The following is a 72089-nucleotide window of genomic DNA, read 5'->3' on the forward strand; positions in this document are numbered from 1 at the left end:
TCAGACCCTGTGCCTCTATATCCCACCCTAACGCTGCAGGAGCTTACAAGTGAGAAAACAATGGAGCATTCCCAGGCTGAGGCCCTGGGGTGCAGGCGTGACAAGCTTCCCTTTACACAGCTCCAGGGAAGACCCGCCCCTGAAGAACACCTAGAATTTCTAAAGCGTACCATCTAAAAACTGCCCTGCCTACCCAGCCCTTCTCCTCAATGGGCTGACAAGACTGTGTAAGGGCAACAACCTAGTTTTGAAATGTGCGTCACCTGAAGAGGTTAGAGTCCATTTTAAAGGGTCTGTGGAGAGCGGAGATGGGGCGGTGGGTTTTCCATGGCACTGCTCGTGAAGTCAGCCTTGGATTACTCATTATGAGATGAAATTCAAGCCAGCCTCTGAACTGCTGGCCTAACAGTCTCAATAGAAACTTTTGGCTCGAGTGAGATCTGGGGTCAGACGCAGCTTTGGTTGAGCTGTCCTTTACCTCAGATTGCATGAGGCAATGTAGTAAATCACTTAGAAGAGTTCCTGGAACATGTCAATTTTTATTACTGATTCAGTTTGGGACCATTCTTAAATATCTTTACGTCCACTCCAGCCCTTCACAGTGGGTCTGGCACGTAGCTGCCGCTCAGGAAGTGTGAGGAACCAAGCCCGGAGACTTCGGCAGCGAAGCCTGACACACGCAGTCATGGGCCAGTTACGTGCAAGGTGGGACCGTGTCAGCGGCCGTTCCATCTGCAGGGAGACAGAGCACATGTTGTCTTAAATCTGTCTCCCATCTCTAGAGACCCTACTCTCTGTCTAGCCTTTTGGCGCAGAAAGCTCTGCTACCTCACTCGAGATCGTTCCTACGGAACCAACCAACAGGATGAAGCAAAGCAAACCGTAGATCACATCTGACCGTCTCTCGTCCTCAGGAGCCTGGTGCATGCCCGCTAAGGCATCAGCAACTGACAGGGGCCCAGCAGGGACGCCTACTCAAGGACACAGTAGAGGAAGCAAAGACGATCAACCCACGCAGTACTGAAGACGGCAGGATGGAAAGGACTTTTTATTTTCCCAGCTCTTCGGGAAACCTCACCACGCTGGAGGTCACACGCAGCTGAGTGTGAAACTAAGAAAAATCCGCGGCTTAGAAAGTATCGTGCATTTATATTTCCTCGATCTCTGGCCGGCCAGGATTGGCCAAGGTCAGTCTGGAAGGAAGCTGGGGGGACGGCCTGGTCTGGACCGTCACACAAGCTGCACGGTTTTGAGCATATCCGACAGGATGTACGAGTCATCCCAGCCCTTCCCAGGCTTCCGCAGGGTCTGCTCCAAGGCCTGGGCCGTTTCCAGGAGCTCCGGCGTGGCCAGCTTCCGCTCAGGGTGCAGCTGACAGAACAGGATCTCGTTCACTTCGCCCTCAATCCGCCGCACGTACAGGAGGGGGAACACCGCCTTGAGCCCAGCCAGCACTGAGTCCTTGAGCCCCATGTCACGGCACACAAGGTTGAGGATAAAGATGCCTGAAGTGGGAAGGAAAGAGTCAGAATGACCGTGGATCGGGGGACGAGTCGGAGACAAGGTCCAGCTCTGAGGAATGTACCCGTTCCTGCCCCAGGGAGGCTGCTGGACTGAGGAGCACACCCACCGGGGCAGTGAGTTCACAGAGGATACGCGGCGTACAAAAGCAGGACCAGAAAAGCATGGGATGTGTGAACCGGGAGAAAGCTTCAAGCTCATTTCTTTCTTAAATTTTTTTTCTTTTTCTTTGGTGGGGGAGGTAATTAGGTTTTAATTAATTAATCCATCTTTATTTATTTAATGGAGGTACTGGGGATTGAACCTAGGACTTTGTGCGTGCTAAGCATGCATTTACCACTGAGCTGGGTCCTCCCCCCAAGCTCATTTCTTGCTCTTCTGTGCTAACATATTTTACCATTCTCCATGCCTCAGTCTCACAAAGAATTGCTTTGAGAAAGAATGTACCGCTAGTAAGAATGTACCAGTTCCACAGAGAGATTACGTTCTGGACATAACATCACACCTTCACTTGACAGCTGAGGTTCTAAATCAAGTTCACCACAGTACCCTAACCAAATCAGAACATCCTGGAGGCTGTGAACGTGTGGACTGAGAGCTCCAGCTTTCCAGTCACAAGGACCTGGAGTTATCTGGTGTCACCTTGGCAAGTCTCTACCTCAACTTCTTCCTCTGAAAACAGGCTGCTATGAAGATGAAGTAACATCCTGCCCAGTCCAGGGCAGGCAGCAAAATTCAAGTGGTTGCCAGCGTCACCATGCTGGTGCGGTTGTGAAATGTGACCACTACTTTGTAAAACTGGGTGGCAGCATCGACGAAAACTGAACATAAGCATAACCTGTGATCTGGCAATTCCAGCCCCACATCTGTGCCCAACAGGGCTGCACACACATTCCACCAAAAGGCATCTACTAGAATGTGAACACAGCACTTCCTATAAAAGACCCAAACAGGAAACAACCCAAAGGCCAACAGCAGAACGGAGAAATAAATTGTGGTATAGTCACCCAAGGATACCACCTAGCAGTAAAAAGGAACAAGGTCAACACAATGCTATGTGTGAATCTCACAAACATGATGCTTAGTGAAAGTAAACAGAGCATCTTCCGTATGATTCCTTTCTTATAAAGAACAAAAACGGGCAAAAAGGAGTTTGCTGGTAGTAGTTAGGATAGTGGTTTTCCTTGAGAAGAGGACCAGTTACTGAAAGGAGACAAGAGGTGGACTTCTGGGTGCTGGAAATGTTAGGTAGTTTGGTGCTGGTAAATGGGTACAATCAATTTCAGGAAACTGACCGAGCTACAATCTTATGTGCATTTTACATTAAAGAGAAAATATTCGCTAAAGGACCCATATACATCCTCCCTCCCCAATCTCCTTTTCCTCATACCTTCAGGAGTCAAGATGCTTTTGACCTTCTGCAGGAAAGGCTGGTCCACAAACGCTGGGGGTGGGCAACTCATTCCCAGGGTTGGGTCCTTACTGTCCACGTCAAACATGATGACATCATAGTGAGGCCGTGCTGGGAGCGAGAAGCACACAAGTCTGTCTTTGCTGGATAAAATGACACCACTTATATTCCTACACCACGTCTCCTCTGTGAGCTGTGGTCGGCATGGCGGCTAAGCAGGAAAGATGACACAGAGGAGGTAGTTTGCCTCTAAGGGCACTAACGTCGCCGTCATGAGCACCCCATGTTTACGATGGGGACTTAATCTCATCTTCCTCCTCCACATTTAAAAGCCCCTTCCACAGACACACATTATTGGGATCTACTCTATGATTATATTATTCAGTTAAGAGTTCATCCATAACAGTGATTTTCAATCCTGTCAGAACATTCGAGTCAAATGAGAAATTCTAAATACTCAGAGAACCTGGGCTGTGCTCCCGATCGACTATGTTAAAAACCCTGGGGTGGCGAGGAACAGACGGGAGGGGAGATGGGAAGCCTCTGGTAGTTTTCTTAGGCTCTCCAGGTAATTCTAAATGCAGAGCTGAGAATCATTGATCTAGACAACGCAACTGCCTCTGCCTTTCAGGGCTGACCCAACAAATGGTGGCTTAAACTTAACTCTGGAAACAGTAAATGTCACCTCCTAGCAGAAAATGTTCTCAAATTAAAGTCAGTGTATTTTTCTCTAGTTAACTGAACAATAGCTCGCTCCAGAAAGAAATGATCTCAGTCAATAGGCGAGAAGGAACTGAGGATGAATCTGATCCACTCCTCACTATAATGTGAAAACAGCTTTTATAAGGGGTGGGCCTGCAACACTAATGGCTTGTTTTTAGCAAACTGAGATGGTGCAAATGATTATTCAGTAATTAATAGATACTGACTTTGGACTGCAGCATGCCCATCACTGCTCACAGTACAGATCTGATTTTGGGTTCTTGGAGAACAGAACATGTTGGTTCATCCAAGTCCAAGGACAGCCACGGCCCACACTTACAGCACCGGGCCCTCTAATAATCTGCAAGGCTGGTGTTAGGATGACGGCCAGGGCAGTTCACAACCGGCTCAAGAGGTAATAACTACAGGACATCACGGACTGATTACCTACCATGTGCCTGGCACCATATTAAGTGCTTCATGTGTATCTGCTATCTTGGGCCTGGGCCCCCAAACTGCTCCCAGCCTCAGAGAGGGAACCCATGAAACTCTGATAGAGTTCAGCTCAGGACACAATTAAATTAAGGCAGCATCTGTCCACCCAGCACCAAAATACTCTCCCCAGGCATCCTGGATTGCTACACCCTTCCTGGAAGACATTCTGATCCAGCGAGAACCAGAGCGTCTATGATGGAATGAGCAGACCAGGAAGAGTGGGTGGCCTGGGCTCCCCCAGTTCACATAAGACTGAATCAACCTAACTGACTTCTCCCTGAAGGACTCACGCTCTGGAAAGCATCAGTAACCAGAAGCCTGTATACTAAAACTGCAAGAGGATCAGGGAAACTATCGTAGAATATTAAGATGCCTTTTGACCAAGCCTGGGATACAAATGATTAGAGCAAAATGGAGCCTTAATTCCAGCAGCGGCCGGGCTATCGGAATCCCTACTAAGATCTGCACCGGGGTTTCTTTACCTCAGCACTACTGACATTTTGGGCCAGATAACGCTTTATTGTCAGTTGGCTGTCCTGTGCATTGTAGGACGTTCAGCAGCATCCTTGGGTGCTACCCACTAGGGGCTAGAAGCACCCCTGCCTAGCGGTTACGACAAAAAAGTGCCCGCAGACATTGCCAGAAGTCCCCGGTGCTCAGAACCACTCATCTAGGTATGAGTGCTGTCCTGCTTGACTTCTGGCTTCACCTCCAGCTGAAAGATTTACACAGCACACCTCCCAACACCCCCCGACACGTCTCCCCCTTTTCCTCACTCAGCTACAGACCTTGGGTTTCTGCGGATGATGAGGAAACGGCAAGGGTACGGGGTCAGAAGAGATTCAGAGGAGGAGGCCACTGGTTTGTTAGCGCCGTTAGGGCGGGAGACGGTCTGCTGACATGTTGCTACAGCCCAGCCCCAACACAGTGCTGAGCGTGTGGCTGACGCTCTACTGAATAGACATGTCAACAGTGAATGAGCAAAGGCGCAGGTGAAAGCCGGGGACGATGCCGTGCCGCCCTCCTGGAGATGCATCCTAGAGGCGCATGCAGTCCCGACAACCCTGGACCAATCCTCCCTCGGCACCGCCGCCCACGCCCCAGCAGCAGTACCCTCTTCTCCCGCCAGGCTGGTGACATAGTCCAGGCCATCTGCGATGTGGACCTTCATCCGGTCACTCTGGGAGAAGCCAAACCACCGGGTGGCCACTTCCAACATGCAGGGGTCAATCTCCACAGCATCGACGCAGGACTTTGGGAAATGATCGTGGACAAAGAGGGGGAGGCTGCCCCCGCCCAGGCCGACCACCAACAACGACAGCGGGGTCTCTGTAACAAAGGTGAGAAGCATCATTCTACCATCTGCTCACTGTGAAGTTCTGTACCAGCCTTGGGGAGGGTAAAAGAGGGAGTCAGATGGTTGGCTCTGCCCAGGGGAGACAGGATTTAGAGACCTGGCCTTCCTGTCTCATTCTAGAAACTCAGGAGTCAATTTAACATCTGAAAACTCAACCTCAGCCTCACAATCCTTCCTTTACCATTTCCGGAACAGTGTGTTATTATCATGGCCCCTTAAAGAGCCACAGCACTCAGCTGACATCTGAGCAATAATCCCCCGCTGACCATTATAAGACCCCCCCGCCAAGGAAACGGGATAGACAACAGCCAACATCTTCCCCGTGATCACAGGACAGTGTAGACATGAGGCCCTCTGCCCAGATTGCAAGTCAAAGGCCACAACTGCCTTCTCAGACACATCAGCCAAGTGAGGGCAATCCATCCACGCTCCAGAAATCACAGGAAAACAAAGGCCCAAATCCTAGACCCAAGCACAGAGAAACCACAGCAACCACAGAGGGATGGAAAGGAGACGAGAAACAGGAAAGAATCACCAAAAGGAGACAGACCCTGAGGAGTCAAGGTAAGAACTGAGATTCCAGGGACATACATCCGAGGTAGGCCAAAAGGACAGGGTGTCTCAGTAAGACATAGTCAGGGACTTCGGGTGAAGGCAGTTACAAGAGCGGACAGAAACATGAACATTTTTGCTCCTGCGGTCAGACACAAACCTGTTACTGCTGATAAGGCTATGACTCCTTTACCTATACTATGCGTTTTATTTTTTTAAGTAGAAATTCAAGATAGAACTGCATCTGGTACTCAAATAATGCATTACTGAAAAGCCAGAAATTCCCCCAAAGTGCAAAAGTATTTCCCCAGAGATGCGATTTTTGAATGTTCCATCTGCTTACTTGGGTACAAGCATGTGTAAAACTTCATCAGGCTGAACAACTTAAGATGTGTGTACTTTACAGATCTCACCGAATGTATTTTTTTTAAATAAATGAATAGAAAAGAAAATTTTAGACATCAGCACATGTCAGCCATTTCAAGATTACAATTTGAACCTAAGGGAGAAGTTATTTGGAAGTTCACAAACTCAGAAGATAGCTGGGAATAAGGAAGATATGAATGTATGTGCAGCTGTCGGTCTATAATTACGGTTCCTAAACTGCAAGGCGGCTGACATGGATCACGTGTGGAATCTTACAGGCCCCCTCCCATGGGAGGCAGCGGTGACCCCCTCACCTAGGAGCTGCTCTGGGTTTCTCAGCAGGGCCAGGCCGGCGATCATGGCTTTGTGGTGCTCACAGCACAGGTAACTCTTATCAATGGACTGCCCCGGGGCTGCAGGGAGGTCCTCTGGGTTATCTGCAGGCTGCTGCTTCTTCCTGTCCTTTTTCCGTTTCTTCTGGGCTGGATCAGAGACAGAGATGAAATGAAGTCGTCCGCGTGGCACGCCCGTCCTCGGATGGTTAGGCACACCAGCAGCAGCATGCTGCAGCCGGCTTGATGAGACTCCAGAACCCAACTGTTAAATATGTGGGAATTTTGTGAACAGGTTGACATGCTGGTAGCTTGAAATCTGGCCATGGTGGCCATTTTTATGCCACAGAAATTGGCAAACGGTACATATCATGGTGTTTTTTTCCCTCAAAGAGAAGGTTGTTAAACATCTAACACACACCACTGGATACCAGAGTCAGAAAAGGAAAATGGTAAAGAAATACCCCAAAACTCAAAACACTGGGAAAACTCACATGAGGAGTACTAGTACTTCTCCTCAGAGAAATGTCAGGCCATGAACAGGAGAGAATTTTATTCATAAATTCTTTTAGGGAAAAGGGACTTAAAGTTACTAATTTCCTCCTCTATGCCAATTATTGTACTAGGAATTTTACTCTTACAACAACCTTGTAACAACCCTCTTATTCCAATTCTTGGCAGATGGAAAACCTGAGGACCTGAAGGGTTAATGATTAATTAGACCCAGAATTAGTCGGCAGTGCAGCCAGGATCTGAACCTGGGATTGCCTGTCTCCAATACCCAGCACCTGCCTACTATATCCCACAGAAAGTAATATGAACCATCTGACTAGACGAGGAAATCCCAGATGTTCACAGAAGGGGGAGACTCCTACAAAAGGCCCCTCTACTTTCCCTCTACCTACTTCCTCAACTGCCCCGGGACACAGCAAGTGGAAGGTTCTGGGTTTTCCTAGGGGCCAGGTGCACACCACAGCAGCACTGGGCACTGATGCGTGAGAGACAGTGTACCTTTCAGAGGTGTCAAACCACCTTTTAACACATCCTCCTTCTTGCTCACCAATACCTCCATGAGGAAGAGTATGCCCATGACAACTGAGTGATACTAAGGCTAGGGAATCGACAACAGTGAAAAACAAAAACAAAAACCCTAACTGGAGGGCAAAATGTTCTTTTAAGCAATTTTACTGAGCTTTCAGTGAGATGACACTGAACCAAACTGTAGCCAGAGTGACCAAATGATAGACAGCACACGAGCCCAACAAACATGGGTGCACCTGACCAAGGGACAGCCTCAGAGAAAGCCGTCCTGCCAGAGTAACCTGACTGAGTTCTGGGCAAATCCATGACCTCACGGGTTTCTGAATTCCCTCTCTCACCCTCCTTCCAGGTGGCCTTGCCAACAAGACAGCATGATCAGGCAAAGGAAACGACCAGGAATCAGGAGACCTGATTTCAGATTCCAAGCCTGAGTCTCTGTGCCTCCAAAGGGGAGAAGGGGAGGGGAGGAGCATGCACTCTTCACTCCATACACTTGGTCTGTGACTTGATTACAACGAGCAAGTATTGCTGTTGTAATACAAACATACCCCCCACCTCAGAGAAAGCAACTGCTGCTCTCCCCATCAGCAGGAGTTTCTGAGCAGCATCTGGGAGACCACTTAAAGGGGATCCTGGAGAACGTGGTCGAGATCCACCCTGGCCACTCCTGTAACCACTGGATAAAGTTAAATGTAAGTTAACCAGAATCAAATAAAATTAAACACAGGGAACTATATTCATTATCTTATAGTAACCTATTGAAAAAGAGTATGAAAAGGAGTATATGTATGTATGTGGATGGCTGAAACATTACATTGTACACCAGAAGGAGTACAAGGATACAATGTTGTAAACTGACTATACATCAATAAAAAAAGGTCACTCTAAAATATAAAAGTACTACATTAGAAAAAAAAAACTGAAAAAAGCACTACATTAAAAAGAAATAAAAAATAAGAATCCTGAAAAAAAGGCATTACATTAGAAAAAGAAATAAAAAATAATAACTCTGAAAAAAGGCACTGTATTAAAGAAATAAAATTAAAGATCCAGTTTCTTAGCTACACCAGCCACGTTCAGGAGGTGGTCAGTGGCTACCATACTGGATAGCCACCTGGACAGTAAACGTCTCCTTCACTGCAGAAAGCCCTACTGGACAGCACTGGACTAGATGACCCCTAAGGCACCCACCAACTCTAAAACCCTCTGAAACACGTGCTTGTAGGTGGCACCATGGAGGGCAGGGCTCACCTGCACCCTCTGGGTTTCTGGCTCACCTCGCAGAGGCCTAGTGAATTAATATACAGATGTATACGGAGCACCCTGTACCATTGGTGGCCTCTAAACTGAAGGCACGAAAGTGATTATCGCATGTATTTGGTAAACCATTACCCCTGCCCCTTATCATTGCAGAGCCAGGCTCTGCTCAAGAACACAGCATCCACCTCTCTTCTGCTTATCACCACTCACACCCTCAGGGGCCAGACGGTTAAGAGGACGACCTGCAGGGCCACGTGCCTCCTGTCGCAGGTATCCAGGTCTGTCCTACAGCTCCCCGAGCTCCCGGGGCTTTCTGACCACCCCACCCACCCATGCCCCATCCACGTGGGCCCCCACCATGCCCTGGCGCTCACCTCTGTGAGACGCATCCTGCAGCAGCCTGGCTTCTGACTGCACCACGTTCCGGTTGCTGAGGAAGATTAGCCGCCGAAAGTAACGCTTGTCGTCCCCCTGCACGTCCTCGATCACATAGTCGCCACTCAAAGGGCTGCAGTCTTGGTGCTGAACAGTCCGGACCCCAATGTCCCCACCCACAGACAGAAAGGGCACCTGCAGGAATGGTGGACATGGGGTCAAACACTAGCTCAATTAAGAAATACGAGAAATGATAACCCCTCCCCTTTGTGAGTATGTGAGGCATCCCCCTGCCAAGGTTCTGCGCAGCAGCAACTCCAAGGTTGGCCACTCTGTTGAGGTACTTTTCTGGGGTCTGTGAATACACCTCAGAAGGTTTAACTCACCCTTTTGAAAACCAACTGAACAAAATAAAAATCCCCCAAACCATTAGTGAAACACAGTTGGTTCTCCAAAAGACAACTATGACCTCCTCAACAATAATCCTTAAAAGGAGTTTCACCAGCCCAGGGCAACAAAAGCTGGAGGGAACCCTCAAAAAGGGACTAGAATCATAAGAGAAGGACTCTGAACAGAGAGAAAAAGAAAATCCAGGGGGAAAGCAACTGCTCTAAATCTGGAGAAATTTCTCCCTCCCCCCAGTTATTCTCATCTTTTTTCTGCATTCTTCTAAACAGGAGAAAAAATACATTTCCCCCGCTGAACTTTTCCATTTCCCTTCTCATCTTTACATCTATTTCTTTTTAAAGACCTGCAGAGTATTTAATAACTACCAGGGACTCCCAACTTTGCAGAGACATAGGCCCTGTTCAGAGAAGGCCACAAACGAGCCTCCCCACAGGATCTGGGTTTCTCTGATGGACACCAACCCCAGAGTCTTCCAGGAAGAATCAAACACACATTTATCTATAATTACCAGTCAGTCTAGTGGGCAGAACTGCCAGCTGGGAACCCTCTGGCCTGAGTTCTTCTTTTCAGATGTTATTTCAGCACCAAGCCCCCAGGTACCTGAGCTTGCCCATCTATCAAGAAGGATAAACTCCTTTCTATAAAGTCCTTGCAATAAAGTCACCTGTCAATTACCCTGTCTTGTGACCAGGACAGCACAAGACAGATGGTGTCAACTGATCATACCGTATCACTGTTTGGGCTAAAACTTTGTTTCCTTCCCAGTGAAACATCAGACCAGGAATGTTAATATCCTGAAAATTATGCTGAGTTGTTTTGAGCCTTTTTCATTCTACCTCAGATAACAAGGGTTCTAAGAAGCAAAATGGCCAAGGAAGACCTGTGCAAAGTGAGTTAGGAGAAGCACGGTCTGAGTAATCAGCAGCGTGAAGCTGGAGCTTGCATGGTGGAGAGCGTTTCCTTCATGCCATCTGGGGGCCCCAGAGACACAGATGCTACCGTGGGTCTCAATAAAGGCAGCCGCCCACCTTCCTCTCACTGCCTGGGGCAAGGGAACGTCATTTCTGACCACTCAGCTTTTAGCTGCTGACGTGCCTCCGGGAACAGGCTAGGCTCACGGACCCTAGACATCCTCTGTCTTCCTGGCTGCTCGCATGACTTCTGCAGAGACCGTGAAAGCTGCGGCCAAAACTTCATTACCTGCTGCTGGGCAGGCATCCCGGCCGGGGCCAGCTCCATGACTCTGGCCGACAGCTCGGCCTGGATGCTGTCCATGCTTTCGTACTGCTGACCTCGGTGAAGGGCCACTGTGACCAGCCTCCTGAAGCCAGCGCTGGCTGCCAGCTGCTTCCGGCCCTCCTCCATGCCAAAGAGCCACTCGGTCTCCCGACCCTGGGGGACTGGAAAGAGGCACCTGTTGACTGAGCGTGCCAGGAAAAGTGTTCAAGCCCACAACCAAAATGCCCCACGTGGTAGAGGGCCAGCCCCCGCCCAGGCCCAGCATCCCTTCCAGCTGGGACCTACGGAGGGGCGGTTAATTCCCTAGCACACAATGCCCAGAGCAAAGCTGCCATCAATCAGACCCATGGCAGGACCCCGACTGGAAAGGCAGTGTAAGCATGTATGTAAGGGGAGCGGGGCAGGTACCTAGGGCAAGAAAAATAGCAATAATGGTAACACTTATTACATGCCAGACATTATTCCAACCAGTTTACCAACTGAAACTAATCATGTCCTTACAGTAGCCCAAGATGCAGGGAATATTATTATCCCGATTTTATAAATGACAATGTTAAGATATAGAAGTTATATTATTTGCCCAAGTTCACACAGCTAGTAACTGGTGAAGCCAGGCAGTCCAGCCCTAGACTCCAAGCTCGTATCCACTGTGCTATGTGTTCCCAAAGGCGGACAGTTGGGGAAGGGAATACTGGGGAAAATGGATTTGATGTCAGGAAACAAATTACCAGCACGACATAGCAACACCTCACATTTGTCCAGAATATTCGACTTTTGAAAGCTTTTCCTCATACTATCTCTTTTGATGGTTACCAAGGTAAATCTGGTGTCATTTACTCCTTTCAATAATAACACTAACATTTGTAAGACTTATCACATGCCAGGCACCATACAAAAAGCTTTTATACCTCTCACAACGACATAACTGTGATCTCACTTTAGAGATGAGGAAATCAAGGCACAGAAAGAAAAGTAATGTCACACCACCAGGAAGGGACTGAGCCAGGACTGGAGCCCAAACAGTCTGGGTCTAGAGCTCACTTTTTTAGCTACTCCTCTGGACTGTCTCTCTCAATTCAGCAGAGAAGCACAGAAGCTTCTCCAGGTCCCCAGCTCACAGGCTACAGGGCTGGGACCCCACGGCCTCACACTCCAGGTTACAAAGTAACTGGCCTCTCTACAACAGGTGACCTGCTGAAATGTATCTGTATTACTTCTCCCACCTCCCTACCAACCCCATTCTCCCACTTTATCAAGCCTTTGCAGTGGAAGATGGGAAAAAATTAGCCTCCAATTCAAGCAGGCAGCTGGGTAGCTGCTACTTCCCCTTCCTCGTGCCTTGGCCAGTCTAACCTCTTGAAGTGCCTCCCCCTGTAAGATAAAACCAGCCAAGGTATACCCATCCACCGAAGCCCCAGCCCCAGCCCCTGTAAGCCAGCCCCTCCAGGGAAGAGAGGGAGCAATCCCAACTCACTGATGAAAATGGCAAAATGACTGTCCCGCGATGGTTTCACAGTGGGGCTGTCCACCACGTGGAGGGTGTAGCGTGGCTCCCCCGTGTCCCCATTGCACAAGTCCAGAGACACACTCCCCAGCCCGGCCTTGCGGTACAGCTGGCTGCACAGCCAGGCATACTGCTGCCGCTCCCGCACCGCCTCGGCCAGCCGCTCGGCACTCTCCAGCCGCACAGGCTTGCCCTGCTCCTGAGCACACAGCTCAAAGATCTGAAGGGCAGAGCCAGGGACTGGCCTGAACTTGGTCATGATGAAGGCAAAGACAGGCAGGGAGAACCGAGGCTCTGCTTCCAACACCTGGTCCTGGCTGTTGGCCACCTGGTGCACCCTCACCATCCACCCCTCCCGAGAGAAGTGACCCACTGCTTTCTTCAGGACGTGAGCCTGAGCCAGGGAGATGCAGAGGTAGCGACCGCCCACCTGCAGGACACGGCCAACCTCAGCCAGCATCCTGTCCACCTGCTGCAGGGTCTTCTCGTCCTCATCTGTCAGGACAGCGTCCAGGGTGCCTTTGTCCAACACCACCTGGAAGGAGGCATCGGGAAACTCCATCTGTGTCATGTCCATCTTCAAGAAGCTCATCTGGGGCCGTCGGCCAGCATTGCGTTCTTTCATTTGCTTGATGACAACCTCACTGATGTCAATGTTCACTATATCCTGATAGCCCACATCGTACAGCTGCTCACTTAGCTCTGAGTTACCACACCCAATCACCAGCACCTAGGGGAGAAAAACCAAGATGGAAGTGATTGAGGCAAAGGAACAACCTTCAGGTACTCCAAGGGATCATGTCTTGTCTTGGCTGTTGCATGTCTTCAGAAGGGGGAGATGCTACTGTCAGGGAAGAGCACCATTACAGAGCTGATTCTAGGCTCCATTTTGAAACACCACTTGTTAAAGGAACTCACCATTGACACACCACACTCAGCTATAACAAGGCAAGTTATGTAGAAACAGACTAATCAGGATTGTTCTTTTCTCTGAATCAAGGATTTATTACACAAGAATTGATAGAAGTCACAGAATCCAAAAACACTAGTTACAGCTGAAATCTATTTGTTTTACTGTTGAAAACCTAGGTCTGGCATAACCATATTCCACTCATGCCTTCGGCTCCAACTCATGATATCCTATTTGCTGAAACAAAACATAAAACACAGATTGTTGTCTCCCTCTCTGTACAGCAATCTCCCATTGATCTTTCAAAATTCTTCCCCGATGTCACTGTCTCTGGAAAAGCATGGTACAATGACAAGTGCATAAGCTTTGGAGCTAGATGGGCCTAAGTTAAATTCCCATGTGACCACTTACTAGATGTATGATCTTCAGCAAGAACCTGGCTCTCAGAACCTCAGTTTCCTCATGTGTAGAGTTCGTGTACCACCACTCACCTGGAAGTTTATTATGAGAACTCAGTGATTAAACCAACACACGTACACAGCACCCAACATAAGGCTTGGCTCTTAAAGGTTCCTCCTTGAATGTTCATTTCCTATCCTTTTTCCTTCCCTACTTCCTATTATTGTATTTAACACTTTCCACTTCTGGAACGTGCCCAAGATTTAAATCTTAACGCTCTTGTGGCTTAAGCGCTGAGCACAGCGCCTGAAAGTCAGTAAACCCGCAACAATTATTTGATAACAGATTCATTTATCAGTAAAAGTCACAGGTGCTGCCAGCTCCACAGGGATGCACAGTGGCAGAAAAGCAGTTTCTTCACTAGGAGGAGATATCTAGGTTGCACCACTAAAGGAGTCATTCTTCCAGTAGGGTTATTAATTCAAGGATGAGCTGGGGGCGGAAGCTCTGTTATCTGAAAACCTTTAAAAGGATATTTTGTAATTGCCTTTCAGCCAGAACATTGCATGGAATCCTTAAAATATGGGCCCAATTAGGGCTCTCACGCCTGTCTCGGTCTACCAAGTGCATTATTTCTGTTATCACGTCCCACCTTCCAGAACACACACAGGGCTGCCAGGCCGCGCTCTTACCTTTTCCCTGGGCTTGATGTATTTGTGTAGCACCCCGCATAGTTCTAGGTAGGTTCCATACCACTCGAAAGCTTTCTTTCCCCGCTGCTGGAAGAACTTCTCCCAATAGTCAACGGAGCCAAACTCCTTAGAGCTTTTAGGTAAGAGATTCATATTCCCACTGCCCGAGACGCGTCTTTAAGACTCTCCTACTCCCTGTGCTGTACCATCGGAGGACGGGCTTCCCCACACGCTGGCTCTGGGACACCGCAGCGGGAATTCTTTCCACGAACAAACAGCCACATTGATCTGCACCACCCCTCCCACCTCAAAGCCCAAAGGGATGACCCTTACACTCCCACCACGCGCTCTAGACACTAAACCTAATAAACTCTCACACCCTGCTCCGCGCCCAATGGCCCTGCCCCCACGTGGGAAGCCCCTCACATTTTTTTTAGATCTTGGTTTCAGAACCGGCAATCATATCCGGGTGTGAGGCTTCGCGATTGGTCGGCCGCCCACCATGCCAGCAGCTCATTGGTTAGTGATTTTGGTTCTTGGAACCTCATTGGCTGCGACGCGCTGGCCTCACGCCGACGGCTTCGTCGCAGGCGGCGCGCGTTTACTTACGTAGGCCGGAACGGGGCGGGGCCGCCGGCCGGAGGCGGGGCAGGAGAGGCCCGGCTGGCTTAGTCCCTAGTTCGCGACCGATTGCTGCGCGGGAGCATTCTTCTCAGCTCTGGGCTTTCCAGCCGCGGAAGAGAGCGCGCAGGCTTCCCAGGCACTGTGTTTCTTTCGCCCCGGAGCCAGCTTCGTCTCCAGTTCTGGTCACGAGCCACACAAGGGCTGAAGGGGACCGCGGTGGGCACCCTGGAGGAGGGGGTCTCCGAGAAGAAAAACCTGTAAATTAGAAGGAAACGAGGCAAGGGATGAGTAGAACCAAGTCCATAGCAGAAGAAAACTGCCCATCCCAGCCATGTTAAATTCTGCATCTCCCGCCCCCACCCCCCGCCCCCGCCTTTACTTGTATAATTCAAGTTTAATTTGGAGGGAAATGGCCCTTGGCTCAATTTTTTCGGCACCAGAACATAAGATGCCACTATTAATAATGTAATAACATGAAAATTCAGAGGAAAAGAATAACAACTAGGTGTTCAGAAGTGGGTACTCTCCCTCCTCCTCTCAAAGCACAGTATGCAAAACTTAAGACTCATTTTGGTAATGGGCCTCCTTAGGTCGTCATTCTGATGTCATCTATTAAGTAGTTACTACTGCTTGTTTTATGTGTTTAGTGAACATAATGTGCTTTCGGATGCTCATCCAAATACCTAAGTAAGTTCCTGTGAAGAACACTGTTTTAAAATACATGCATCATTGAGCTTTCACAGCATTACATATTGCAAGGGGGAAATTACAGACTGGGGGCAGGTAGGCTTGGAACTGAGCGTTGTAGTCTGGGCTGTTTTAGACCTCACTAGCATAGATAGCCAAGTAGATTCTGTACATTGGTTAAACTGGGCTTGAACTTTGGTTTAAAGGGGGTAGTTCTCAAACTTTGCATGCATCAAAATCAGCTTGGGGGGCTTAAAAAACAGATTGCTGAGCCCTAGCCCCAGAGTTTCTGATCCACCAGGTCTATAGTGGGGCCCAAGGATTTGCAGTTCTAACAAGTTCTCAGGTGATACAGATGTTGTTGGCCCAGGGACCACACTTTGAGAACTACTGCTTTTAAATATAATTGCGATAAGTCACATCAAAGAAAATCTATTTTCATATACGGCTTGCTGGGTTCACATCATTTCCTCTCTACCTAAGATAAGGTGAGCTGGAAAGAGCCTCTGAGGTGGCGTCTGCTACTGCATCATGCAGGGTTCCTAATGGGTGAGATGTGGGCTCTTGCAGAGAGCATTTATTGAGGGCTGAGGACACTGTCCTTGAACAGCTATACAATACCCAAAAACCCAAAAAAGCACAGCCTCTCCCCTCTCACTTCAAGGATTTATTCAATTCAACAAACATTTAAACTGACTAATATGAACCAAACTCTGTGGTGAAAGCTAAGGATGCAATGGTAAGCAAGGCAATTGTATGGAAGACACACATCAAATAATTACAAAAAATAATCTGTAATGAAGGTTCGTGATATGTGCTGTGAAGGAGAAGCATAAGATTCCACAAGATCAGATATCTTTGAGACGTCTTCTGATTTAGGGGGTGACTGAGAAGGCTTTTCTGAGGAAGGGACAAAAATATTTTTGAAGATTCTATAATCTGACTGTTTTGTTAAATACTGCTCACCTAAACTTGTTGCAGTAGCATCAGGATGACGTAGGTAAGAATCAAGAATTTTCACCCTCTGCAGTTCTCTTCAGGAAACTCCTTCTTTTCCCTCTCTCTCTACTGTCCTTTCTGATAAGGACATGATATTAGAAAAGGTCATAAGGAGTGATTTCAATCAGCGCAGCCCGAGCTCCACCCCTTATTTGATGCCCTAAAAATACAATTATTGTTTGCACTATGTCTCAGACCAAGAGGGTAAGTAACTCACCTATTTCCACCTGTGCCTGCCTAAGAAAGCAGTAACAACCAGAGCACTTTAAGCTAAAACTTGCTGGGGAAGCTTCCTGAAAGTGTATGAATGACTAACGCAAAAATACTTTAGATATATAATATTAGAGTCTGTCTTTTAGAATACTCATAATTGCAACATTTCTCTCAAGTTTTGCCTGTGAAATACAATTAATAGGTATGTTATCATTAGTGTCCTTGGTTAATTTAGGCCAATTAGATATTAAAATACTTTGTATTTTATTACGATCCTCTGAGTGGTTACCAGTATGATTTTTTTTAATTGAAGTATAGTTGATGTATAATAGTATATGTTACAGGTGTACAATATAGTGATTCACAATTTTTAGAGTTATTACGAAATATTGGCTATCATCCCTGTGTTCCACAATATATCCTTGGAGCCTATTTTATATCTAATAGTTTGTACCTCTTAATCCCTTACCCATTGTGCCCCTCTCCCCACTGGTAACCACTAGTTTGTCCTCTATATCTGTGAGTCTGCTGCTTCTTTGTTATATATACTAGTTTATTATATTTTTAATTTTTCTATTTTTTATTTTTGGCAGGGGCAGAAGAGGTAATTAGGTTTATTTATTTATTTATTTTTAATGGTGGTCCTGGGGGTTGAACCCAGGACCTCGTACATGCTAAGCATGCGCTCTACCACCGAGCTATACGCTCCCCACCGATGTATTTTTTAGACTCCATATGTAAGTAATATCATACAACATTTGCCTTTCTCTGTCTGACTTATTTCACTTAGCATAATGCCCTCCAAGTCCATCCACATTGCTGCAAATGGCAAAATATCACGTTTTTATGGCTGAGTAGGATTCCATTGTATATATACACTACATCTTTTTTGTCCATTCATCTGTTGATGGACATTTAGCTTGCTTCCATATCTTGGCAGGTGTAAATAATGCTGCTGTGAACATTGGGGTGCATATATCTTTTCAAACAAGTATGATTTAAAATGCAAACTGAGCTTAGATAAAGCCATTCAACATTGTGGGGTTTTTTCCCTGAAAATGTAAATCCAGACCTCTGAATACATAATTTGCAGTTAGTCTTGCTTAGTTGAAAAATAAGATTTTGAGTAACAATATTCAATTAAGTGACTGTTGCTAAGGTAATTGCAAAATGAGGAATAGATAACTAAAAGCATTTCTGAAAATTTGGGGGGTCGAGGATGGGAGAAAGCATGTGGTAGGCAGAATAATGTACTTACAAAGATGTCCATGTCCTAATTCCCGGAATTTGTGAGTACATTAGGTTACATGGCAAAGAGGAATTAAGGTTGCTGAATCAGCTAACATTAAAATAGGGAGATTAGTCAGTTTATCCATATGGGCCCAGTGTAATCACGAGGGTCCTTAAAAGTGAAAGAGGAGGGCAGAAGAGGGAGAAGCAATGAGGTGGTCACATGAGGAATGGCTCAGCATTGCTGGCTTTGATGATGGAGGGGGTGGGGGGCGCGAGCCAAGGAAAGTACCTCTAGAAGCTGGAAAAGTCAAGGAAAAGGATTCTCCTCCAGAGCTGAGTTTTTGGTAATTTGCTACAGTAGCCACAGGAAAGTAAGACAGTGCGTAGACGTGAGAGGGAGTGTGTGGTTGGGCAGAGGGTTATAGTCGGGGGAGAGCAGCAGAAGATAAAGCTAGAAACTGAGGAGAAGGTCAGGTTTTGAGAAGAATAGAGTTCTTCTATTCCAAGCATGTAGATTAAACTTGCCATTGGAGAACGAGGGTTGTTACCATTGAAAAGGACTGGTAATATGAGAGATGTTCTTAGCAAGAACTGAAGCACTGATGACTGATGATGTATAGGGTATGAAAGATTGAGGGACTCAAAATGGCCTCCACATTGGACTCTGGATGACTGGGGAAATCATCTATAGAAAGAAACAGGGAAGGAGATAGAGCATCATTTGTAGAACTGTTGCTGCAAGGATTTCAGAGGTCATCACACTTGTAAAACCTGGAGCCAGAGCTAAGAGCCAGTCTCCCCACCTGGCATGCCTATCCCAGGGCCCATACCCGTCTCAAATTCTGTCCGTGGTATCCAACTGGAGTTGGTTGTCCAAGACATGAAAAGGCTTGAGTGGGATATAAAACTGCTTAAAGGGAACCTCTCCTTGGTGAACAGGGAGTGGCCTATATAATGCTGGAAACTGTTTCATACTGGAAGTCTCCTTTGCAAATGAGTTTGTTTTCCACATCTGAAAAACTAAGAAATAAATAGTCTCCTGTGTCTTGGAACAATGGAAGGCACACATGACATCCCAGGATAATGTAACATTTTATTAACTGGCATCAATGTTTTTTGAAGGTATTGTTTCCCTAAGAAGTAATTCTTTAGCTGACATTGGATTCTTAAGATTGGAATAATCATAATAGTATTTTTTAGTTCGTGTATAACCTGCCATTTGCCAAGAATTTTCTCATATATTACTTTGAAATAATGAGATGGAGATACACACACACACACACACACACACACACACACACACACACACACACACAACTAAGGCAAAACGCCAGTTAATTACAAATAAATGAAAAAGTGGTACATCACTGAGTGAATTCAGCCATGCCTGCCTCTGGGCATTGTACTTGATTCCCAGGATTTTCTTTGTTCAGTAGTTTCCGACTGTAAGTGCACCAGTTTTCTGAAATGCATGGACTGCAAAGCATTTATGTCCACTTTTGCGGGGGAAAAGCAGAGAGCATAGCATACTGGGCCAGCAGGCAGTAACATTTTGATAACTGGAAAGCCAGGGAAGATGAGGGAATGGTGCCAAAGGGTGTGTGCCTGGTGCATCGGACCCCTACATGAGGGGGCTCACGAAGCCCTCCATTTGGATCCCATCTTTGTGTTTTACAGCCTGGATAATGGGAAAGAGTACAAGGTTAAACTATTACAATGTTTTCTCCATAACTTTATTTTATATTTCAGTTATTTTGCAGAAGAAAAAAACCCTTGGAAAACAAGTTGTTTTTATCAAACTCCAGCACTCAGCACATCTACCCTGAGCAACTCATGTATCCCATTTTATTGGATGCCCTGTCCTCAGCCCATAACATTTTCTACCACCAAAGAAAAGGATTTTAAAACAGTATTTAATAAATAAAAATCCCTTAAGTGCTCCACCTAAGGTATTTTTTTAACATTCAGATCCAGAGAACTTCAAAACATCCAGGAGAACAAAATTCCCTTTAGTCTAATATGCAATCCCTCTCTAAAGCTAAAACACTTTTCTTGCCATAAGGGTGCAGAAAGGTCTTCCCCTAAGAAGAATCTCAAATTACGGTGCCAAATGTTTTACTGTTCTTAATCCCTCTCATCTTTGAACAGTGTACCTTTATGCTCATTTGTTCTGATACGAAGAAGGAAAATGTTTTTCCTAGTATGTGGAAATTTCATCCAAGCAACCATTCTAGTGTTTGAAAACTCAGCAGAGACATGTCCTCAGGAAGTATGGTGTGAACATTTCTAGAGAGAGATGGCAGGAAAGGGGACCCTGGGCTAAATTTAAATCCCTGTTATTAATAGGAAACTATGTAGTCCAGATGTTAAGAATATGGGATTTGGAATCAGAAAGATCTATCCATTTCTCAGTATGTGAATTTGATCAAACGTCTAGCCTTCTGATCCTTTACCTAGTGCCCTCCTTTGCCTCCTTTGCCTCCTTTGCTCTTGCCCAACTTCAGCCCATTTACCACACAGTAGCCACAGTGATTTTTTTTTAATATGAAGCATTTTTTAATTGAGATACACTTCACATAACAAAATTCACAATTTATACTCTGGTTCCTCTTCAGATCAAATAAATCTTTCCTTTATTAAAAAAAAAGACCATTAAAAATTACACTTCAGTGGGTTTTAGTATATTCATAATGCTATGCAACCATTACTACTACCTAATTCCAGAATCTTTTTATCACCCACAGAAGACACCCCCTACCTATTAGCAGGTAGTCCTATTTTTCCCTCCTCGTACCATCTTGCAACCATTCATCTACTGTTTCTATAGATTTCTGACTCTGGAGATTTCATAAAAAAAGGAATCATATAGTATGTGGTCTTTTGTGACTGGCTTCTTCCACTTAGCATAATGTTTTCAAGGTTCATCCATGTTGTAGCATGTAACAGTACTTCATTCCATGTATTACCTGAATAATATTTCATCATATGGATAAACAAAATGTGGTGCATGTATTCATCAACAGGTGAACAGTTGTGTTGTTAACACATTTTGGCAATGATGAATAATGTTGCTATGAACGTTCATGTACAAGTTTTTGTATGAATGTGTGTTTTCGGTTATCTAGAATGTATATGGAGGAGTGGAATTGCTGGGCCATATAATTCTGTTTAACTTTTTTTAAAACATTTTGTATTGAGTTATAGTCACTTTACAATGTTGTGTCAAATATATTTAACTTTTTGAGGAAAACAATGATTATTTAAAAGTATAGATCTGTTCATGTCACTCTCCAGTGGCTTCCCAATGCAATGAGAATGGAATCTAGACTCCGCATGTCCTATAAATTTCTTTCATGACCCAGACCCTGCCTACATCTCCGAAGTTCTCTTCTACCACTCTCCCTGTTTACCAAGCTCCAGACACACTGGCCTGCTCCATTAGCCTCAAAAATACCAATCTCCTTGTCATTGGGAAAACTGAATAGCTACATACAAAAGAACAAAGTTGGGCCCTATCCTCACCATATACAAAAATACCATTTATGTCTTTAATCCATTTTGAGGTAAGACCCAAAACTATAAAGCTCCTGGAAGAAACATAGGATATTGGATTCATGACATTGGATTTGGCAATATCTTCTTGGATACGACACCGAAAGCACAGGCAACAAGATGGGACTACATCAAGCTTCTATGCATCAAAGGAAACAATAAACAGAGTGAAAAGGCAGCCTGTGAGATGGAAGTAAGTATTTGCAAATCATGTGTCTGATGAGGGGTTAATATCCTGGCCTCTCCTGAGGCTCGCCCTGTTCCAGGTCCCTGGCCAACCTGATTTTCCTGAATGACCATGCACCTGTTCAGCCGGCCTTTGCAGCCAGGCATACCTGATCTACAGTAACTGTAAAAAGACATGTCCTAAGGTTTCAGAAGTGTCGGGGATAGAGAGACTTTGTTCAGGTGATTAAAGAGTGAGATTTGCATTACCCCTCTCTAAAGCAATCATACCAAAATGTTTGGCAGAACTAAAGAACTATGGTTAAAAAAACCCAAAAGAATGGTTGATTCACACAAGTTATGCAATGATATGCTGGTACAGTGCACCCATCATATTGCCTTAAGTTGTCCTGTAAAAAGGGCTGAGGCTGTAACTGGTTAAACCTGTAATTGGCTAAGACAGCAAAGCTGGGAAGCACCCATATCAAACAGATACGCAGATATAAAATCACCTGTAGAAGGAAAAAAATACCTTCTGAGACATCTATGGATGGGTAATCCCACTAACATGCCTACACAGAGAAACGTACTATAAGTAGCTTGCCTTCTAGGTAGACCATTTCAGTCCATGTAAGCTTGGGTCCGACAGATAGTGTGTCAGTCTAATACCAGGCTTTCAGAAGCTTCAGTTGACAACCTATGGCTCACTCCTTCTCAACATCTCAGGCCAATTAAATCAGAACGTCAGAGCAAGTGCCTGGGCATCAGTCATTGCTAAAGCGTTCCAGGTGGTTCAACTCTACATAATTAACTTGAGAGTCATTGCCCTCACCAAGGTATCTTTCAATTAATTAGCGTTTGTTTGGCTTATATGCACTAAACTGTATTACACAAAGGGCCCAGAGATATTTAGTAAGAAAGATGAGTAGCAAGCAAATTGATGGGGGGGGGGGGGAACGACCCGATAAAACAATCCACCTGGGGCATGTGTGGGAGGGATGGATAAATAAGACAAAAAGGAGAAAGCAAAAAAAAAAAAAAAAAAAAGTGGAATTGCTTTGGATTACTATGCCCAGCTACTGCAGCCTTAAATATGCTACTAACTTCGGGGGAGGGGAGGTAGGAAGAAAAGAGAACAGTGTAATGGCCACGCGAGAGTGATTTCCCACCTGAAACCTGAAGGCTCCGGTGTCTGCCTGGTGTATGACCCAGTTATTTTACGTTAGAACTCTACAGCATACAGGGGAAAGAACACTGAGACCTCGTCTCAAATCTGTCCAAACTAGCTGTGCAACGTCACGTAAATCTCTTTGGTCCAGAGATTCCTACTGTCCAAAACAAGGAGACTTAATGAGTACCCTGAAGGTCTCTCTCCAGGTCCACCTCTGATGCTATAAACAAGGGATCACACAAATCTCCTTTCTTCAGAAAAGGCTCTAGACTAGCCGAAGCCGGTCCTCGGGCTTCGAGCCATCCCCGTTTTTCTGCTCGGCTTCCGTAGCCCGGGGGATGGACCGCGCACAAAGCACCACCTTATTAACGCCTCATCAACCCCAGTCACGAACTAGCCCTCAGCGCCCAGCCCTCGGTGACTTCTCAGAGCTTCCTCCACCTCCCCCGAACGCCCAGTCTTGGCGAGGACCTCAGGAACCCGAGGTTGCCGTTTCTGCCTTAAAGCACAAGTACATCCTGGGGATCTGGACCCAAACCTGGCGTCCGCCGGGACCTCTAGGTAGAGAGCGAAGGGTGGGATCGACTCCCTCGACGATCTCCGCGGCCTGGACCCGCCCCCGCCGCCTGGCGCCAGGCCGCGGAGCGCCGATCGGCTCGCTGAGCGGGGGCGCAGCTGCAGCGGAGCGGCCGACGCCGTGTCCGCGCCCACTGTGTTGCCCACCCCGCTTTCTTCCTCCGCTTCCCACTCCTTCCCCCGCCCACCCAGCGCTGCCCGCCCCCGAGAGCTGCCCGGAGCTCCCCGGGAGACTCAGGTACGGGCGCCCGCCTGGTCCCGACGGGAGGGGCTGATGTGCGGAGGAAGGAAACCGGGACGACGCCCCTGCCCCGCCGCTCCCAACGTCCGCGTCGAGCTGGGGACCGGCCTCGAGGGGCCGGGGAGGGAGCCCCGAGTGGGAAAAGGCTGGGGTCGGGCCGTAGGTGCCCTAGGAGGGACGACCGGAGCTGGGGTGTGTGGTGGGGGGCGGTTAAGGGAGAGAATGCAAATTGCAGGGTGCTCTGGGGAGATGGGAAGATTGGAGAGGAGTGGGTGGCAGCCGGGAACCTGAGTGGGTATCTTGGGGCAGAAAGGACTGGAGTGAGGAGCAGATGTCGGGGGACGTGGCCTGGTGCGACAGATGGGGTGGGGGGTTGAACGGAGCTGCTTGCTGGAGGGGATGGATTTGTTTCATTATTCAAAGGCTTGGGAGAGAGAGCGCCAACCCCGCTGCGTTTATAATGACCGGAAGGTGAGGTGAATCATTACACTTTGACAGGTTTTGGGAATAACATCTCCAGCCTGTGTCCATCCAAGTCACTTATTTCCGTGAAACTGCACCAGCCAAGACTGCTGAGATGAGAAATGAGGAAGAGGAGTCAGAAAGGGAACGGAGGCTGGGAAAAGGAAAGCCTCTGTTCGGATTCGAGCTTTTTGTGAAATGAAATACCAGGGGTTTTGGTTTGCTTGTTGTTTGCGTAAAACAAAAATGAAATCAACATTTACTAAACAACAGGTTAGAAGTTTATTACGTGTAAAGCCAGTGAATACAGAACGTACTATCTTTTCAAAACATACAAGAAATTGTAAACGTATAATGATGGCATAAGAAGCAAAGATGTGACACTTAAGTGTATTGGAGGTCTCCCTCCAGTGTTGAAATACATCATATAGGCTCTTATATTTACATATATATACCTAGACACAAACACCTGCATTCATATGTATTTTTTGAGGGGGTATCTTAGGTAGAATATTTATAAATCTTAATATCTGAGCATGGTTTATTTCTACTAGTTGTTTGGTACAAATATCAGTTGCCCTGTTGTTCATTAAGCGCAGTTAATTAATCTGCCAGCTGCTTTGCTGATGGCTTTTATGTTTGTCAGACAGCGATTTCTTGCCTTCATAAAGCTGATCCCTGGATTACTGATCCGAGTTTGGGTTTGCTCGTAATGAAACTTGTATTAAATTTGTAGCTTTCCTGTATGTTTCACAAAGATGTTATGTAAGTCTGCCTGTTATCTGCTTTTGGATGTTGAGGCAGCCCGTTTGTGGAGTTTAAAATATAAATAAAATACGGGTATAATTAAAAGAAAAGCCCTTAATTATTCGGTTGCTTCCTTTGTTATCTGTTTTTTGATACATTCTGTAGCATTTCTGCATGAATGAATTATTCTGAAATCAAAGTATGGGGAATAAAATGGGTCAGTTGCCAGATGTATGTGACAGAAATGAAGAACTCTAGAGCTGTTACTTAGGTAGCAAGTATTTCGTTTTTGCTACAAATGATTAAGCTTCTGTTTTGGAAAAGCATTTTGAATCAAAGGAAAGTGTATCAATTTGTTTTGATGGGAAGTCAGCTTAAAATTTTACTTTATTTGGTTTATGAAACTGGACTCTTGGCTTTTTTTTTTTAAGTATATAGTATTAACCAACAAACTAATGTCTCATTATACTTAAAGTTCTTAGAGGTGTTTCTTCTTGTGGAAACAGAAAGAGGGCTACTAGGTTGTTACAGGGAAGTGGTCTTCCTAGAACAGAACTGTGTAACCTGATAGACAGCTAATTGGATAAATATTAAAACTGATCAGGCACAGCCATTGATTAATTTATGCCTATGTTTCTGCTATTTCAATGAGTAGAGTGACTAACACTGTTAGTTACTTATCTTTACTAAACCTTAATTTTCTTAGTTTCCTAGTGCCTACTTCAAAAGAGTGATGTAAAGAGTAAGAGAAAATAGTGTGTAAATCACTGAGCACAGTGCCTAACACACAGTAAACCAGCCACTCAGTACATCTTAGCTAGTCTCATTCTTCATCCATCTTCTAGTCCAACATACTGAAAACTCATGTTTGCATATGTCAGCTTTTTCTCAAAAAAATGTTCAGTATGTTGCATATTCAGGTATTTTCCTGGAAAATCACAATGCATATTGGCATATAAAAAGCTGTGAGATTTTCTGTAGCAAAACCAAACTAAACCAAACTTGGCTTTGTTTAACCCAGTACTTACCAAACTTACCCCTTTTCTTGGAGCACCTAGGGCTGTGCTTTAAAACAGAACATTATAGTTTACAGAATGTTTTTGCATGTTTGTGGTAACCTGATTTGACCATCCAAACTCCATGCCGAAGCCTAGAAATCACCATTTTACAGATGAGGAAACGGAATCATTGTTTAAGCAACTCAGTAAAAGTGAGAGAGTTAGAAATGTTCTGCTGTCTGCTGACTCCACGTTAAAATCTTAAAGCAGCTGATTTCTCAATCTCAAGGGGACAGCCTCCTATTTTTCCTCCTCTCCTGTACAGTCTGCTCTTTCCTTTTATAAAAATGTCACTAATTTCCTCCACATGTTCTCTTCAGAAAGTTATCTCCGTTTTCTCATGTTTTTAACTCTTTCTTACATATTGAGCCCTAGCATGGAGGCCAGGATCACTGGAGTGGAGCAGGTGAGAGGGAGCAGTGGAAGTCAGGGAAGTGGAGGGGGACCCTAATTAGGGCTTTGTACACTGTTTTAAGCGCTTTAGCTTACACCCCACAGGCTCAAGTCTGATGAAATGAAATTTATTTTCTCTTTAAGGTGGTGAAAACTTATTCTACTGGGAAGTAGAAGAGTACTCCCTGATTTAAAAAAAAAATGCCTCCCAAGTTCAAGCGCCACCTAAATGATGACGATGTCACTGGTTCTGTGAAAAGTGAAAGGGTAAGTTCAGAATCCGAATCTTGAAAAAAGAGAGATTCAAAATACCTTTTCTTTCTTTTGTGAATAATTTGTTCTAGAAAAATCTAATGTTTGTAAATCCTATTTGTTTTCTTCATAGTAAACATTAAAAAGTATGTATTACGTAGATTGGGAACTCACCTGAATTCTACTTCCATTATTGACCAGATTTTAATCACAGCTTCTTTCTAGTCTTTCAAAGGGAATTTTGTACAAATACACAATAACTTATTCAGAACTCTGGAGCCAAATGTGGTTGGTGTTCCCCAGAATTTTTCAGATTTTACAAAGATAGTTAAGTGCACATTATACAACAGCCTTTTGAGGTCTAGAGCAGCATCTCCAAACATATTAATATTTCTCAGTGAAATGTCTGATTAGTCTAAGTATATAAAGTATATAAATAAATTCGCTAACATCAGTTCAGGTCCAATGGGTATTGGCTCCAAACTTACAAAATCTCTTGGTTTTCAGAATTTTGTAGACTTTGGAATTGCAGATAAAGGATTCTGGTCCTGCAGTTGCCTCAGAGTCCAGAGTAGCTTTTATATAATGTTCAATTTCTAGTTTATTCCAGAACATTCTATGTAGAAATCTTTCCCTATAAATCTAGAAATTATGCAGCATTTTTGGAAGACAACACTGATATGAATATTGCAGATAGGTTACTTTTAGAATAAGTAATCAATAAGTATTTATTGAGGGAAGGAATTAGAGCTGTTGTTTTTCATCCAGCAACCTCACTCCCTGTCTTCTTGCCATTCCTTCATTTGCTGATTCATGCAGCAAATATTTATTGACTACCTACTATGTGCAAGGCATCTTGCTAAAAACTGGAGGGCGCAGTCTCTGCCCTTAAAGAGAAATAGTCTGTTTGACCTTGTTTTATATTCTCCTTTTTTGCACAACCCCAGAACCACATGTTATACACCCTGTCCAGCATTACATGATTTATAAATAATACGGGAATCATTTGTCATCCCTTTATTCTAACTCTGCGGTTTTTGTTTTTGTTTTGCTTGAAGGGGCATAGAATCCACCAAGAGACTAATCACTGATAAACTTTTAAAAATAAGTTTTATGTATATACTCAACAATATAAGATACATGGTCTCAATCAGTTCTACTGAGACTACACCTGGGACACGCACTTTTTTTTTGGTGGGGAAGGCAAAATTTATTGAACTTGTCCAAATGGATTGGATTTATCATTTGTTTGATATCTTTTTTTTCATTCTAAATTTTTTTCTTTTTTTTTTTTTATTGAAGTGTAGTCATTTACAATGTGTCAACTTCAGGTGTAGAGCATAATTTCCGAGTCATACATACACATACATATATTTATTTTCATACCTTTTTCATTAAGGTTATTACAAGATACTGAATATAGTTCCCTGTGCTAGACAGAAGAAATTTGTTTTTTTAATCTGTTTTTATATATAGTGGTTATCATTTGCAAATCTCAGACTCCCAGATCTATCCCTTCCCACCCCCATTCCCCTGGTAACCGAAAGATTGTTTACTATGTCTGCAAGTCTGTTTCTGTTTTGCAGATAAGTTCATTAGTAGAGCACTTAATTTTTACATTGCTGGTTGGATACTTCCACAATTTGTGGTAAAAATTGGATACTGGATACCAGAATTGAACAAAATTGGCTGTTTACAGACCTCTTTTTTTTGAATGTTTCATAAATCATGAAATTTGATAACAGATTGATTTTAATAATCTATAAATTACTTTTAAAAACTTCCAAAAGTTTTGTTCCTCCTTCCTATTACACTTTTATTAATAATGACTTCATTGAGATATAATTCACATGCCTTACAATTCACTCATTAAAGTGTACAATTCAGTGGATATTAGTATTTAGTATTTCGTACATAATTGTGCAGCTGGGGGACCAGGTGGGTAAAGCTCAGTGGTAGAGCACATGCTTCACCTGCTTAAGGTCCCAGGTTCAATCCCCAGTACCTCCATTAAAAAAAAAAAAAAAAAAAATATATATATATATATATATACACACACACACACACACACACACATAAAAATATGTAAATATATATATATAAAGGAATTGTGCAGCCATCACAATCAATTATAGGACACTTTTTATCATTCCAAAAAGAAACTCTGTACTTTTTAGCAATCATCCCCATTCTCCTTATCCCTTCAGCCCTGGGCAACCATAAATCTATACATTTGTCTACTCTGGACATTTTATATAAATGGGAGCATACAATATGTTGTCTTTTATAAATGGCTTCTTAGCATAATGCTTTCAGAGTTCGTCCATGTTGTAGTATGTTTCAGTACTTCATTTTTATTGCTGAATAATATTCCATTATATGGATATACCATTCATCAATTGATGGACATTTGGGGTTGTTTCCGCTTTTTGGCAATTATGAATACCACTGCTGTGAACATTCACATTCAAGTTTTTGTGTGAACATATATTTTCATTTCTCTGGGGTAAATAACTAGGAGTAGAATTGCTGGGTATTATAGTAACTCTATGTTCAAACTTTTGAAGAATTGCCAAACTGTTTTCCAAAGTGGCTGCAGAACTTTTACATCCCTGCCTGGCAGTGTATGAGGGTTCTGATTTCTCCACATTTCTCCTCACCAACACTTGTTATTATTTGCCTAATGGGTGTGAAGTGGTATCTCATTGTGTCCCATTACCCTTTTTTGATATTGTATCCTGAGGACTCATGTTTGTTCAATGAATGGGTATAAAGACACTGGTTTTCATGTGTGTTTCTCATTGTATAACTATAATAAACACACTTTATCTTTAGTATCCTCATCCTCTAAGGCAAACTGTATCATAAATGTAATGATTGTTACTTATTACTTAGAGTAGCATTCAAGAATTATTTGTTGAAGGAATTAATATGTCTCCCTGAATATTGTTGACTTTGAACATCTTTTCATGTGGTCATTGGCCATTTCTTTTTTTGTTGGGGATTGTGTATTACTGTCTTTTGATGATTTTTCTCTAATGTGTCTCTTTCTTACTGGTTTGTCATAGCTCTTTACATAACAGAGATATCAGACTTTTGGTCTGAGAGTATGTTGCAGATTTTTTTACAGTCTGTTACTTGCCATTTAACCTTGTATATGATGTTTTACATTCTTTATGTTTTAAATTTTTATGTAATCAAATTCATGAATCTTTTTCTTTAGAGCTTCTGGGGTTGTTATGTGACTTAGGAATAACTTACCCATCTTAAGAGTTAAATATTTATTTTGCATATTTTCACTCTTGTGATTTCATAAATAAATGCATTTAAGGTCACATTTTCCTTTAAGTACTGTTGTGACCATACTCTACAGATTTTGTTTTGTAATGTTCCAGTGTCATTGATTCTAAATAGTCTGTTAAATTTTCATTTACATTTTAACATGCTGTTAGAAGAGTGTTTTAAAATTTTCTTTTATTTGTTTTAACTTCCATTGCCTTATGCCCAGAGAATATACCTGTGTAATTTCTAGTTTGGGGAATTTACTAAATTCTTTTATGGTTTTTTAATTTCTTTGATACTTGAAAATGACATTTGCTGAGTACAAAGACCTAGGTTACTTATTTTTTCTCTTCTTGGTTTCTCCATCTCTGAAGGAGATGTTAAGTCTTTCCTATGATTTTGAATGTATTTGTTTTGTATATTTTCGGCAGCTTTGCTTTATATATTTTTAAGCTATATTGTTATATACAAACATTCACTGCTGTTAAGTTTTAGTGGGTTGTACATTTTGTCATTGTAAAATCTTATTTGATATTTAATGCTTTTGTCTTAAAATTTCTCTTTATGTTACTTTTGCTAATTCTAACATTCTTTTTGTTAGAATTTGCTAATATATCTTTTTCACCTCTTTCTCATACTTCTGCCTCTCTTTTTAAAGAACTCTTGTGGGGAGGGTATAGCTCAGTGGTAGAGTGCTTGCTAAGCATGCATGAGATTCTGGGTTCAATCCTCAGTACCTCCGCTAAAATAAATAAATAAACCTAGTTGCCTGCACCCCCAAAAAAAGATGGATGCAAAGAATTCTTATGATTATGTTTGATGCACATGATCAATCCATACCGATCTTTTCAAGATCCCTGATTTAATCATATCTGTGAAGTCTTCTACCATGCAAGGAAACACAGTCAAGGATTTTAGGGATTAGGACCTGGATATCTTTGGGAAGCCATTATTCTGCCTACAAGTTGTATACTATTTTGAGTTGTTGTATGTTGAAAAGGTCTGATTTTTGCTCTTCGTTAGCCTCCTTTTGAAACTTTATATCCCCTTTTTGGGGAGAGGGTGAGACCTTCATTTTAAGGAAAATAGTTGTATTTTATAAGGTAAAAGTATAAGGTTCTTTTTGTTTGGAAGTTCAAATATGTGTAGAGGGCTCCTTGTGGACTGAGGTGCTAGAAGGTGGATGGTGCCAGTTATTAAGCCCTTGTCTCCCAGCTCCAAACCTACCTTCTGTACTCTTCTCTCTGATGCTGGAGGTGGACTCTGCAGCTACAATTTTTCTTCTTCGCCTGCTGGCTCCCTCTTAGGTTCTGCCAATAGAGACTGGAAGCCAGGAGGGAGGAGAAGGGACTTGCTCCTTCCTGAGAGCCTGCATTCCTTACTCCCATGCCAGCCTTGGTGACCTCTCTACCTGTGGTCAATCAGAAGATTCTGGTATTATTATTTTCTTAGAAAGTCTGCAAATGTGGTTCCATATCTCTTAGTTTCCAATGCAGCACATGTAGTTACTCTCCCCTCTGTCTGGAAGTTTGGAGTTAAGACATTTTAGCCAGGATAGAACTTGTTTCATTACTCCCCGCTGGAAGTTTGTAAGCCCCTCTGAATCTGAAAACTCAAGTCTTTTTCTTTTTTTGACAGAGAAATCTTTTAGAAGATGATTCAGATGAAGAAGAGGACTTTTTTCTGTAAGTTATTTTTACAGCTTTATTGAGGTGTTAACTGACATACAATAAAATACATACAAAGTGTGCAATATGAGTTTTGACATATGCACTATATACCTGTGAAGTCATCACCAAGATAAAGTAATGAACATGGCCGGCACCTCAAAAGTTTCCTCATACCCCTTGGTATCTGTCATTCTCCTAGTCCCCAGGCAACCACTGACCTACTTTCTATCACTATAGCCCATATTTTCTGGAACTTTCTTGGAAGTGGCTGCTTTTCTCACTGGCTTCCTTCACTCTGCATAATTATTTTTACATTCATCCATGCTGTCTCATGTATCAATAGTTTGTTCCATTTTATTTCTTTTTTTCAAACTATTGAATGATACATTTTACTTGCTTATTTTTAATTTTTTGTCAAGGAGGGGGAAAGTAATTAGGTTTATTTATTTATTTTTGGAGGAGGTACTAGGGATTGAACCCAGGACCTCGTGCATGCTAAGCATGTGCTCTACCACTTGAGCTATACCTGCCTCCCCTTTTTATTTCTGAGTAGTAGTCCATTGTATGAACATACTGCACTTCATTCATCCATTCACTATTTGATGGATATTTGGGGTGTTTCTAGTTTTTAGCTATTATGAATAAAGTTGCTATAAACATTTGTGTATAGGTTTTATGTGGACATTTGCTTTCATTTGTCTTGAGTAAACACTTAGGAGTAGAATGGCTGGTGTATGTTTACAGCTCTTTTCCAAAGTGGTGTACCATTTATTTGCACCAGCATTGTATGGGAGTTCTAGTTGTTCCAAATCCTCATCAGCATTACGTATCATTTTAGCCATTCTTGTAGGTGTGTAGTGGTATCTCAGTATGGTTTTAATTTGTATTTCCCTAATTATAAATTATGCTGAACATCTTTTTTGTGCATATTTGCCATCCTCATATCTTTGATGAAGTACATATTAAAATTTTTTGCCCATTCTAAATTTGTTCTTACCAAGTTGTGAAAGTTTTTTATATATTCACAAGTTCTGTGTCAGATATGTGTTCTACATTTTGACATTCATCCATTCTGTCTCGTATCAATAGTTTGTTTCTTTTTATTTCTTTTTTTAAAACCATTGACTGATACATTTTATTTGTTTATTTTAAAATTTTTTTTGAGGGGGGCAAGTAATTGGTTTATTTATTTATTTTTGGAGGATAAAAAATTTAATAAATTGATTTCATCAAAATCAAAACTTTGATCTTCAAAAGATACAGTTATAAAAATGAAAAGATTAATTAAATAATGCTGTATGTCTTCCAAAGGGCCTGAGGACAAAACCAGCATACTCGTTCAAGATGCAGCTCCCACACACTGCGGTTCTGTCTGTGTTTGAAAGGGAGACAAAGCAAATAAAATTTCTGAAATAATTTTAAAAAATTAATCAACACCCATGTTTATAGTAGGATTATTCACAGTAGCCAAAAGGTGAAAGCAACCCAAGTGTCCATCAACAGACGAATGGACAAAATATGGTATATACAGACAATGGAATAGTACTCAGTCTTAAAAAGAAGGGAAATTCTGACACATGCTACAACATGGGTGAACCTTGAAGACATTATACTAAGTGAAAGAAGCTAGCCACATAAGAATAAATTTTATGTGATTCTTCCTAGATGAGGTACCTAGAGTAGTCAACTTCATAGAGACACAAAGTCAAATGGAGGTTGCCAGGGACTGGGAGGAGGGTGAAATGGGGAGGTGGTCTTTAATTGGTACAGAACCTATTCTTTTTTGTGTTTTGTGGTTTAAATCTTATTCTCTATCATAAGAAGAATGACAATTACTTAAAATATCCTAAAGTTTTCATTTCCAGAAAATTATAAATGGGTTAGTTTAAATGATACAACTCTCAACTTTAATGGAGAAATAATAATGTGAGAAATGTTAATATTTTGTACAATCTTACATTTCCCTTTAGCTGTCTTGGTGAGCTTAGGATGAGTAGTCAAAAAACATACTTGAAAAAATTCAGTGTTTTGCATAGACATTTCTCTATATCCATCCCTGACAATCATCATTTCATTATAGCCTAAATTCAAGATAAATTGTACTTCTAGTGTTCTATAATTGAGCATAAAACTATTCATAGTCACTGACACTTTAGTTGTTATATTTCAGAGTTTAATGATTAGAACTACCTGTATATAACAGAATTATACAAAAAAAAATGATAGCGTTCAGAAGAATTAAGTTAATTGTGAGGACCAGCAGTAAGTGCCAATGAAGTACAGACATGATTATATACCATTCCGTTCCAGCAATACCAGTAAAATGTGATTCCTTATGATAAATAACTGATCCGTGTTTAGAATTCAACTTGTGTGTGCTTTCTGTTTTGGGATTTGTTTTAATGCTCTCATTATTAATATGCACTTGGTGTTTTGTTTTCAGAAGGGGACCATCTGGACCCAGATTTGGACCTAGAAATGATAAAATTAAGCAGTAAGTTTGTGAGATACTCACTTGTTTAAATGATTATCATATTTCTGTGTGGACCAGGGGTTGACAGACTACCGCCCATGAGCCAAATGGCGCTGCCACCTGTTTTTGTAAATAAAGTTTTATTGGAACACAGCCATTCCTGTTATCTGTGGCTGTTTTTAAACTGCAGTGGCAGACTTGAGTAGTTGTGACAGACTTTCTGGCCCACAAAATGTAAACTCTCTATTATCTATCTGGCCCTTTATAGAAAAAAATTGCTGAGCCTTGATGTACACTGAATATTACTACTACGTTGTAAAAACACAGTCATCTTTTTATTTGCACAAAGCTACCTCTTGTAGCTAAGGAAATGCAATTCCTGGTTGTTTTTCCTAATCTGATTACGTATATCAAATCCATTTATTTAGCATAATCTCAAGGTCTGTTTTGGTTTTAAATCTATAGCTTGATTCACATATTTTCAGTGTAATAAGAGTAATATAATAGATTTAGTTTTGTGACCAGAATTTGTTCACATTTATGACATATTCTAACCCATTTATTGACCTAAGTTTTATGGCTAATTAATTTTCAGTTTAATGCTTTTGCTGTGTCCGTTGTTGGTGGTAGATGGTGGATAGTGCTGTCGTGAATGTATCTAATGTTAGGAGCATATGAGTCCTGGCAAGAAGGGAGGAGGAATGAATGAAGCAGTGAAATAGCACTGGACTCTGACTGAGCTATAAAGACTGGCCATGGAAGATAAACTGAGTGGCTTGGGTTCATGACCGAACTCGGTAGTCAGCACCCAAGTTCTTGGATGTAGACGGCGCATAGTGGGAAGAGTGCTGTGCGGGGTACCCAGTGATTCCTGAGATATTGGGATTTCATCAGGTAGCTGTTGGTGTGAAGAAACAGGTCCGCACCTCGCCTAATCCTGGCCAATGGATTCTGTAATTAATACAGAACTAAGGTACCAGCAAATTGGTTTGAGTCCTAAACAGTATGTTTTCATTTTCTATTGCTGCATAACAAGTGACCCTGAACCTCTCAGCCTAAAACAACACACATTCATCATCTCACATTTTCCTTGGTCGGGGGGTTCGGTCACTGCTTAGGTGAGTCCTCTGTGCAGGGTCTCACAAGCCTGAAATCAAGGTGTTGCCAGGGCTTCAATCTCATTTGAAGCTCCCGGCCATGCTCAGGTCATTGTTGACAGAATTCACCTCCTTGCAGATGTAGAGCCCAGGGTGCTGGCTTCTACAGGGCCAGCAGAAGAGAATGTCTGCTGCTTCAAGCCTCTGGTTCGGCCAGTAGGGATACAATGAGCCACTTGGATTTAGACCACTTTTTACTTATGCAGATTGTAAACGGAAGGGTAGCCCAAAGTGCCAGCTCCCTGGGTGCTTGTCCTGCACACCAGAAATGATACCGAAATAGGAGAGTCCAGGTGGCTGCAGTTTGAGTAGTGGGGTACGCTGTTCCAAAGGAACCAATTCTAGACTGCAGCAAAGTGGTTTTATAGGCTGCAGATAAACCCTGCCAAAAGCCTTGTATGTCATCAGAAGCTGGGGGGGGGGGGAGTGAAAAAAAAAACTGTCTCAGGACAGTCAGCTAGGGGACAGAGAGAGGTGAGTGGGAGATGGCCTCACCAGGCACTCATCCTCTTGTTTTTCGGGGGGACCACAGAGTGTTCAAAGTTGCGAGGATGCCATAGCAGAGCCGTTCCCCTACTCTGACCCAGAGTGACTTCAGTATCCACCCACATATGTACCTATCGGAGAGGAGGACTCCACTGATGACACACCTGTTTTTTTCCTGCCAAGATGCTTTGTTTCCTATCTGATACCCTTCTGCAAAGTGAGCCTGGTACTAAGTATGGCCTAGTGAGTCTTCTGAGTATGATTTTCCAGCTGAACCCCAAAGCCAGTGCCAGTTGTACAGAGTGGGCGTTGCAGAATATACGTTTGTGTAAGTGCCAAGCACACATACACGTGAATAGGTATACGTGCATGTTAAGTTATCACAATAACTTTGGTGATCACAGAATTTTAGAACAGTAAGGGATTGTTGAGTAAGTACAGTGGTTCCCACTCTAGAGCTGAAGGCTTGTCAGACTGACTTAGAAGGTAATCAGTCATCAGGATACACAAATTAAACCTTGTTGGCACAGCCTCATGAATGCTTATCTAACCAGGGCATGACTCGAGCATGTGCCCAAGATGGTGGAGCACAACCTGCCACACCCATAGACAAATCCCTGGCATTAGTTTAGTAACTAAAATTGCTAGCACTGATGAGTTTCTTTAAGGTGTGTTATCACCACTTAATGCATAATATATAACTTGACTGTGGATCAGCAGCATTGTTGCTTGCTTTGAATCTGACTGTCATGTTGATAACAATCCCACAAAAAATACCTAATGTCACTTTTTAAAAAATTGAAGTATAGTTGATTTACAATGTTGTATTAGTTTCAGGTGTACAGCAAAGTGATTCAGATATATATAGATAGATAGATAGATATATGCAAAATATTCTCTGATATAAATCTTAGCAATGTTCTCCTAGGGCAGTCTACCCAGGCAATAGAAATAAGAGCAAAAATAAACAAATGGGACCTAATTAAACTCATAAGCTTTTGCACAGCAAAGGAAACCATAAGCAAAACAAAATGACAACCTATGGAATGGGAAAAAATATTTGCAAATGATGTGACTGACAAAGGCTTGATTTCCAGAATATATAAACAGCTCATACAACTTAATTACAACAACAACAAAAAAAAAAACCAATTCAAAAATGGGCAGAAGACCTAAGCAAGCAATTCTCCAATGAAGAGAATATCTAATTCTAATTATTAACACTAACACTAATTATCAGAGAAAGGCAAATCAAAACTACAATGAAGTATCATCTCACACCAGTCAGAATGGCCATCACTCAAAAGTCCATGAACAATAAATGCTGGAGACAGTGTGGAGAAAAGGGAACCCTCCTACACTGTTAGTGGGAATGTAGTTTGGTGCAGCCATTATGGAAAAGAGTATGGAGATTCCACAAAAAACTGAAAATAGACTTACCATGATCCAGGAATCCCACTTCTGGATATATATCCAGAGGGAACTGTAATTCGAAAAGGTACATGGACCCCAATGTTCATAGCAGTACTGTATACAATAGCCAAGACATGGAAGCAACCTAAATGTCCATCGACATATGACCGGATAAAGAAGTTGTGGTATATGTATACAGTGGAATACTACTCAGCCATAAAAAATAAAATCATGCCATTGGCAGCAACATGGATGAGCCTAGAGATCAGATTGTCATTCTAAGTGGAGTAAGCCAGAAAGAGAAAGAAAAATACCATATGGTATTACTCATATGTGGAATCTAAAAAAAAAAGGGAAAGAGAAAAAAAGGACACTATGAACTCATCTACAAAACAGACTTGCAGACATAGTGAATAATCTTTTGGTTACTGGGGAATGGGGATGGGAAGGGATAAATTTGGGAGTTTGAGATTTACAAATGTTAGCCACTATATATAAAAATAGATTTAAAAAAGTTTCTTCTGTATAGCACAGGAACTATGTTCAATATCTCATAATAACCTTTAATGAAAATGAATATATGTATCTATACACATGACTGGGACATTGTGCTGCACACCAGAAATTGACACATTGTAACTGATTATACTTCAACTTACAAAATATGTATATATTCTTTTTCATATTCTTTTCCATTATAGGTTATTGCAAGATACTGAATATAGTTCCCTGTGCTATACTGTAGGTCCTTTTAATGGGTTCTTTGGTATTCCAATGTTTCACTTTTTAGGGAAGATCTTAGGGGAAAGATTTTAAATACTCACATGCCTATGTAAAGTTTATGATTCTCTTTAGAATATTTCCATTGATTTTAACTTAATAGCATTATTAATGCCACTCTAGTGAATTGTAGACATTCTCTGGCAGGGGTAGGAAATCTCCTAACTATAGTCTTGGTCCAACCAAGGAATGTTGGTCCCCAAGGAATGTTCCATGATGAACAGCAACGTGTGTGTGTGTGTGTGTGTCTGTGTGTGTGTCTGTGTATGTACACGTACACATAGATAGAGTTGCAAAAATACAACCTAACTTTAAAACTTATTTTGTCGACAGTACCTAAATAGGCCACAAGATGGGGGTGTTAAATAAATATTTTCTTTATAAAATAAGGGATGAGTGTGTGTTGCAGAGCATGATTTTTTTTTCCCCTTAATGGAAGAACAGTGACATTCAACATATGCTAAGCGTTAGGAACTGTGCTAAGTGTTTAAAAAACACTGTCATCTAATTCTCACAAGGGGAAGATTATCAGCTTCATTTTAAAGGTGAGAAAGTATGAGGCTCAAAGAGGCTTGCCAAGTGACTTGCAAAGTCACATGCTCAGTAAGCGGTAAGGCTGGACCGCAAGCCCAGATCTGTCAGCGTACGGAGCCTGGCCTCTGTACCCTACACACGGCTTCCCAGTAGTGGTGATAATCAGAATAGAGCCCTCTCAGGAACACAAGTGCTGTCAGACTCTAAGGAGGATGTAAGACAGTGTTAAAATGTCTTCTTTCTGCATGTCTTTATCCTATTTTCCTGGGTATGTTCTCTTTCATGTCCTTTGTTCTACCACATGATTCTTTAACTGGAAATGATGTAAATCTCCACTCCCTTACAAAACTTGCTTTTCCTTTGAGTTCTTAGTTTTCTATTTCAGCTAATAGCCATCATCAACATCCACTCAGCTGCTCAAGTTGTAAATCTGCAAGTCCTCTACCCTTTTCTTGCCAGAACTCCTTTACCCATACGCAGCTAATCACTTGATTCCTGAAATATCCCCTCCTCTTATTCCTTTAGCCTAGAACTTTCCCACCATCTGTCAGCTTCTTTACACAATTCACTCTTAACCCCTCAAACTCAGCACCAGAATCTCGATGCCGTCTCTGGTCCGGGCTGGATTCACCTAGGCTTCACAACTGATCCCTTGGGCTTCCTTCCTTCCATTAGAGCACTTAACACATGGTGGTGTCATCCTGGCTACCAGCCTTCCCCATCAGACTGTAATCTTGATAAGGACCAGGCTCATGATGTTCACATCGGTATCCTCAGTGAATAGCATAATAAGAACTCCTTAATAGGCACATGAAAAAATGCTCAATATCACTAATTATCAGAGAAATGCAAATCAAAACTACAATGAGGTATCACCTCACACCAGTCAGAATGGCCATCATTCAAAAATCCACAAATGAAAAATGCTGGAGAGGCTGTGGAGAAAGGGGAACCCTCCTACACTGCTGGTGGGAATGCAGTTTGGTGCAGCCACTGTGGAAAACAGTATGGAGATTCCTCAAAAGACTAGGAATAGACTTACCGTATGACCCAGGAATCCCACTCCTGGGCTTATATCCAGAAGGAATCCTACTTCAGGATGACACCTTCACCCCAATGTTCATAGCAGCATTATTTACAATAGCCAAGACGTGGAAACAGCCTAAATGTCCATCAACGGATGACTGGATAAAGGAGATGTGGTATATTTATACAATGGAATACTACTCAGCCATAAAAACCGACAACATAACGCCATTTGCAGCAACATGGATGCTCCTGGAGAATGTCATTCTAAGTCAAGTAAGCCAGAAAGAGAAAGAAAAATACCATATGAGATCACTCATACGTGGAATCTAAAAAAAAAACAAAACAAAACAAAACCCAAAGCATAAATACAAAACAGAAATAGACTCACAGACATAGAATATAAACTTATGGTGACCAAGGGGTCAGTGGGAAGGAAGAAATAGACTGGCATTTCAAAATTGTAGAATAGATAAACAAGATTATACTGTATAGCACAGGGAAATATGTACAAGATCTTATGGTAGCTCACAGAGAAAAAAAAGTGACAATGAATATATATATATGTTCATGTATTAAATATGCTCTACACTGGAATTTGACACAACATTGTAAAATGATTATAAATCAATAAAAAATGTTTATAAATAAATAAATAAATATTTTTGAGTGAATGAAGTACTTAATTCAGATCAGAAAATATTTGTTGAATGCCTGTTTTCTACCAGGCATATATCACATGACCTGGGAAACAGATGAGTGGGACAATCTCTGTTTTAAAGACATTTATCTTATAATAATAAGGACAAGGCCAACCTAAAGTATAAACAAATCAAAGTATTATAACTGCTATGAAAATGTATAAAACTGTGGGGAAATATGTCTTCACTTGTTTTTTTAAGAATTATCCTTTATATTAAAATAAATAAGTAGATAATTTTCTCTGTCTTTTTTCTATAGAAGTTGGGTTCTAGGCATGAAAGTATCTTGAAATACAGAAGCACAGTCACGAGATTTTTCTCCATCCTAAAATTGAATGAGGGTTATTCAGTAGCTGGATTAAGAGTGTTATACCAGTGGTTAGCAATATGTGAAGGAGAAAGTAACAATAATTTATTAATCACTTGGTAGAAAAATTAAAATGTTGGGTGATTTCCATTGGCCATAGAGATTTATTACATGTGTGTCATGTTGAGGTTAATACCCCTAGGTTTATGATAATCTAGTGAGAATTAATCTGGAATTTTATGAGTTGTGTTCCAATTAATCTGCCTATATCCATGGAGTCTTTTGTTTGTAGGGATTCTGGAACCATAACTGTTTCTTTAATTATTTTGTTTTTATTTTAAAATCACATGTACTATAGGTATATTATTCATAACAGCTCTACTCTGATCATGTGTAGGAGCTGCAGCACATTCTGTCCATTTCCACCCTGCTGTGCCTACTTTAGACTACTGTCATCTCTTCCCTGTGATGAAAAATAATGACCTGGGAATTTCAGGACTGGCCCTTGAGGAGCCATAGCTCTGCTTCCATTATAGTTAAATGGAGACCTCCACCTTGACTGCTTTGTATCTGTTTCTGAAGTAGCTGGATATGCTTTGCAAGATTTATACCCAAATTCACTTACTCAACAGATACATATTGAGTGCATCCTCTGCCCCAAGCAGTGTTGCAGGTACTGGGGCTACAAAAGTGAACAAAATAGACAAGATCTCTGCATTTGTTGAACTTACCTTCTAGTGGGGAGAGGCAGGAAATAAGAATGTAAATAAATAAGTAGTTTCACTTTGTGTTAAATGATGTAAATAGTATAAAGCCATGGAATAGAGACAGGCTGTTAAACAACTCTAAAGATTAATGCAGCACATTCATTGCACTTTCAAACATAAGTTCCATGAGAGCTGGAATTATTGTCTCTTTGTTTGTTCTCTTGGGTTTGTTCAGATTGTTTTCCTAGTGCCTACAATAGTACATAATAAAGTCTTAGTATTTATTGAATAAATGGATGAATTGCTAAAGTATTTCTGCCGTTGCTCTTGTATAAGACTTTACATCTTTAGCTCTCTGCTTAGGAGTTACAAGACATCTTAGGGTTTCAGGGGCTCTTTCAGGTCTGTTTGGGCAGAAGAGAGTTCTGCATGTCCCAGCTTGGTTGTGCTTCAGTTTTAAATCCTTCAATAGAATATTGTGTGGGAGGCACAGAACTGTAGGAAGCCATGGTGAGCCCTGAAGCCTGTGTGTGGATAATCAATGGGCGTACATAATGCTTTTAATATGGGAGGGAGGTGACTATCATCAAACATAGTAATTGCTGCTTGAATCTGAGAATATGTCTTCTGAACCCATCTATGTCTAAACGGGCCTTCATTTTGTTTTTAAAATGATATGGAAGGGTTAGAACTCTTTTTCAAAATTACACATGTCCATCCCTCACTCCCAACTCACTAGATTAGTTTGGGAAGTAGTATATAGAGTAGAAGGCAATGAGAAGATGTGTATTGTGAAGTTTTAAAAAAACTTCCTCGGTTATAATTGATAAACTGATACACTTCCCCAATTAGAAAGAACAATTGCATATCCCTATTTATTTAAAACATATATGTATATGTATACTTAATATTTATATAGTTGTTAGTAACCCATTTTAGGCAGTTTTTACATTTTAGATAGTTTTTGAGTTATAAGAGCCGTAAGTTCACTTTATTTCTCCTTTTAAATATTTCACTGGCATGATTTATTTCATAAACTAATTTAAGGTAACATTTTATCTAATGATTGAAGCAACAGAGGGAAACTGGACACTTAAAGTAATTAGACATTTCTGGTTTTGTACTCTGGAGGTTACTCCTGAATGTGAGTAGGCAGCTGAGAACCAATTATTGAATGTTTGAATTTAGATTAAATCTTCATTGAACAATCTGAAATTTGGTTAGAACAGACCCTCATCACCTAATATAAAGGAGAAAATCGTACTTTCATTTTGAAGAACAACAGAAAATGCTTCCTCTTTGCTCCCTCCTGTGCGCTTCAAAACCCTTCCCAGGTTTTGCTGTCTTAAGCCCTGTTTAAGAGGAAGCCAAGGAGCCATGAAGAGTTACACCCATTGAGCATTCCTTACCTTTCCATTTTGGAAACTGAGTGTTTTTCGTAGGTTTCTAACGTACCTGGGCAAACTCCTTTGTTAGCCTTAGTGCGTGAACTGTATGTAGAGCAAAGGCAGGTTGTAGCTGTTTCTATGTGATGCCTCAGTGACCTGTTGAAAAAAAACTGACATGGATTATTTAGTCAAGCTATTTGACTAAACCCTGTAGTTACTGAGCATTGTGGCAGTACATTTAATCTGCAGAAACAGGGCTAAAAATAAACTGTCTTTAAGTTAAATACTACTTTTCATTTGTATCATGTTGTCTTTAATTGCCTGAGTACTCAAGCCCACAAATGGAAGGAGCGTTGCTGCAAGCATTGAACTTAAACATTTTATAGTCAAATAATTCCGAGACTTGCTACTTTCTGTCATGTCTAATGAAAGTTTCAAAAATTGTAAAATTCTCAAAAGAAGAATACGTTACTTGTTCATCTTCTTTTTTAAACTAGTGTTCAGAATCAGGTGGATGAAGTTATTGACGTCATGCAAGAAAATATCACAAAGGTAATTGAAAGAGGGGAGAGACTAGATGAGCTACAGGACAAATCAGGTACAGATGCTTCATCTATTTCTTGATATTATTAATCTGTGTTTTGATAGTTTACCTCTTCTCCCATTTTTCTAACCTAAGTTTAGGAATCTTGACTTGACAGAAAATGACACTTGGTTGTTAACTTGATGATTTTCATGTTTTAACTTGAGCTTCCTTTACTTTGAGTCATCTTACTGTTGTATTATTCTTTAATTGATCAGTTGAGAATGGAAAAATTAAAAATCCATTGTTAAAGAGCTAGAGTATTTCTTTCTTTTGTCCTGTTATGTTGTTGTGCCTTGTAGTTCTCCCAGTCTCAAGGAGGATAGGTCTAATCACTTCTTTCCAACACTTATTTCAAACTTATCCAGTGTTTTCACCTTGTGCTTTCTCTGGTGATTTAGTCCCTGTTCTTTACTGACAGATGTTCGTCTCTGTACTTGTACCAGTTCCTGGCACTTATTAGGCACTCATGTATCGTTTAAATGATGAATGACTGAATGAATATCTCATTAATCCTTGACAGACTTGTTTAACCCCAAAGTTTTCTTAACCACTTTTAAAATTCATGTTGTTTTGCTTCCAAATCAGTCACTTTTGGTATCTTGTAAGAATCTAGCCTTCTCAACGTGTAAATTTTTTTCTATAGATGTGCCAAGTATTTGATTTTTAAATAGTATTTTCTGCTAGAATTCATAAGTTTATTGAAAGCATCAAGGCCCTGGGAAGACTTCTCTTACTCTTACTGTAAAATTGGATTGAGTAAACTGACCTGCAGCCACTTTTTGCTTTTTGGTTTTTTTTAGAATACAGAATGCCACAGTATGTGGGTGGAGGAAAGGGAAGATGTTGTTTTCATGCTTAAAAGGGATAAACTCATAGAAATAGGAATTAATATTTTCTTGTCTTTGTGTGACTAGATAAAAGAATCCTGTTATGTCGTTTAATACTTCTCTCCATCCTCTATATGATATAGAAAGCTTATCGGATAATGCAACTGCTTTTAGCAACAGATCCAAACAACTTCGAAGGCAAATGTGGTGGCGTGGATGCAAAGTAAGTAACTCAGAAGGTGCTGGATAGGTTGGTCAGAGTATTCAGTGGTACTAAAAGACATGACGAGAAAGGTGTCTCTAGATTATAAAGTCTGTGAGGGCAGGGACTACAACTGTCTTGCTTATTATTACATCTTCTGAACCTGGGACATGGTGGGAACTCAGTAAATATTTGTTGAATTAATGCCTTTTGGGACAGAAATAACTAAAGGAATCAGGAATGCCTAAAAGGATGTTTTCATGGATTTCTTCATAGAGAGTAGTCCACATTTTATTAATAATTTAGCTACTTCTAAACTTATCTTGTAAGAAATATTAACTGATAATTTATTATTAGTATCTTTTTGGAGCAACGTGTAGCATTACATAGAGATAGTTAAAAGACGGAATGCAAAGGGGAAGAGTACAGTTTAGTGGTAGAGTATGGTTAGCATGCAACAGGGTCCTGGGTTCAATCCCCAGTACCTCCATTAAAAAATAATAATTAATTAATAATTAATAAATAAACAAACCTAATCCCCCAAAAAAGTTATTAAAAAAAAAAAGAATGCAAGCTAGAGAAAAATACAATTTTCTATTGAAAAGGGGAAGAAAAACAAAAGCAGTGTATACGTCAGAATCCATTTGTCAAATAGCACTAAAAACTATCCCACTTTCCTTCATTATTCCAGAGAAATAAGATATAAAAGAAAAATTTATAACAAGGAAGAAAATGAGAATCATTATATGCTAATATAGTCCTGCAAAACACCTTATAGAAATGAATTTACCTCTTAAATCAAGTATGGCTACTAATCATTAAACAGAAAAATTTCTCTTTAGATTTTATAGCAAATTTCATGTCATATGAGCAGATCTTTTCTTTTTCATCCTGATTCTGTATATCTTTTTTTTTTTTTTTTTGGCTTTTTTGAAAATCTTAGACATAACTCATTGTTCTTAGTCTCTCATTTTCAAATTTAGCAGTAACTTTCAAAACTTGATGTTGACATACACTAAAGATTTCTTCCAAGCATTGCCTGGGATTTACTTAGTTTTGTCTGTTTGCCTGTTGAACCCTCTTACTTTCAGAAATAGAACTTAGGGAAAGAAACACGTTTCATTGCTCCCCTTCTCTAGAATTTAAATTTTCTGTTTAATACATAGATTTTCTATTCTGCAGACTAGTTTGGAAGAACAAAAGGCCCATGAGCCATTCACCTCCTCTCCTGATACATACCCATGACCCATTCATCTGGCCATTAAAAAAACATAATGTGCATTTGGCCTAGCTTTTTTTTAGCCATATCTAAAGATTTTCATTTTGTACTTTATGGGGTTCAGATCAAAGAAATGGTATGCTTTTAAGGGGGAAAAATACTGAATTTAAAATTTTATTTTTAAATAGTCTCTGTATCACTACCACTTTCTGGATTATCTTCATCATGAGAATTCAGGAAGGGCCAAGGAAAGGGATGTAAGGGCAGAAAACACATCAGAGGGTGCCAGTGGCTGAGGGCGGAGGGGTGGAAGATTGACTACAGCAGGGCATGAGGGGGCTTTTTGGAGTGATGAAAATGCCTTACGTTTAACTATGGTGGTGGTGGTTGACAACTATATGTTTGTCAGAAGCTTCAAACTGATCTTCAAAAGGGCGAATTTTATTCTGTGTAAAGTATATCTCAATAAACCTGACTTTAAAAATGAGTAAGTGAACCATATTATCCAGTGGCAGGGGAGGGAGGATCACTGGCACCTCTCAAGTATCTAGAAGGCTCGAAGCCCTTACATGTTTAATGAGAAACAGATTTTTGTCCATGTCATTTGGAATGAGAGAGCTTTGGACATGCATGAACACATTACTGCCATTTTCGGTTGTAAACATTTCCTGGCCAGTGTTAGATGCTCCTTTTATGGAGGTGTTTTAAAATTGATACTTATATTTCTTTCCATTTAAACCTTCTAAATGTTAAGCCTAGCACAAATTAATATATATTTTCAGTAAAGTTGAAAAACTTGTGAAATTCCAAGTTACTTTTAGAAATGTTTACTGATTAAAAGATGCAAATCTTCTGTATATTCTCTGAATCACTTTGTCACTAAAGTACTTTAGTTTATAGTAAAATGTGCACCCAGATACCTACTGAAAATGCACCTCCTATATCCATCTGATCTGAGTCAAACAGACTCAGAAAACTGCGGGTTTTTTTGGTTATCATTATTAATTTTAATAGGCACATATGTTTAATATGCAAATCTTCCATGTATTCTCTTAGTCTCTTTACTCTTGTCATGAATGTAATGCCCCTAAAATGTCACCAGTAGTTTTATTTTAGAAACATTTCATTAGCTACTGCCTAGTTGCTATTTGTGATACTCATCAGAATGTTTCATGTGTTTATAATAATTGGGTATCTTTTTTCTGAATGAGCCATCTTTGATTAATTATCTGCAGAAATGTTTGATGAAAATAAAACTTTCATTTGAATTCATCAGGAAAATCAAATCAATTTATAATTTATGCATTTTAGGATTAAATGAGGAATATGACAGTTTTAGAGAGAGACGTGATGTGGGCCTAAAACATTAAGCAGCTAAGGACCAATTTTTAGATTTCTCTGCTCAGCTGTGAGAATGACGCACAGCATGCTCTCAGGCAAGTTATTTATTAAATGAAGTTGCTCATGAAGAACCTAAATTGTATGTCTCAAAATGGAGATTAAAAATGCCAAGAAGAAAGTAAGAGGAGCAAAAACTAACAATTCTCATGCACTTTGAGAATAAGTGCTGTAAGAATGCTGCCTTACACTGTGTATATTGAACCATTTGTATCGGATGCCAGTGTTATTCATCATGTCCTGAAGCTTTTGCACAGAGTTCCTTTGAAATATTCTTTTCCTGGTCTTACATTAGGAATAAGCCTGAGAAATCATAGATGAAAAAGTCCAGGCCTATGAGGGCTTTGATTATTACAGCTTACTGTGTAGCCTTGAATAATAAAATCTAGGCAAGCAAAACCCCTCAAATTTGGGGAATTCTGATGATTTACAAAAAGATGCAAATAGCTAGCAAATTAATATGAAATAAAATTTGGACACCTTTCAAGGGATGAGCCTGTCCATTGATGAGTTAGTATAATATAGTAAATGGTACAACAGATTGACTTGTTAGTAAAATCAAGACTAACGTTAATCTTTCTTACGCCTTTTTGTGTTGTAGATAAAAGCCCTCATGGCTTTGGTTGCTGTTATCCTTTTATTAGTGATTATCAGTAAGTATTTCCTGGGTTATTAATTTTGAGGGGTATCATGTGTTTCGAAGTTTATTTAAATTTCCTTTTTTATTTTCAGTTGACCCAGTATGTATGACTAATGTCAGGATTGAATAATGACCTCTGACCCTAGTCAGGAGCTTTTACCTAGAATCTAAATAGATCTCTGAAAATGCCCTTAAATTGTATGTAAAATTTGATGTGAAAATGCATGTGTACGTTTTTTATGGTGAGAAGGTATCTTTTATCAGATTCTCAGAGAACCCCTGTCCTACTCTCCACCCCATCCCCCACAGTGCAGGGCTGAGTGATTTGTTTGAGGCCAGATATGGCTACTGCTGTGCTCAGGACCATAACACCCATTTTCCATGGTTAACTTCCATGTATGGCAGCTTGCATTTCATGATATTGTGTTTGAAGGAAAATCCAGGTAAATTCTCCAGATGATTTGGATGTGAGCTTCATTTCAGTCATTAAAGGATAACTCTTTCCCTTCCCTTTTTCCTTATTATTTTTAAAGTCAGATTATTAAAAAAAAATTTTTATTGTCACTTATTTATAATATTGTTAGTTTTAGGTTTACAGCAAAGTGATTCAGTTATATATACATTTTTTTTCAGATTATTTTCCATTTTTAGGTTATTATAAGATATTAAATATAGTTCTTTGTGCTATATACAGTAAATCCTTGTTGCTTATCTATTTTATGTACAGTAGTTTGTATCTGTTAATCTAATTTATCCCCCACCCGCTTCCTTTTCCCCTTCGGTAACCATAAGTTTTTTTTCTATGTCTGTGAGTCCGTTTCTGCAGTTTTGTAGGTAGATTCATTTGTATTACTTTTTAGATTCCACATGCAAGTGATACCATATTTGTCTTTCTCTGGTCAAATCATTTTTAGTATCTCCTTTTTTCCAAAGCTTCTTTATATTTATAGGGATTTTTAATAAGATTTGGAAACCCTTTGAAAAATTCCATGTGATAAACATTCTTTTCTGTTTAAGAAGAGTTATTACAAAGAAGTAGTCAACCTCATTATTTGTGGACTCACCTGCTAGCTAACACTGACTTGTTACTTGGTACTTGAGGTGCTTTCTGCATCACCGGCAGGTGTGTTCAGAGAAGTGGAAACTTGGAGTCTCTTGCTGCGTGTGCTCCCAGCTGATGTCTAATGAGGCCATGCTCTGCCTTCTAGTTTCATCTCTCATAAAGTAAACAGGTGGCCTTCAAAGTCTGTTTAGTACATTTCTCACTTTTGTGCATTTTGTTGATGATTTTAGTGTTTAAAATGGCCCCAGGTGTACTGGTACTGAAGTGCTGTCTAGAGTTGCCGAGCACAGGAAGGCTGTGATGTGCCCTATGGAGGAAATACGTGTGTTAGAAAAACTTCGTTCAGATATGAGTTCAATGTTAATGAATCAACAATGTGTATTAAATAGGTGTCTCCATATAGAAGAAGTACATGTAAAACAAGGTTATATGTTGATTGGTTGTCAAAAATGTTATAGCCAGAGGCTCGGAGTGGTGACTTTACAGAGCTACTCCAAGTACCAAGAATCGACTGTATGGAATGTTGAATAGCAGAAAGAAAATAAAAGTCAACTGTTACCTTACTGCACAGAGGTAGCTACTGTTACTGTAACTACTGTGTATACGTCAAGTCTTTTCCTATTAGTATATAAACATGTTAGATCATATAGATTCTTTATAATAAATACATTGTAAGTATTTCCTTGTGTTAAATATTTTAAAAATATTTTAGCCACCTTATGCTATGGTTATACCATAATCTGTTTGATCAAAATGACATTAGGTTGTTTTATGATATCTTTGCTTCTCCACTCTCATTTATTATTTGTCATTTCAGATAAAAGTTCAGTCCTCATTACCTATTTCCAAAACGGACACAGCTACATTTAGGAATATTTTTTCTAACATAGCATGTGAATCTGATTTTGACATGTTTCTTTTTCATTTTTTTCTTTTGCAGTTCTTTTAGTTGTGAAATACCGTACTTGATTTGGTGACAGATCTTCAGTAAACAAAATCTGGGACAATAATAAAAGATTGCTGCATAATTTAAATGAAACCCATGTATATAACTTTCAGAGCTTCTTTTTCAAGAAATTAAGAGGCAAGTATCACTTCAAATTGGAGCATTGAGAATGTCCAGTTATCTTCTTCCCTTCTAACAAGATGTGCTTTTAATAATTATGTTTAAGGCAAAGATAATCAGCCTCGATTCTGCCATATTTCAAGGGTCTAATTTGAAACTAGATACTTGCCAGTTCATTATCTGTGTATATAGTTAAACACTGATAACGATATTCCATACTGTTATTTTAATGGCATAAGGACTTGCATTTATTGCATCCAGGTGGGAGTCAGGCTGGTGGTCAGGAAGCCTCTGTAGAGTACCACGTCATTATGCTGAAAGACATACAGAACCATCCTGTCAACATTTGCAAGATTCTGCTATTACAATTGCTTTGCAAGCAATTTCCACACATTTATGGGTGTAACAAAAGCTCAATGTTGTAAATGTTGCTGCCTTCTTCTATAACTAAAAACATTCCAGTAAACCTATTTCTGACTGTATAAGGGAATGTGTGGTAATTTTTTGGCATTTGGGTTATGAAAATGGGAAATTTAAGCAGTGCAAAAAGCATAGCATGGCGCCATAAAACTGGAGATAGTAAAATGATTGGAGAGCATCATTGGAGTATTTGAAAATGGCCAACATGAAGCTACAAATTATAGCCCAGTCTGTTTTCAGTTAGCCTCCAGTAAGGAGGGGTCGGTCCTACTGTGAAATCCATAGGTAGCTTGTTTCCTTACTTACTTTTTATTAATAGCTTTCCTATTTAATTTTAAGTAGCCTTTTTACCAGAAATGCTAAAAGTAGCAAAATCCTCTCCTTAGAGGTTGCTATTTTTGCCTTGCCTGGTTATCTCCTGGGAGATGGATGTTTCACACTCAAGTGTCAAGTTAGCCAACAGTAATGACTCTAAAGTCAGGAGCCTGGGTGCAGAGGTCACCATTCATCTCAGTCTGTTTTAAAACAGTGACAAGTGCAGTTAACTTTAAAATGTGCCAAACTGCTTGGATTGTTTAAACAAGTGAAAACACATAGTCTAATGTGTGTGAGGAGGAAGTTTTATAATAAAACTGGAGGTTCTGCAGAAACTTGGGTACATGGACATCTTCACAATGTATATAGAACTGGAAATTTGAAGTAGGGTGAATAGAAAATACCAGTATTTAAATAGGAAAAATGGATGATTCCTTTAGGGTTTATTTCTTTGGTCATTTTATTTCAAAATGTATGAAGCATAGAATTTTTTGTTTGTTTTTTAGTTCAACAGGATTAGTACTAAGATGCAAAAATGTTCTGTTTAGAATGGAAAGAAATTTGAAGGGAGAAAGCAGATTAAGAGGTACTCAAGATACCTGCAAGCTGTGAAGATCTAAATATAATTGCAAAATATTATAGTCCACTAAGAACATTTAAAAAGAGATCAAGGTCTTACGTACTACAGGGTGTTCTCTCTGCTCTCTCCACCCTTTGTAAATGTTAATTAATGTAAATAACATAATAAATACCAAGTCCTTTGATAGAAGAGGATACCCAGGGAAATGAACATTTTTAGAATTTCAGTAGCTAATGTATAGTTGAGGAATAGAAATGTTCTACCAAGAAGACAAAATCAGCCCTAAGACATGTACATGTGTCTTTTACTTGGGATTGGAACTAGACTCACCAGTAGTTAATCTTCCAGTTGTTGGTGTAGAAATCTCACTTCTGCATATCGTCTATCAGTGAGGATGATTATTTCTCAAAAAGAATCCACATTTCCAATGTTTCTTTAATGAAGTATGCTGCTTTTAAAGAAATATTAAAAAAAAAAAGATAACGTTTTAAAAAATTTTAACTGTGAAAAAATAAAGGAAATATTTATATGACAATATCATATATGTAGTTCTCTTTGTATTTAAATATATTGCTGCTGAGAATACTGGTGGTGAACGTGTCACTATTAGAGCTTTGTGCTAGTGGTAGCTTGGTTCACAGTTTATCAGTTCTTCTTTCTTGAGGTTCATTAATCCTGAGACCCTTAAACTGGCTGTCATGTTTATGACTTTATTATGGTAACCTTGGAGACATAAGCCTTCAAAAATGGAGAAAAATATGTTCAAGTTGATGCCAGGACTACCTTCCCTCCCTCCCTTAATCATTCATTTTCTCCTTCAGCTGAGATCATCTTGCACTTGAAAAATGAAGTTTTCCCACCACCAAAACTCTCATTATTTAACAACAATGAAGATCAACAGAAAAATTCAAGTAGCTTTTTAAATACTGAGCTGTTACCCAGTGAGATCAGGTCACTGTTTTTATAATGCCTGGAACATACTCTTGCGATTTATGTCCAATAACTGAAACCTACTACCCTGCCACAACTTCGTGATTATAATACTGATTAATTTGTTCCTCCAGCCGATTACAACCCAGTAATGCCTGTGGTCTTTTGGCTTCTCTATCCTGATAAAGTTCACTGGAAATGGCCCTCAGATTTTATAAACTTGGGGATTTCTTATTCAAGAAAAGTTCAGTATTGAAAATGGAACATCATCTAAAGTGGAGGAAGGGTAATGAGTACACATCACACACAGAGATACCTGGTGTTAGCTCTCTGGGAGGTTGCTTGTTAGCTGTGCAGTCACCCTCTGCCTTAGAAAATTCTAACTTCAGCATTCTTTATAGCAAAAATTGGCATCTTTCAATTGTGCAGCATGTGGGTATCCTGAAAATGGTTATACATGTACACAAACTGAGAAGGAAAAAATAGAAATTTCTCATTTTCCATTCACTCTTCAACTTGCCTGGTGGCCTGTCAGCGCTGTTGTCCACACCAACTGTATGTACTGTGATTAGACAATATGCACAAATTTGTGTTTTCATGTTGAAAATGCCATTAGAAGATGTCTTTAACTATATTGAGTCAATATTCCTAAGTCAAGGGTAACTTCAGTTTTTTTTAGTCTAATTTTGTGTTTTCATGTGGAAATGTGATTGGAATCCATTTTATTTTTCTGTGAGTGGGGAGTAAGAGCACGAGTCGATCCAGAAGCATTTCCACATCTGTGTTAGACTGCAGTGTAGGGCTTGTGTTCGCGTAGGAAGTGGCCACGAAACAGTGGACAGACACTGAGTCAGAAGGAGCTGAGAGGCGCCCTACTTCTCAGTCCACCCACTGCTTTTTTCAGTGCTGTGGACAAATGGAACCGCTCCTTAGACTGACGTAGGGCTCGGGCCTCCTGTCCGAGTTTGATGTTGGTCTTACTCTGACTCTTTCTGGAAAGCAAGTAGAATAAGGGAGAGGGGGACACAACTGTTTTGTTCTGGCTCCTGTTTTATTTAAGAAGCTGCTTGGAACAAGTCAGTAGGAATTGAAGGGAAAGCATGATGCCCCAATGAAGGCGGATGAATGTAAGCATGTGACAGCACAGAACACATGTTATTTGTGTCCCCACGGCAGCCAGCACAATGCTGTGTACCTGCCAGTTGCGTAGACGAACGTGCCTAGGAAATCACACAGACACCAGCGTGCTCATACGTAAGTGCGCGTTGGCGTCCACAGTCCTGCGGAGATGACGTGATGGACGTGGTAGTGGGTCTTTTTGCCTTTACCAGGAGATAGTAGTGCTCTTTTATAATAACTGGGTCTAGAAAAATGCTGATTTTACAGTATTTCATGAGGTTCTTGAAATCAGTTCATCTATTAAACATTTTAAGGCTACAAAGTAAATTGCATAAATGAGAGATTTTAGTCAGTAAAATGCCAGAAATCAAACTATAAGAAAGCTCAAGCACTTGATTTTATGCCTGGGGTATGTCTCGTTTTAAATTCCACACTCCTTTATTTAACCATCTCGATAAGTGCCTTGGATGACCTAAGACGTATGGTGGGAGATGAGCAGTGTAAATGACACGTGCCCTGTCCTCTAGCTTCTCAGGTCTTCACAGCCACTTTTACTGGTGTTGCCACTTTTACTCGGTGTTCACATCAGATACGTATCTGTAGCCACTCCATACTCAACACTAAAATAAACTATTTCATAGAAAACAGTTAAGCACTTTGGCTTAGTCAATATGTGTTAACTGTTGCCTTAACTTTAAAACTTAGCTTATTTGAAGTAACATCTGGCTAATCACCTTAGTTTAATCCATCTCAGTTTTCCAATAAAGTACAGTGAGGAAAAATAAGAGAAATAAAGGTGTTCTATCACGAAAAGCCATACCCAATGCCCAACCTATTGACAGACTCTGCGAGGGATTTTGGTGTAAAATCACTGAGTCTCAGTTTCTCTTACAGAGAAAACAGTTGGTGGGCCACTCATGCTTTACCTCGATGGTGTCTACTTTAAAGAGGGAAAGGTGGACACTTCTCTCTTACACGTGCAGGTTGCTTGGAAGCTAGGCAGGAGCCTCAAACAGGGCAAGTGTCCCACAAGTCAACACTGACCCATCTCAGGATCTGCCTCCACCGCCCTGCCTGGCCACTCAGGGCTCAGAGAGACATTTAACAATAAGCCCAGCACTTGCACAGGTGATACCGAAGCTGAAATCCATAGTGAAACCAGTGACTGGACCCTTTGCATCAGGCTGCATCTCCTTGGGGTAGGCGATTTTCCTTTCACATAAATCTCTAGAACGTTCATCAAGTCTATTTTCTCTATTTCAGTCACCAAGCGAGGTGAGCAACAGGTGATCACTATCTCCTTGCAAAGAGATTTTGTACGCTCAGATTGTGAAGTCACTACCCAGCCAGTTTTCTCAATTATTCCTTCTTTTCCATCAGCAAAGCTGGCTATGTAATTTCTAGAACCCAAAGCAAAATGAAAATGTGGGGCGATGTGTTCAGAATGCAGGGAGAAAGTGACTTGAAAGTATTAATAAATCTTCCTCCTTTAAAGATACTTGATTAGTTATAAAGCCTAACACAATCAAAATCAACAACCATTAGGGAAATACAAATCAAAACCCCAGTGAGATACCAGCCTACACCTATCAGGATGGTTACTATCAAAAAAGAGATAACAACAAATATAGGCGGCCATGTGGAGAAATTGGAAACCTCATGCACTGTTGGTGGGAATATAAGTTGGTGCAGTCGCTATGGAAAATACTACGGCAGGTCCTCAAACAGAGTTAACATATAATCAAGTGATTCCACTTCTGGGTTTATAGCAGAATTGAAAGCAGGGACTTGAACTGGTATTTGTACACTCGTGTTCATAGCAACATAATTCACAATAGCCAAGAGGTGGAAGCAACCCAAGTGTCGGTCAACAGATGAATGGATAAAGAAGACATGGTATGTATACAACAGTATATTATTCAGCCTTAACAAGGAAGGAAATGCTACAATGTGGCTGAACCTTGGGGACATTATGTTAAGTGAAATAAGCCATTCACAAGAGACCAGATACCATATGATTCTGGGTATATGAATTACCTAGTAGTAAAATTCATACAGACGAAAAGAATGGTGGTTCCAGGTGCGAGAAGGAGGGGAACAATGTGGAGTTATTTAATAGGTACAGAATTTCAGTGTTGCAAGACAAAAAGTGTTCTGAAGATGGGCAGTGGGGATAGTTGCACATCAATGTGAACGTAAATACCACTGAACTGTACAGTTTAAAAAGGTTAAGACAGTAAATTTTATGTTGTGTATTTTACCACAATTAAAAAATTAAGTTTTTAAAAGCACGATAGGGTTCCTCACCATTCTAGGTAAAGAAAAAATTCAATTTTAACTGCCGGAAAGAATCTTACCATTTATGCAGTGCCAGTTTTAATGCAAATTATAAGACCTTTTAGCTTGTATGTAGAATTACCAAAATTGTATTTTATATCTCATAATTGCAAATATTTCATTTTTATCAGAACAATGAAAATGCTTGCACAAAAGGTTTTGTTTCACTTCTGGATATGTGCACATTCTACCAACACTCTCTGGTGATGAGTAAGGAAAGACTGAGAGGAAAAAGAACTCTGAGTTGCCCTATTTTTCTCTCCCCTTCTTTATCATCATTTTCAGCCTAAGAGCTTGGCTCATACCAGGCAGTTACCCAAGAAAGAAAAGATACATTAGGGTTCCTAGGTCGTTCTTGTCTCTTTGAATGCCATGAGCTTCTTTCTGCGTTGGAAGCAAGCTCTGGTCCTAATGGAAACTGTGGCCCCTTGTAGCTGTCGGCACCCCTGCTGTTGTAGAGGTGTTGACATGGAACAGGAGCACAGGATCCTGGGGGGGGCCAGGTGGCGTCCCTGAATGCAGAGGGTCGGCAAGGCATGGGGATGTGAGCACGCACATATCTCCTCTGTCCACACGCACGCTCCACTGTCCCATTGGACTTCACTTACAAAGCCCAAGTTCAAAAGATAAAGTTGCCAAGAATTTCAAGACAGTGACAGCTTTGAACCAAGTGCAGTGCCCTTCGGAGAGCGCGCGGTGTGAATGTCACATGCCTGTCGCGCTGACCTGCCCATCAGCCCCTCTCTCTGATCAGTCAGATGTTCTCAGCGCCTGTCTTAAAAGATGGGGCCCATATTCCACTCAGGAGTGTAAGTTTAGTAAGGTCGAGTTTGGTGGGAAAATTGTCTCATACAGCCAGTTTGTTCTACTTGGTCTAATGCCAGTATCATGTGAATTTTTATTTTAAATGTCTGAGTCCTGTTGCTGCTTTTATTCTCTGCTCATTATCTTTCATAACTTTTAAAATATCAGACCTTTCTCTGGCCCATCAGTTTCTTGCTGCATGCAGCTTCTCATTTCTCAATCTGATGTTTCCCTTCTAAGTTGATTAATCATCTTTGGTTGGATTCCACTTTGTATCTTAGCCCAAACCTGGCATAGAACGAGTGCTTCACATTTGTTGCATTAGTTAATTACCTTGTTTAACCCCCATCAGAAACAAGTATCGTGAGGTGTTCCTTGTACTTGTCAGGCAGTCCTGTATTCTGTTCTTTGTTCAGTTACAAATATTGATGGAACACTACTCTGCCGGGCACTCTCCTCTTTCCCGCGTCCCCTCTCACCTTTTCCTGGAGCGAGGATGAGGAGCCGTGATGACCATCATCCGTATCAAGGCGCAGGGAATTTACTTTTACATTCCACCCCTCTCCTCTGAAATCAGTTCCCACTAGTTACTAGCCATCTCTCCCATCTGATTGGCAAATTTGTTTTCTTACTATCCCACCCACCCTGGTGTGACCTACAAGGGCAGTGAAAACAATTTTTTTAATAGAATTCAGTCAGTAGCTAAAAGCATTAAAAGCACTAGCCCGAGCAAGGCAATATTCAAAATATTTTCAAATATCTGGGAGGCCCAGGACCAGGTCAGGACCCTGAAGGGCTCAGGGCAGCAGGTATTTACCAAAGAGAAGGAAATATGTCAACAATTTCAAATCAGTTCAGTTTTATACTCACATTTACCGACGGGCTGATAGCCTGGCCAGAGGGCAAGGTCCTATTGCCACCCTGAGGTCCCTCTTGCTCCCTGTGATCGATGCAAAATCAAGGTGGTGTCCCATCTATCAGAATGGGTCGTACCTCCGTGCAGCGGTGATCTCCAGGGGAACTCCATGCCAACTCTCGAATGAACTCCGGCTTCCTTGAGCAGGAAAGGGAGCAGGAGGATGTTACTGAGGGGCCTAAAGGACCGCCAGGGAGGGAGAGAGGAAAAGAAAGAGGAGAGAGCAGAGAGAGGCTTCCGCCATCTCTCAGGAGTCGGGTGGTTTGCCTGCTGTCTGGTTTGTGCTGAGTTTTCATGACAAGCAGCTGTGGGTGGCAGAAAGCTCTGCGGGCTGGTGACAAGAAAGACCTGTGCTCACATGTGAGGGTAACTTGAGTCATCTCAGACTCACCTACTCACTTAATTAGCTTAACTCACTTAACTTGCCTACATTTTCTGAGTCTCATATCCCCTCTTTAAATGCACAGGACAGTGTTTGCGTCAGAAGATTCTTCACTGCTGTGAAGTTAATCAAATTGCATGCAATTAGCATATATTGACTGCCTTACAGCCAATAGATGTTTTTTTAAAATCTATATGCAAAATGGGTGTGGATGTCAATAGATCTGAATACAATATGAGGAAGTTTAAAGCTTTACTGAATCAGTGAGTGATAACTTATACTCTCTCTCAATCTGTCCTGGAAATAAATCCAACTTGTCTGATAGGCATTTATCTATTTGTTTGCTTTTCCCCCAGAAAGCCAAGTCAGGATTAATCGGGATGAGAAAATGCCTTGTGTGTAAAGGAATTAAGCCTTAGAGATCATTGTAACAAGAAACACCAATATTTTGATGAAAATGCATCCAGTCCTTTTATCCCCACCTGACTGCTCCATTCTCCACCACCTCCTTGCAGGGCGCAGGCTCTGACCCAGTGCCACGTGAGAGACACACATTTCCGAGCATGTGCTCTGTCTTCAGCATCCTCTTTCTCCCTTTTCTGGCCCCTTCTCCTCCCACCTCCTCCCCTCCTTCTCATTTTCTGTCATCTTCAGGGCCATCATCATCATCACTCATATTTTTACACATTCAAGCCATGCCAGGCGCAGTCTAGGTGCTTTACGTGCGTCATCTCAACACTCGTGACTTTGTCACAAACACTCTAGTGTTGAGGATACCAATTAAACACATAAGTTTTATTTCTACCGTAATTAGAAGGTGAGTCTTAAGTGGTTTCTTTTAACACTATTAAAATAAACCAGCGCTTCACAACTGGGGGTGATTTTACATCCCCGCTCCCTGCAACTCCCGGACATTTGTCAATATCTGGAGACGTATTTGGTTGTCAGAGCTTGGGGTGTGGGACGCTATTGGTATCTAGTCACAGATGCTGCTAAGTGTTCTAGAATACATGCGGCTGCCCGCATTTCAAAGAATGACCTGGCTCAAAATGCCAAGAATGCTGAGATCGATAAACTCTAAGGTAAACTAATCTTTTATAGGGTTTGGAAACAATGCACCATTAAGAAAAACATGTTACCATTGCCTCTTTTATATCAAATTATTCAATTTTTAAAAACATCATTAATTTTTACATCTTGCTGTAATCATCAGAACTAGGTTTCAAAGCATTCAAACTGAGTCAGAGTTCTTTATATTTCCATAAACGGAAGAGGAAAAGAATAGATCTTTTAGCATTATAAAAAAAACATAATTTTGTCAATAAAAAAGTTACTAGCTCAATGAACAATGACGACGTTTATAGAAAAACTGGAAAAATATCATTGTTTTGCAACTTTTCCCTTTTAACCTTCAGTCTTGCTGACAAGCACTAAACTGAACCTGTTTACTATCCTTTAAAGTGAATGCTTATTTCTCATCTTTTCTTGAATCAAGGGGCTTTTTCATCATTTTTAAAGGCAGATTTAAAAGAAAAGTTTTTAAAACCTTCCATGTCAAGCAAATATCAGCCAACAATGACAACAAAAACTACCCAAAAAGCCAATCATTTTTCTTTGTTTTCTTTTTCTGGTACTTAATTTCATATTCTTCTAACTTATTCAATGGAATATTTTTCTTATTCTGTTTTTTAAGTAGTGTCAGTTTCTTCCCTGTCTTTCCTAAAGAGCTTATGTTTCTCCCCAAAGTTTATATTATCCTGCTTTCCCCAAAAGTTTATGCTGGCTTCTAAAACTTGTCTCTATACACATAGCCCGAGTCCCACTTCTTGATGGCTTTCACATTGGAGATTTCTTCAGGTCTGCAGTCAGCTCTGGGCTTAGCCAAACTGGCTTGGATTTTATAATAAGTAGCCAAAATTGCCTGGAGAAACACTGGTGCTCGGAACATATTCCAGGCATTTCGAACTTCATTATTTATTTTAGAAGTCCATATTCCTTTCATTTAAGAACTCCTCTTTCTCTCCCTTCACCCCTGTTTCCAAACTAAATCACCTTTCAAGACAGTGCTCATTCTAGAGCCACAAAGTCTTGTTTATCCTAGAAACTTGGCCAGCCAGTTTTGAATTCTGAACAGTATGCCCTACTTAAGGGGGGAAGTTAGCGGGGGAAGAAAATAGCTTTCCCAGAAGCATGCTGTTAACAGTTTTACCAAATCTACTTTTAAAATTTGGAATGATTTCCTCCTTCCTTATTTTATGACAAGAAAGCCTGGTTGAAGGCCATTGGTGCTTGGTGACCTCCAAAAGCATCCCAGTCCTGTGTTTGTAAACAGGTCATTTCTGACCAAAGGCCTTCATCCTCCATCTAATCCACAGGGCCTGCTGCCTTTGCCCATTCATCAGTAGTTTGTCTTATTTCTGAAAGGGAACTGTGATCAGATACTTATTGTACTGTAATAATTGAAGATACAAGTCAGCTCTAAAGAGATTGATGACTTCCTTCTTGGCATTCTGCTTGCGATTGTAGTTGCTATTTCCAAGTAAATATTGGACCCTTGTATTTGGCGGTGGTCCCCAGCTGTAAACTTGCTCCAGATGTGGCTGAAATACTCAGGGTGATTTAACAACAAAAAGTACAAATATGAGCATAACTTTCCTATGTCTCCTGTAACTATTTTGCTTAATATAAATAAATATTTGGAGTAAGACTTAAGGAAATATATTCACCAGGGTGCAAGTTCGGCTGGCTTCTCGCATTGAACTCAAGCATTAAATATCACCATTTAACTCTTATTTCTTCTGTCCTCCCACGAAGATTTATTTTTTTAATTTCTTCCATTTAGATTTTGGATATCAAATGCCTAAACATAGCTTCTGTCTGTCCTAATTACATCTGCCTTCACAGCAACTATAGTCTTCATTCAATCACCTATGAATTCTAATTCTCCAGTAAAATCCCCTTTCCTGGGGTTGCCTCCTGACAGTCCTAGAGTCCAGATCTCTTCTTAAGACTTTCTCTATGTAATTTTTTTTTTTTTAGTTCCCCCAATGAAGAAGACTGAAGAAATTATTGCCTTATAATAGTCTCTTTTCCATCAAGAAAAATTTGCTAAGAAGCTGCATCTTGAAAGAACATGTCAGCTTTTCCCAAACCCCTGAATTTCTATACTAGTTTCCATTTCTTTACTCCCCTGTGGTGCCATCTTGGAATATTTTCCAATTTACTTTCCAGCTCCTTAGCTCTCTCTTCATCTATGTCTGTTTGCTGTTTAACCCATATATTTGACCATATTTGTCATTTTTTGAAGTTATATTATATTTATTTTTCATATCTGCTTGTTCTTTTTAAAAAAAATAATATCTCGTTATTTTCTTAGGGTTTCAAGTCTTTCTTTCAAGTCTTTGATTATTTTTACAATGCCTGCTTTTAGTTAAGACATTTTTAGTTAAGAGGTATCTTGTTAATACAATCATACGAAGATCTTGAGCTCTCCTCCCCCGGTTGCAGTGCCTGCTGGTTCTTGCTGATGGCAGATGGTTTCCGGGGCCACCACAACACACAGCTCCAGGGGCTCCGTTCTCATCTTCGTCCACGTGCCGCTGCCATGTGCAACACACGACCTAGGCAGACATCCGTGGTTGGCCTAATGGGTTCTGCCTTGTCTTATACATTTTTACCGGTAAATTGTTTTTAGTAGGGATTTTTTTTTTCCTGTAGGAACCCCATAAAAGTTGCTTTCCAATTTCACAGCATTTCTGCAAAGCTGAATGCCAAAGAGAAATACTCCAAGAGTATTATCAGGGATTCACCTTGGCGGGGGCTTCTGGACCACTCAGGGAGTGTCAATTCAACCCTTAAATCTGTGCAAGGTGAAAGATAATTTCAATTTCTCAGGAGGCTTCTCAGAAAACAAACTCAAGCTTCCTTTCATTTCCTTGTGTTGGTGAATTGTTTTTTTCTCCTGTCACTTTTTTCACTGTTAGACAACACATTTCTGTTGTTTAAGCCACCCAGTTTGTGGTTCTTTCGTTATGGTCGTCCTAGTAAATTAATACGTTGTTATTAGTCCAAACAGAAAACAACCCAAGTGTCTACCAAGTGGTAGGTAAAAGCATAAACATATCTTGGTACCTCTGTACTATGATATATTACTCAGTAATAAAAAGAAATGAACTTCTGATACATGCAACAGCATGGATGATCTCAAAGGCATTCCTGCCAATTGATAGAAGCCAAAAACAAAAGGCTGCATATAACATATTTTCACTTTTTTGACATTCTTGAAAAGGCAAAACTCTAGGGACATCAGTCAGGTCAGCATTGCCAACGTCAATGAAAAGGAGAAACGGCTTAACCAAAGAAGGGTGCAAGGGGAATTTTTGGAGGACAAAAGAAATATTCTGCATTTTAATTACAGTGTTGGATATACATAATTGTGTGTATTTGTCAAAACTCACACATAAAATGGGTGAATTTTAAATATGAGAACTATACTTCAATAGCCTGACTTTTAAAAATTAAATTATACTGCAAAAAATACAAAGACAAAAACTGAAATATCACGTAATCTCATCACCTAAATATAATTGCTATGAATATTTTGCTATATTTATGTCTAGCTTTTACATATAAAATATAGATTTATAAACTTAGGATCGCATTGTACAAATAGCTTTAAAATTTACTTATTTCATTTAATAAAATATTATAAATATCAATATTCTTCTGAAACTTTATTTCTGACTGTTCTATTTTATGGTGTATGCTTTTTTCAACCAACCCCCCTCGTTGAAAATTAAGGGTTTCCCGCAGTGTTTTGCCATTATAAACACTGCTTCAGTCGGTATCTTTAAAGCTTAGTTGTTACCCACATTTATAAAGTGGAATAATCAAGAGGGGAGGGTATAGCTAGCTCAGTGTAGAGAGCATGCTTAACATGTATGAGGTCCTGGGGATTGAACCCAGGACCTCCATTAAAAGAAGAAAAGAAAGTAAAATGAAATAATAATGATGTTTACTAAACAGCAATGATAGAGGTTTCATATATATTGATGTAAAGCTACTGGTTTAAAATTGATCTGTTTAGAATATTGCTCTACACTTTTGAGAGTTGTCCTCGTCCTGCCATATTTTCCTACAGAGGAATTTAGAGAGACTGAGTGGTACAGTGGAAATTACACGGGTGCTGGAATCAAGGGACCTAAGTCTGTGCCCCAGCTCTGTGCCTTTGTGGCTGAGTGATTAGTATGCACACGAGCTTTCCCATCTGTAAACGGAGATGAAAATAGCACTATGTGACCCACACTGTTGGGTGGCTAAGCAGACTGCCAAGTTAAAATGCTTCCTTTTTGCTCACCTCCACGATAGTGAGCCTGGAAGAGCTAAATCATTGCTCTCCCACTTTGCTTTGTAGCTAGGATGCTGAGTGACACAGTTCTGGCCAATGAAAGGTCTGTTGGGAAAGTTTTTGCTTTTCTAATAAAAGCAAAGATGTCCCTGGTGCCTGCTCCTTCCCTTCCTCCATCTCCCAGCCTTGAAAGTATATGTGATGCCTGGAGCAGCCGACACACAGTGAGGGCGAGGAGGCCAGCATTCTTAGAATGGTGCAGTGGAAGAGGAACATGGATCCTTGATGACAGTGATGCACCCCCACCCCAGTTCCAGAATGCCACTTCCCAGCCTCTTGTTAAATGAGAAAAACAATTTCCATCTATTTAAGCCAAGTTTCCTGTTACTTGTAGATGAAGGCACTCCTAACTGATATTCCAGTTGTTGTGAAGGGCAAATGAGGTGTACATGGGACTGTGCTTTGGAAACTGGGAACCAACACAAACATTTCAGATACTAGTTGCTAGTCAATTAAATATAAAATTAATAGCGTGCGGAGTGTCCTTCTCTACATAGGATCCTTTTCTTTTCTCTCCGAGCATCTCATTCATCAAAGTTTTATATTACATTTTCTATGCTTTTTCAACATTTTTTTCAATTATTTGCTGCTGATTATTTTCAGAAACTCTTGATGATTAAACCACAATATAATGTGCATTGAAATTTTTAAAAGAGAAATACAAAAAAAAAAATTAGTTGCTTTATTCAGTGAAACGGGTGTTACAAACTGTACCATACTTGTATCATTAAAAGCTGAATTAAGAGTTCCACTGTCAAAAGCAAAGGTATGATTGCCAGTGTCAGTCACAACAGTTGAATCAAACCTCTTTAGGAAGGTGGTGCAGCCAATCAATCCTCAACTATTGCTCCAAGAACATCATTTCCTGAGCTAGGAATTCTCATTCCACTTCCCTGGATGAGAAGGATACAGCTCAGTGGTAGAGTATGTGCTTAGCATGTGTGAGGTCCTGGGTTCGATCCTCAGGACCTCTGTTTAAAAAAAAAGAAAATTTTTTTTAATTTAAAAAAGAGAGGTGTTGGAAACAAATGCTGATAATGATTTGAGGATGTAGAGCCCCACATTTAGCATCATTCATGCCTTTTAAAGAGGAAAGATAAAGACCTTGAGCAAAGCACTAGCCACAGAGGCTGTTTTCTCACTTTTGAAGTTGGGACTGAGTTACTTACCTACCTACCCTGAGGGATGCCGAAGGTGTCAGAGCTCATGTAAATAAAGACTTGGCTTCCATACCAGGAACAGAAGCTTGGCTTCCATACCAGGAAAGGCATCCACCTCTGCATTCCCGAGCACCGCAGTTCAAATCCCCTCTATTTAAATCACCCTCGTTGGGTGATCTTGGACAAAACCTCACTTTTCTCATCTGTAAAATATCACGATCATAACAGTCCCTACTTCATAAGTGTGTTATGAAAGATTAGTGATGTAATTCTGCTAAAGTGCTTAGCATGGCCCCTGGCACCGGGCTATGCTTAACAACTGTCAACTGTTATTCCATCAGTACTTACACTTTTGCTCTGTTGGCGCTTTCCCTTTAGCATATAAACACATCAAGTTTTTTCCATCTTAAAACAGTAATAGACTTTAGATATTAACGTTTATTTTTTTGGCCAGTTCAGTTAACTTTTCTCTGTTCATCCTTGACCTAGCTGCATACACAGCCTAGGTCAACACTCGTTCACCTGACCACAGTCGTGGGGGAGGGGGAGGGCAGGGCAAAGCAACCACGTGGTGTAGAGGTTGAGCATGAGGTTAAGAGCCAGAGGGCCATCTGTCCGAATCCTGGCTCCACAATTTTCTAGGTACATGACCTTGGGCAGATTTCTTGTCATTTCTGAACCTCGGATTCCTCACCAATAAATTGGGGACTGGGAACATCTGCCTTGCAGGACGGAGTGAGGTTAAAACAATGCATGTCAAGTACACAGCACAATGACTGGCACATAGTAGACACTCAGTGCATGGCGAGATATAATTACTCCCTAACATATAAAGTGAATTGTAACTTGCCGTCGAGTTGATGTGATAACACTAATGTACAGAGAAAGATTCAAGAACAATTTGGGATCTGTTTGCCATCATCTTTAAGCACAGAGAAGGGATGTGTGTGTTCCATCCTTTGAACAGGGGTTCAGTGAAAGAAGACTGAGCTGGACTCTGCAGAGTGGGTAGGGTCTGCACAGCCAAGCAAGAAGCTGGAGAGCAGCAGAAGGAAGATGTGTTTGTCTGGGGTCAAGGATGTGGGCAGAGCATCTTATTTCCTTTCCAAGCCTCCGATTACTTGGTGGCAGTGGCCAGGGTGAAGGCGGTGAGTACCTCAAAGAGTGATTACTACATTCATCTTTCATTTGGACCTGGTAACAAACCTATGCTGTAGACAGTGAGGTAATTATGACCCCTTTCACAGAGAGGAAAATTAAAATTCACAGAGGTTAAGCAAATTACCTAAGGCGCCCCAACTTACCAAGGAACAGAGCTGTTACTTGCACTAAGTCTTCTGACTTCAAGTCCAGGTGCCCCTTTAAGGAACCAGGGTGAGAGTCTCATTCTCTAAGCAGTAGGGATCCACTGTGTTTTTTCAGCAGGAAGCTGATGGCAGGAAGGTAGGGAGTAGGGATATCAGCCTGATGGTAGGAGATAGGATGAGAGGAAAGGGAGGGAGACTAGGCTGAGGAGAGACCCTGAGAAGCCCATAGAGAAATAAATGCACTTGAGGCGGAGAACTCCAGGAGTCATTCTGAAGGCAGGAACATCAGAACTTGGCAACTGATTCTACGGAGGGCAAAGGAGAGAAAAGTCAAAGAGAGCAGGTGTTGGCTCCACGACTAGGAGGAAGGCAGTGCCTTTAATGGCTGTAGGCTCCGTGCCAGGGGGAACAAGTTCTGAAAGGACTGCAGGAGAGCTGTGGGGATGGGAGTGGGTCTGAGAAGAAGACAATGGCTTTGCTTTGGCAGGACACCCGGGCTGTTGTGACTCGGATTGTGAAACCGAGTCCCCTCTATAACGGAGTTTGTCTGATCAGTTTATTTATTTTTTTTAATTAATTTTTTAAATTTATTTATTTGGGGGGTAATTAGGTTTACTTATTTATCTTTTAGAGGAAGTACTGGGGATTGAACCCAGGACCTCCTTCATGCTAGGCGTGTGCTCAGCCACTTGAGCTATACCCTCTCCCTGATCAGTTTATGATTAACCTTCTATCCAAAGCTTTATTCCCTTTCCTGTCTTGCACCTGTTCCCTTTAAGATTGAGGAGTATTAAAAAATAGGGGGTGTGTGTGTGAGTTTGGGATTAGCAGATACAAACTACTGTTTACAGAACAGATAAACAGCAAGGTCCTACTATGTAGCATAGGGAACTGCATTCAATAGCTTGTAACGACCTATAAAAGAACATGACAAAGATAAATATGTGTATAACTGAATCACTATGCGGTACACCAGAAACTAACACAACATTGTGAATCAACTCTACTTCAATTAAAAAAAAAAAAAGGAAAATGCAAAAAAAAAATGGGGGAGGTATTGAAACCAAGCAGGACCCTGTGGGGTCCTCCTGGGTTAAAAAAAAAAACAACAACAACAACAAAACCCTTTCAGTGTTCAGTGTTCCCTGTTTCTTGCTTGTAGAAAAAAGCTTTAGTCTCCTAGACTTTCCCTGAGTTCCAAAGAGCAGATTCAAGCACTTACTGACTAGGGAAGTGAGGCCACGCAGAAACAAAGAAAACAGCAGCCCGAATGGTCTTGAAGAAAACAGCAGGGGCTGACACAGAATTGAAAGTTATATTTAACGTGGGCTGCATTATATTCTGGGTTTTGGGTTTTGTTTGTTCTTTTTTTTAGCAGATTCACCTTTTTATCCAGTCGTGCTGCTGCTAACAGTAAAATGACTTTGACTTCCCTGACCATAGGCTAGCTAGATTTTGTGGAAAAGTTGCCTGAAGGTCTGGAGCTGGCTTAGGAAGCTCGCTGGACCCGAAATATATCCAGAGATAATCTGCAAGGCACAGAATTCCCAGCTGGATGCTCAGGGGTCATCAATAGAAAGTCATTTCCTAATTGTCCACATTTGATGTTCTTCCACTTTTCCATAGGGCAAAAGCCACAAAGAAGATAGTTCTTTCTTTTGAGACAATTTTCCCCCCTGAGTTTTGGACATAACCTACCAGCATTGGGTTTTTAAAGGACAGACTGTTCTCACTTAAAGCCAGGTTGCCGACATTAAGGGAATGTGTGTGTCTGCCTCCTTGGCGTTCTCGTTCACTCGGTTTTCCTGGTGGGAGATCACAATTCCACCTTTAAAAATAAAATAAAATATAATGGGTTTCTTCATTAAAAACCCTTTGAATCATGCTTACTGAAATCTGTTAAATGGATTTAACTGATTGGCAGGGAAGAGATTTTCTGTTCCCTGGGAAATAAAAGAATTCAGAAAGGAAATAAATGGATGAAAATATTCCAGTAATGAAATCCCTCTCTTTAATGATACTTGTCACACTGAGGAATTATCGACTGGAAAGTGTACTTAACTTCACTCAAATAAAGAAGAACTAACCCGTCACTCAGGGAGCCCAGGTCCTGGGGAAGAGCTGGGTTCACATCCCAGCTTCCTTATTTACCAATGGGTCTTTCTTAGAGACTCAGACACTGAATGCATCGGAAATCCTGTGGGGAAATGACTAAGTATCTAGTGAGGTAGTTGAAGTGCTGATAAGGCTCGATATGTAAATTACCTAGGCTGTAATCAGGGCCGTTTTATCAGGACATGATCCTTAATCCCTGTGTCATCCAACAATGTCTTATAAAATAAATTCAGGAGAAGCTTTCATCCTTAGGGGGTCCCTTTGCTCCACTAGGGGTGAAGATGAGTAGTAACGAGCACTAAAAATCCTGATGTCACGCTCTCAAGGCTCTTTTGCTAATCTGTCATCTGATCCTCACAAGAACTTTCCAAGGCATTTTAAATCCAGAGAAACTGAGGCATGGCCAGCTGACCAGTGTCCCCCGTTGACACAGGAGTGAACAGACCAGGTGGGGATTTCTAGGTCTCATCCTCTTTCTTGACTTTTAAAGAGCAGAAATATAAGGAATAAATAAAATGATTAGAAGAAGCTGAATAAAATTTTAAGATGAGTTATTTAATAATCACTTAGAACAAGTTCAGGTTGATTATTAATCTGCCACTCATGGACTAAAAGCAATACGATAGGAATACTTGCATAACATTGTATCGTTTTCTATCGAAAACATTCTGCTTTGCTGTGAAAGTAAAATGTACACTAATGATCTGTCAGGAAAAATAAGTATAAACTTAATACAGATCAGCGCTAAATTGTTTCATTTTTATATCATTTTGATGAGAAGGAACGGGGTGTGGGGGGTGAGTGGCAGCATGGGAGGGTGTGGGAGATGCTATGGGGGTTTGTGTGAGCTAGACTGTTTTAACCCATCCATGAATTGACAAGTCACTTCATTTCCAGTTTCCTCCTTTGCAAGATGAGGCTAACCGTACTTATCTCTCAGGATGGTCGTAAGGTTCAAAACGAAAATGAGTTAGTAAATTTAAAAAAAATGTTTAGGTACGAGGTAGTAGTCAAAGAGGTAACGCAACATTGTGTCTATTTGCAAACTTTCAATAGCCCACAGCTTTTGCTCGTGTGTGTTTACACACCCAGCTCAGTCCCACAGTGTGGCTGTGACATCTGAGACTCCCGCCACTGAGGGCTGACCATTTATTTAATTAACAATAGACCAAGAACTGCCTTGACTCCAGCCCAAAGATCATAAGTGGATCATGCTCCACCAGTAACTGATAAACTTTTAGCACCTGACAAGCTATGGCAAACGTCAAAACAATTCATGAATAATGACTGGACTTGTAATATTATTGATTGAGAAAATGCACATTGACACATGGACTCCTGAGCCATAAAGGTCGCAGGATCTAACTCCCACCCAACTAAAATGACTACTCATCTCTCGCTCTCCATCGTCCCCCAATATAGTCTTTGAGTGCATTTTAAAAAGATGTTTCTCCTTCTTTGACGCAAGTCATGAGAACTCAGCATTTTCCCATAGAAAAATGTAAATAATAAGTAGGGTCTCAGAAAAACCCATGAAAGTCTCTTGTAACTATGCCGTTGCTATGTGGCCGCTGTGTACACGATTTTTCTTTTTTTCCTCTGGGTGGGTGAGAAGGGAAGCGTGAGTCATCAGGAAGTTGTCTCATCTTCCTCGTAATCCCTAACTCTGAAAAATCTTCCCCATGCCGAGCACGGCACAGGGCACAGAAAAGGCCCTAGGATGGTTATTGAATGACTGTCCCACCATTTTTCCTTCCATGGTAAGAAACCTTGCTTAAACACGGGTGAGGAAGACGTTACTTTGTGGCTCTGCATAGAGTTGCTCATGATCTCCTCTCAACCCCCACCTCCTTCTAAGGGAATCTTTTTTGCCAGTAGGCTTTTCTAATCGAAATAGCCCCCTCCTCCCCTTCCACAAAACATAACTGAGTGGATTAAGGTTGAGTTTCTGTCCCAAGGGCAGAACTTCAATGGGCTACCGGACAACCTCTGACTGGTGTGGTCCGCTTGAAAGAAGGAGCTCAGCCAATCAAATCTCTCTCAAGAATGTGGTTTGGCGGGAAGGGTATAGCTCAGAGGTAGAGCGTGTGCTTAGCATGCACGAGGTCCAGGGTTCGAGGTCCAGGGTTCAAGCCCCAGTGCCTCCATTAGGAATAAATTAAAAATCTAATTTTCCCTCCCCCACACAAAAAAAAAAAAAAAAAACCTTAAAAAGAATGGAATGTGGTTTGGGAAACAGAGACTAGTCGGTGCGCAGAGCTGAAAGGCCACATGCTGGCAGGCAGGCTCAGGCCTGGGCTGGCCTGAGGGGCCGGATGAAAGCTGATGTCAGCAGGAGGATTCGGGCAGAGAACAGCGCAGAGCCGCCGTGGGTGGGGTTTCACAGCTCCTGAGAAGCAGCGAGGACAGTGCGCGCGGACATTTTTCAAAAGGTATGTTTCAGTTGAGGAGAAGACATATCCTAGTCTCCTTCCTGACTCCCCCCCACCCCACCCCAACACACACAAACACTGTTTCCTTTATCTTTTCTCTTTGAGGAAACTTAAAGGAGAATCGGTACCTCGAATCAAAAGCAGGAGAATGTCTGTGCTCAGCCCAAGGAAGAGCCACACCAGCAGCCCCCACGCAGCCTCAGCGGGGGCTCAGACGGCCCTCGGGGTCAGCCCGGGACTCCCCGGTAACGTCACAGGGTGCACAGGCTCACCACTCTGATCTGGTCCCATGCAGTGGGGGACACAGAATCCCCCTCCCCGGGCAAACCCAAAGCAGACATCCCCATAGAGGTTCGGGCAAATCTAGTCTTCAAGTTGCCAGTCGATAGGCTGGGTGGAGGGGAAAGCTCTGAAGAGCCTTTGTAGAGTTCATTCTTGAGGCCTTCCCTGAGAAACTGTTAAATTTGGGAGTGTTAGAGCAGGCAGAGGGCTAGATAGGAGCAGAGAAAGGGGGACGCCAGCCAAATGGCAGGAATTGGGCAGAAAGGAGGGGCACAAGCCAAATGCAGGAAACCACACATCATATAAGCACCAGGGGTCCCTAGGCAGAGAAAGAAAAGCTCGAACCTCTGGGCTGATAAGTGATCCCACCTTTTGGGGTGACAAGAGGCCTGGAGGCTGACAAAGAAAGGTGGGAAAAAGCAGGAATCTCCAGTGTCCGAATGTAACCTTTTGCTTATTATGCCCTCATTACAATAAAATTAGCCTTGCAGATTAGAGGTACCCATCATGCACTGATGCCATGACACTTCCGATCCAGACTAAATAAGGACAAAAGTCCCTCCTTCCTTCAGGAAGGTGGAGTTGGGATGTAAATCAGGGAATATTACCCCAAACCCTTCCCTCCCCAATGAATATTCCACCCATTTATTGTTACACCCTATGTAACCAACTTAAACTCAGGGCAGCTGCTCACCTGAGCCTGCCTCAGGCTCTCCCCTTGAGAGTGTACTGTCCACCCCTTAGTACATCCCCACTTTACTTCCTTAAACTCTGCGTCTTGTCTCTGAATTCTTTCTGGGACAAGATCCTGGACACTGGCTACATCTACTTGCATCAGAAGGAGTGGAATTGAAGGCTAGCATTCAGGTTAGTCCCATTTCCCAGCTATGTGTTCTTGAAGGAATCAGTTAATCACCCTGATCTAAAGTTTCTTCACTCATAAAAGAGGAAACTATGAACTTGGCGCAGCTAGCCTCAGGGTCATTGTGAGAAGTTAAATAAGATGTGTTGTGTGAATGTGTCCTGTAAACTCTTCGACCCTTAGTCAGATGTATGTCTTTAGCAGAGTAAGGAAGAATGGGGACAAGAGTGTCAGCTCCAGGACACTGTGTCTGATGGTCCCTCTGGACAGAAGCTGTACTTCAGGAAACATGAGCTCCCATAAGGTAAGTCCATCAGGGAGCTAAGAGAGGGAAACATGACTGACTTACGACGCTTGTCCATGGGAAAATTCCAGGAGAGCAGATAATGATGGAAAACAAACTTTTCCTTTCTTTTTACTTTTAAGGAAAAAAATGATGAGAACCAGAGGTCAATGAATAAGGAAAACAACTCAGAAAAAGGACATTTCCAAATTGACAATTAGGTACCTGTTCCTTAGGAAGGAACTTTCACGTGAACTTGAAAGAAAAATAAGAAAAACATAAAAAGCATGATCTGAGTAGATCCTAAAGTGGATCAGTATTTTAAAAAAAAAGAAAACAAAAAACAGACAGCATCACTGTGTGGAGGTGAGTCAGGACTAAGTAAGGCAGGTGAAGGACATAAACGTAACAGCAAAATCAAAATTCTCCAAATGAAGGAAGCAAATGGGTGTGGGGTAGGTTTTAATAACAGAGGGTGATGAGGTGGCTGAACATGTTCATGACATGTCCCTGTGTCAGGAGACAAAATTGACTGGAATAAGTCTGACTTTTAAGGGAAAGACGAAAGAACAAAGA

At 41.2% G+C, this 72089-nt stretch overlaps 2 protein-coding genes across 10 annotated transcripts; one reads left to right on the top strand and one right to left on the bottom strand.

Annotated features, from left to right (window-relative positions):
* Positions 1 to 1021: 1021 nt before the first annotated feature.
* Positions 1022 to 15021, bottom strand: EEF1AKNMT (eEF1A lysine and N-terminal methyltransferase). 2 transcript variants are annotated; one of them, XM_006192073.2, is made up of 8 exons: positions 14565 to 15021; positions 12534 to 13293; positions 11021 to 11220; positions 9412 to 9607; positions 6719 to 6886; positions 5243 to 5458; positions 2912 to 3043; positions 1022 to 1505 (listed from the first exon to the last, which is right to left on the bottom strand). In XM_006192073.2, the coding sequence occupies exons 1-8, from the start codon at positions 14715 to 14717 to the stop codon at positions 1231 to 1233; spliced, it is 2100 nt and encodes a 699-aa protein (XP_006192135.2). In that variant the 5' UTR covers positions 14718 to 15021; the 3' UTR covers positions 1022 to 1230. The 2 variants fall into 2 exon arrangements, with proteins under 2 accessions (XP_006192135.2, XP_014420951.2); XM_014565465.2 differs by lacking the exon at positions 14565 to 15021 and adding an exon at positions 13885 to 13954.
* Positions 15022 to 23615: 8594 nt separating this feature from the next.
* Positions 23616 to 51680, top strand: VAMP4 (vesicle associated membrane protein 4). Of its 8 annotated transcripts, none has more exons than XM_032463737.1 (9): positions 23818 to 24022; positions 24524 to 24760; positions 26830 to 26952; positions 31858 to 31904; positions 34333 to 34383; positions 43359 to 43459; positions 44418 to 44497; positions 47695 to 47746; positions 48857 to 49725. In XM_032463737.1, exons 3-9 carry the CDS (start codon positions 26887 to 26889, stop codon positions 48916 to 48918), a joined length of 459 nt encoding a protein of 152 aa, XP_032319628.1. In that variant the 5' UTR covers positions 23818 to 24022; positions 24524 to 24760; positions 26830 to 26886; the 3' UTR covers positions 48919 to 49725. The 8 variants fall into 8 exon arrangements, 7 of the variants coding, with proteins under 7 accessions (XP_032319631.1, XP_032319628.1, XP_032319627.1 ...); XR_004313879.1 differs by lacking the exons at positions 24524 to 24760; positions 48857 to 49725 and adding exons at positions 49737 to 49880; positions 50124 to 51680 and having other exon boundaries at positions 23830 to 24022; XM_032463738.1 differs by lacking the exon at positions 23818 to 24022 and adding an exon at positions 24100 to 24217.
* The last annotated feature ends 20409 nt before the right edge of the window (positions 51681 to 72089 follow it).

The sequence above is a fragment of the Camelus ferus genome, chromosome 21 (genome assembly GCF_009834535.1).
Source record: "Camelus ferus isolate YT-003-E chromosome 21, BCGSAC_Cfer_1.0, whole genome shotgun sequence".
In the NCBI taxonomy this organism is placed as follows: domain Eukaryota; kingdom Metazoa; phylum Chordata; class Mammalia; order Artiodactyla; family Camelidae; genus Camelus; species Camelus ferus.

Bases quoted from the DNA above. Each gene is read 5' to 3' on its own strand.
- EEF1AKNMT (XM_006192073.2), bottom strand. From the start codon at position 14,717: ATGAATCTCTTACCTAAAAGCTCTAAGGAGTTTGGCTCCGTTGACTAT. The intron at 11,221-12,533 runs GTGAGTTGGGAT...GCCTCTTTCCAG, and splicing joins TCATTTTGCCATTTTCATCA to TCCCCCAGGGTCGGGAGACC. The intron at 3,044-5,242 runs GTACTGCTGCTG...TCTCGCTCCCAG, and splicing joins CAGCCTGGCGGGAGAAGAGG to CACGGCCTCACTATGATGTC.
- VAMP4 (XM_032463740.1), top strand. From the start codon at position 26,887: ATGCCTCCCAAGTTCAAGCGCCACCTAAATGATGACGATGTCACTGGT. The intron at 31,905-34,332 runs GTAAGTTATTTT...TTTTGTTTTCAG, and splicing joins GAAGAAGAGGACTTTTTTCT to AAGGGGACCATCTGGACCCA. The intron at 43,460-44,417 runs GTACAGATGCTT...TATATGATATAG, and splicing joins TGAGCTACAGGACAAATCAG to AAAGCTTATCGGATAATGCA.